Source organism: Balaenoptera physalus, assembly GCF_965194825.1.
Source record: "Balaenoptera physalus genome assembly, chromosome: 16".
Lineage (NCBI taxonomy): Eukaryota > Metazoa > Chordata > Mammalia > Artiodactyla > Balaenopteridae > Balaenoptera > Balaenoptera physalus.
The window spans coordinates 92039747-92105685 of NC_138898.1; the positions used below are offsets into that span (position 1 = coordinate 92039747).

The window sequence follows — 65939 nt, forward strand, 5'->3', positions numbered from 1 at the left end:
CGAGGGAGGCTGTCCGCTGCAAGTGGCGGGGTGCAGAGCCCCAGGACGGCATGAAGACCCCCAGTAAGAGGAGGACGCGAGGGTCTGAGCATGGACCCCAAGTCCTCTGCCACTGAGCAGACCTGGTGAATATCACCGTGACCCACTGCGCAGGCCGGCAAACTGAGGCTGGTGGATGCCCTCCGTGCTGCTCTGATGAGGGCCTGGCCTCACCTGGGCCCCCGCCCTTCTGCCGGCTTTGCCCACTCGCGGCCGCTGGGCTCCCTCCTGGACCCCACCGGGGGACCCAGAACCTGCCCTTTGACCCACAGATGGGAGAGGACTCTGAAGTTCCAGCACGTATGGGTTAGCATCGGAGGCCACCCTTCCTGGCTGGCTATCCTTGGGCACGTCACTTTCTAAGGTCAGCCTCACCTGCAGGAGCGGGTGACAGCGTCCGCCTCGCCAGGTAGAGATCAGCGGCTGCGAGCCCCGCCGGCCTCCCGCCGGCAGAGAGCGCTGCAGGCCCCGCGGACCCTCCCGCCTCCTCGCCTTTCCGCCCCTGCCGCGCTGTTTTGCTGCCGGGTGTTCCGGAAGTCGGGCTCCGAGGGCGGCTTCCGGTTCCAGGGCGGCCGTGGCGGTGGCGGGGCGCCGGGGCGATGGGCCAGAGGTGATCTCGCTAGAAGTGATTGGGCAGCGGCTGCCGGCGAGACAGACCCTCCCGGGGTCCGAGGCGGGGAGGCGGAGTCGCGCGGCTCCTTCGGGAGTGGCTGCGCGCGGCGGGGCTGGCCGTTCGCCCCGAACCCCAACCCCGGACGGTGGATCCGAATGAATGGGCGAGCGGCGGACGACTGACTTGCGCTGGTCTTCTCCCAAGTGAGGCGTCGGCAGCGAGGAGCGGCGAAGGGACGGGGACAGAATGAACCGGGCCAAGCCCACCGCCGTCCGCAGGCCCAGCGCTGCGGCCAAGCCTTCGGGTGCGCGGCCTCTCCCGGCGGCGCGGCTTCGGGGCTTCCGGCCCGGCTCCTCTGTCGGGTCGCGGCTTCGTTACTCCGAGCCGAACGCGGTTTCCAGGAATGGGGTCTCGAAGAGCAGCCCTTGGTCCCGGCGGCTCTGGGAGTCGCGAGCCGGGAGGAGGGGGCAGCACAAACACAGTGGCTAAAAGCAGGCTGGAGCCAGACTGGCCTCCGCCCCGCGCTTTGCCGCTCCAAGCTGTGTGGCCTTGGGCACGTTACTTAACCTCTCTGTGCCTGGTTGTCCTCACCTGTAAAGTGAGAGTAATGCTGCCTGTTCCAGAGCCTCGTTGAGGATTAAGGGGACTGACACTTGTCAACTAGAGGTGGCCTGGTCGGTAGTAAGCTCCGTGTGGCCGTTGTTGCTCCCGTCGTACGGTCCCAGCTCTGCCGTGGACTTGCTGGGTGACTGGTTTCTTGCCTCCTCCAGCCCTTGTTTAATCCCCTCGGAAATCGCAGGAGGTTGGAGTTGGTCTCGGACACCCTCTCCACCTCGGCTGCTGTGTGAAGGTGCCCGTTTCTCCACGTCTCTTCTCTGCAGGGCACCCTCCTCCAGGAGACTTCATTGCTCTGGGCTCGAAGGGTCAGACCACTGAATCGAAAACGGCATCCACCCTGCTGAAGCCTGCCCCTTCCAGCCTGCCCTCGGAGCGCAAGCGGGACGCTGCGGCTGCTCTGGCAGGTGCCTCGGCCCTGACCGGGCTCACCAAGCGCCCGAAACTCTCCTCCACACCCCCTCTGAGTGCCCTGGGACGCCTGGCTGAGGCCGCAGTGGCAGAGAAACGTGCCATCTCTCCCTCGATTAAGGAACCGTCTGTGGTCCCGATTGAAGGTAAGGTCAGCCCCTGACGTCCCCCAGAGAATGTAGCCCACGCCTTGTCTGTGCACCAGGGGTTCGGAACGGCCACTTCCGGCTTAGCACTGTAGGTGGAGCGTAGGTTCTTTGGAGGATGGAGGGCGGGAGTCCTCTGTGAGTTTGTTTTTCAAAGCACCTCTCATAAGGGTGCCTTCGCCCCGCTTGTGCTTCAGACTCTGTGACAGCGACGGGAAGTGCTTGTGTCACTCAGGGCAAGGTGGCACAGGTGGGTCTGGGGCCCGAACGGCTGCTGCCATGTAGCGGGAGCAGCGTTGGCAGCGCGCACGTCAGTGGCCTTCTCTGTGAGGCAGGCGGAGCGGGCGCCAGGGCCTCCTGGGTTGGAAAGCCTTGTACGGATTTCCGTCGTCCCAGCTCCAGGGGCGGAGCTGGTGTGAGGCTGATGCGCTGCTGGGGGCCGCCAGCGCCTGCCCTCTGGGAACGGGCTCGCTCCACCGTGACAGGCTCTGCTCCGAGCATGGCGGGTACAGGGCAGCGCACAGACAGGTGCTGTTCTCGGGGGCTGTGCGTCTCGTGAGGAACCCTCTGCCCCCGGGACGAGGAGGCTTGTGCTGCGCCCTCCTTCCTCCCGGCTCCTGACAGCGAAGGGCTTGGAAAGGTAACACGGCAGCGTTAAAGACAGGGTATAGCTGATCCACAAGCCCGCCGTGTACACGAAAGCTTTTAATTTTGTGTGCACCTCACGTTCCCTTACTTCTCTGTACCATCTTTCCGTTGATTATTTCTGGTGGCCCCACGATGCCCTGTAGATCAGGTCTGTTAAACATCACACCGGTCCCAGGTGTTGTGCGGACAGGTGCTCACGGGACAGCCTCGGGAGAGGGAAGGCCCGTCAGGGAACCGCAGCGTGAAATTGAGCCTGAAAGGCTGGATGGGATCTTAACAGGCAGTGCAGGCTGTTGGAGGAGAAACCACCGAGGGGAGGCCCGCGTCCTGGAGCGGGGACCTGTGCTTGGGGAACAGGGCACGCGGTGGCCGGAGCCGAGGCGGAGGACGGGGCTGGAGCAGTGCTTTGGGAGCCGAGTCAGACCCTCGGTTCAGGGCCCTCCGCTGGCGGCTGGTGCCGGTCAGGAGTGGAAGCGCTTGCGGGGCCGAGTCCTGACTCAGGCCACGGTCCTCTGCGCTGATGGCTGTGCTTTGGTATTGTTTTACCATCGCGTGACTGCCAGAAAGGGTGGCTTTGAGGGTTGGATGGAATATGATTATGAAAAGCACGTCCAGAATAATAACGTATTTTACAAACACCTTTAACAAAACGGAGAAAAGGCTGATTTGAGCTACTTATAGCGTCTGGTGTTTGGAACATCTCCACGGCCAGGACCTTCCGTAGCTCTGGTCCATCCTTCCTGCCTATTTGTCATTTTCCCCAGCACGTAGACGGCACTCAGGGGCTACTGTTGAATCCTCTGTTTTCAGTGCAGTTAAGTTAGAAATCAGTAACAAGGCCTCCTTCCGTCGTTTGGGTATCTAAAAACACAATCCTAAAAAAAGCCTTGGGTCAGAGAAAATATCGTAATGGAAGTGAGAGAATAGGTAAAATGGAACAATCACAAACGCAGCACGAAGCAAACATGGGATGGAGCCGAAGCCCGGCCGAGAGGGACCCTCAGAGGAGCGGGGCCTCAAGTGCGGGCGGGGGGGCGGGTGTTGTGCCGGAGCTGCGGTTCCCGTCGAGAAGGAAGGTGGGGGACAGAGGACGCACAAGGAAGTGGAGAGCAGAGCAGAGCAGCGGGCAGCTGTGCAGGGAGAGGGGCGAAGCCCCCGGTGGGTTCCCTGCAAAGACGGAGCAGAAAAGCCTCTGCGGGACAGACCTGGGGAGGGGCGGCAAAGAAGCGGCCACGACAGAAGAGAAGGAAGGCTTGCGGGTACGTTGTGCCGGCTAACTGAAAAGCTTAGAAAAATTGTCCAACTTGTAGGAAAACAGGTGTTTCCAGAACAGATCACCCTGGGGTAGCCGTGTGGTGTGGCGAGAGGGCTCTGGTGGCACCTGGCTAACGCCGACCCTTCGTGGTCTTGGTCGTTCCCGCGGGTCGGGGCAGCATCTGCCCGGCGGCGTCCTCCCGGGAGACCGGCTCAGCCCTGAGACCCTCGCTGGCCGGTCTCTGGTGGTTGGCCCAGTCAGCCCGTGGCCTGGGGCCCCCGCGAGGCAGCCTCTGCTCGGAGCTGCCCGCCTGACAGGGCCCCGTCTCCCCGGCCAGTCCCGCCCGCGGTGCTGCTGGATGAGATCGAGGCGGCCGAGCTGGAGGGCAATGACGACAGGCTGGAGGGAGTGCTGTGCGGGGCCGTGAAGCAGCTGAAGGTCACGCGGGCCAAGCCGGACAGCACCCTGTACCTGAGCCTCATGTACCTGGCCAAGATCAAGCCCAACATCTTCGCCACGGAGGGGGTCATCGAGGTGAGGGCCGGGCGTCCCCTCCTCTGTCCTGGGAAGGGGCAGGTGGAGGCGAGACGGGCCTCCCCGGCCACCACGCCGTCTCTTGCAGGCTCTGTGCAGTCTCCTGCGGCGGGACGCCTCCATCAACTTCAAGGCCAAGGGGAACAGCCTGGTGTCCGTGCTGGCCTGCAACCTCCTCATGGCCGCGTACGAGGAGGATGAGAACTGGCCCGAGATCTTTGTCAAGGTGAGTGGGCCTCTCCCGGGAGATCGCTGTTTTGGTGAAGGGGGCAGAGGGCCGTGGGAGGTGGGGTGCGCCGCTGGACCCCCAGGGCGAAACAGGGGCAACTGAATGCGTTCTTTCCGGAGGGCTGTGTCTGGCGGCCCCGCTCCTGTCCGCTGGGGCCCTGGGGAGGCATCCGGCTCGCTCCTCCCGCGGCGCCGCTGGACGTGGCAGAGGCCTTGTGCTCGCAGGTGTACATTGAAGACTCCCTGGGGGAGCGGATCTGGGTGGACAGCCCGCACTGCAGGGCCTTCGTGGACAACGTCCAGACGGCCTTCAACACCAAGATGCCCCCCAAGAGCGCGCTCCTGCAGGGGGAGGCGGGGCGCAGCGGAGGGGAGCTCAGTGCCGGTGAGAGATGCTGGGCGGCCGGGCCGGGCTTCCCCGCGGAGGGGGGGGGGGGCGGGGCGGGCCGTCTCCCTCCACGGAGCCAGGTACCGCCGGGGGCGTGGGTGCCCGAGGGCCGGCTGGGCGCGCGTATCCACGAGGCACTCGTGTGCAGGGAGCAGCCCTCACCCCTCCCTCACCGAGGAGGAGGACAGCCAGACGGAGCTGCTGATTGCGGAGGAGAAGCTCAGCCCCGAGCAGGAGGGCCAGCTCATGCCCAGGTAGGTGCGCCGCGCGGCCCCCGGCCCGGCCCCGCGAGAGCCCGCCCGCCTCCCCGCCCGCCCGCCTTCCCGCCCGCCTGCCTCCCCCCTCTGGCCTAGGTACGAGGAGCTGGCGGAGAGCGTGGAGGAGTACGTCCTGGACGTGCTGCGCGACCAGCTCAACCGGCGGCAGCCCATCGACAGCGTCTCGCGGAACCTGCTGCGGCTCCTCACCTCCGCCTGCGGCTACAAGGAGGTGCGGCTGATGGCGGTGCAGAAGCTGGAGATGTGGCTGCAGAACCCCAAGGTGAGGGGTGCCGTGCGCGTGGGGTGCCCCTTGGCGGGCGAGGCGGCGGGGCTGACGGCGCTGCCCCCGCCCCGGCCGCCCCGCAGCTGACCCGGCCGGCCCAGGACCTGCTCATGTCCGTGTGCATGAACTGCGGCACGCACGGCCCCGAGGACATGGACGTCATCTCCCACCTGATCAAGATCCGCCTCAAGCCCAAGGTCCTGCTCAACCACTACATGCTCTGCATCAGGTGCGCCCGGCGGTCAGGAGCGGGCGGGGGTGGGCGGCAGGCGGGGGCGGCCCAGCCACTCCAGCGCCGCCTGCTTGGCCCGCGTCCAGGGAGCTGCTGAATGCGCACAAGGACAACCTGGGCACCACCATCAAGTTCGTGATCTTCAACGAGCTCTCCAACGCGCGGAACCCCAACAACATGCAGACCCTCTACGCCGTGTTGCAGCACAGCCCCGCACTGGCGCCCAAGGTGGGAGCCCCGCCCCGCGCCCAAGGTGGGAGCCCCGCGCCGGCGCCCAAGGTGGGAGCCCCGCCCCGCGCCCAAGGTGGGAGCCCCGCGCCGGCGCCCAAGGTGGGAGCCCCGCGTGGCCTCACGCCTGCAAGCCCTGCCCCGCGCCCGGGCTGGAGACGAGGGCATGGCGGCGGCCGGCGTGGTGCCAGGCCGTGTGTGAGAGGCTCGGGGGTGGGGGGGCGAGGGGCCGGGCCTGGGCGTGCAGCAGGAGCTGGCGGGGGCCTCGTCTGGGGGCTCTGGGAAGACCTCCTGCAGCCTGGTGAGGATGGAAGCTGGAGGGCAGCCCCGGCAACTGCTGGCGCTCTCTCTCCCCCAGTTCCTGGCCATGGTGTTCCAGGACCTGCTGACCAACAAGGACGACTACCTGCGGGCCTCGCGGGCCCTGCTGCGCGAAATCATCAAGCAGACCAAGCATGAGATCAACTTCCAGGCCTTCTGCCTCGGGCTCATGCAGGAGCGCAAGGAGCCCCAGTACCTGGACATGGAGTTCAAGGTGGGCAGCCCCCCCTCCCATGCCCCCCATGCCCCCCATGCCCCAAGCCCGTGCAGGCTGCCTACTGCTTGGGTCTTGCCCAGCGGTTTCCCCGGTGCCATTCGGAGTGCACCAGTCTGTGATGGGTGCCCCGCGTGCATGGTGGCCCATCCCGGAGGCAGCGGAGGCTCCATCCTGCGAGGTCCAAGGAGGGGCTGGCCGGGTGCCCCCAGGGGAGCCGGTGACCTCGGGGCTGGGTGTGGAGGTGGGAAGAGCTGTAGCCGGCGGGGCTGGGGAGGCCAGGGGACGGCGTGAGCAGGCAGGGCGACGCAGACAGTGCACAGAGGGCCGTAGATTTTGGGGTGTTTGGGGGCAGTGGGAGGTGCCGCTGGAGAGCAGGACTTGGGGCTTGGGGTGGAGGATCTTGAGTGCTGCGCGGGCAGGTCGGCAGACAGCCCACGGGGCGGCCCTCTTCTCGGGAGGGCGGGCTTAGTCCAGCCCTGTTGGCTGAGCCGCCTCGCTGTGGCCCGGCCTGGCCCTGCTGCCGGCCGCTGCTTGGTCCCAAGGCCTCCTTCCGTCCAGCGTCCTCCTGTCCCGGCGGCTCGTGTGCCCAGGGCCTGGGCAAGGGATGCAGAGCCCGCTGAGCTGGGCTGTGCTTGCAGGAGCGCTTTGTGGTGCACATCACAGACGTGCTGGCCGTGTCCATGATGCTGGGCATCACGGCCCAGGTGAAGGAGGCCGGCGTCGCCTGGGACAAAGGAGAGAAAAAGAGTAAGGCTCCGGGCCTGGCAGTGGTGGGTGCTTCCGTGGCTGTAGGCCGTCCCCGAGGCCCAGGCAGGGGGCGGGAAGGGGCGCTCCCACGGCACAGCTCCTAGAGACCGAGGGAGCTTCCGGAAGCTGCTGGTTCCTGTTCCTCCCGTCTGGGCTGAGAACACCAGCTTCTGGTCCAGGCCCGTTCTCTGCTTGGACGGTTTGCTCACGCGGATCCTGGTGCCGTTGTGAAGGTGTTTCGGGCTCGCTGCCCTTGGGCCAAGGGTAGGTGGGGAAGCAGGGCGGTGGTGTTTGGGTCAGCCGGCTTTGGTTCCTGGCTGATCCTGGGCAGGCCTGGCTGCATAGGCCCCTTAAGCGATGGGCTGGAAGGACACTTGGAACCTGAGGGTTTCAGTTCCCCGAGCTGCCCTGGGCCTGTGAGGATGGTCAGGCGTTCGCTGAACCTTATCCTAGCCGAGTTCCCCGCTCCATCTCAGGCCTGCCTTTCTAGCCTGCAGACACTGCAGGAGGCTCGTGCCGCCCAGGCCTCCTTCCCGCGCCTGGCCTCGAGCTGGACCCTCTGGCTGCCGTGCGGGCTCTGTAACTCTCTCGTCCCCCGCAGACCTGGAGGCGCTGCGCTCCTTCCAGAACCAGATGGCCGCAATCCAGCGCGACGCCGTCTGGTGGCTGCACACCGTCGTCCCGTCTGTCAGCAAGCTCGCCCCCAGGGACTACGCGCACTGGTACGGCCCGCGCTCTCCTGCTCGGGGTGCGGCCGCTGCCTGGTCTGCCTGGAGACCAGTGACGGCGCTCACCACAGAGGTGACAGGCCGCCGGCTGGCCCCAGCCTCTCAGGAACCAGCGGGGCCGGCCCTCATGTGGCATCAGGGCCTCGGGCAGAGCCTTCTCTTACAGGGGAGGTGGGGTCCCGTCTGACCGGGGTTGGGAGCCCCCTGCTGGGGGGTTCTGTCACCTGCCAGCCCCCCAGACCTTATTGGGGGTGGCTGGAGGCCCTCCAGAAGTGCCGTGGGGTTGCCGAGCTCAGGAATCGGGCGGTCCCTCTGCACGTGTGGCTTCGCAGCCAGTGGGGGCTGACGGGGTTGGCGGGGGGCCCCGTCTACTCCAACCCTGATGGCTCTCTCCACCCTGCAGCCTTCACAAGGTGCTCTTCACGGAGCAGCCCGAGACCTACTACAAATGGGACAACTGGCCACCCGAGAGTGACCGCAAGTGAGCGTGCCTTCCGGCCCTGGGCCGCGAGGGCTGCCCAGGCCAGGCTCGCTGAAGCCAGCCCAGGGGCTCTGTCTGGTCTTGGTCAGGGTCACCATCCCTGTCCCGCCCCGCACACCCTGTGCCGCATTTCCCAAGGGCGCGGTGTCTCTGCAAAGTCACCTGCACCCTCCCGGGGACTCAGCCGGTGCCTGTGCCCCGGGAGCCCCCAGCTCAGCAGCCCCGGGATGTTTCCAGCTCCCTGCCCCTCCTCGCTTCCGAGCAGCTGCACACACGTTTTTCCTCCCTCAGCCAGTGTCGTGCTCTGTCCCCTGAGCCTGGGGACACCCTGCCCTGTGCTTCTGAGCAGTTGCTCCCGTCCGTCCCCACTGTGGGCCCGGTCAGCGTGCTCATCTCACACCCGCCTGTGCTCCACACCCGTCTCGTGTCACAGTCCGGGGGCTGCGGGACGAGGCTGGGCTCCCCTCATGTTCCTCCTCGGGACGGCGGGGCATGGTCCACGGGGCATCGGGCACAAGTGGCCACGGGGAGGGTGGGCGGCTGCCCCCTCGTCGCCCGCCGTGGGCTCCCGCCAGCCCGGCCTCTCCCTGCCGCGCCCGCAGCTTCTTCCTCCGCCTCTGCTCGGAGGTGCCCATCCTGGAGGACACGCTGATGCGCATCCTGGTCATCGGGCTGTCGCGGGAGCTTCCGCTGGGCCCCGCCGACGCCATGGAGCTGGCCGACCACCTGGTGAAGCGGGCCGCAGCCGTGCAGGCCGACGGTGAGGGCCTGGCGCTTTGTCCTGCCTGCTGTGGGCGACGGCCCCCCGCCACTGGGCTCCTCCCTCCCCGCTGCTGACCTCACGGGCATCGGGCATCAGGCCGTGCGTGTGTCTCGGACGGCAATCTAGTCCTTAGGCTGATTCTGCAGCTCACCCTGGACTCGTGCCCATTCTCCACGTAGTTGAACTTTGGCAGGAGTGTGTGTCTCTCGCCTCTTTAACGGGCCACCGCGGTGGCCTTACGCAGAGCGGTCCCCGTCCTAGAGCGTGCGTATGTCCCGTTGCCGATGGGCCTGGAGCCGACCCCTCGGTGTGGCGGGGCTCGCTGCCTCCCCGGGGGCTCTGCCCTGGCGCTTCTGCTCCAGACACGGGTGTGGTCACGTCTCGGCCCTGCCCTGAGCCCAGCTGCGCTGTGCTGCCCACGGTCCGGTCCTGCCTGCTGCCCAGCCAGCTCAGGTGCCACGTGGTGGAGACGTGCCCCGGCTCCCCAGGCCAGCTCACACTGGCTGCGTGTCATTGCATCCTGCCCCGCGCCCGTGTCGTCCCCGGCCCCCCCGCCCCGTCTCCTTGCTCTCTGATGTCCACGGCCCGAGTCTGGGCCTGGACATCCACCGAGTGAGGCGTGTGTGGTTTCTGGGTTTCAGACATGGAAGTGCTGAGGGTGGAGAGGACGCAGCTGATCGACGCCGTTCTGAACCTGTGCACCTACCGCCACCCGGAGAACATCCAGCTCCCGGCCGGGTGAGGCGCCGCGGCCCGCCCGCAGACACCCGTGAGGCTGGGCCGCGCGGCGAGCGACCCAGGGCCTGCTGGACTGCCGTCGCCTGCCTCTCTGTGACCTGCTCCCTTGTCCTCTCCTTTTTGGTCTTCGTCACTTAGATGCTTGCTTCCCGTGTGTGTGAACGCATTCACGGTGTCTTCTGGACGACAGTGAGCTCGCGCTCTGTTTCCTTAAGCCGCTTGACTGAGATACCGTTCTCGTTTCTCGTATGCTTCACTCATTTAGAGTCTGTGATTTGGTGCTTTTAGTACATTCGTGGGGTTATGCAGCCATTGCCATGTCCCCTTAGGGAACCTGTTCCCGCTAGCTGTTGCCCCCCATCCCCCCTCCCCCAAACACACAGCCCTTAGACCCCACGAATCAGCTCTGTCCCTGTGGATTGGACATTTCTGGACACTTTATGTAAACAGAATCATAAAGCGCGTGGTCCTGCGTGGCGGGCTCCTTCCACCGAGCGTCACGTGTTCAGGGTCCCTCGAGTTTTAGTTTGCACCTGTCCTCTGTCCCTCTCCGTGGCCGAGTGCAGGCACTGCGTTTTGTGGGTCTGTTTGCTGGTTGACACACACTTAGGTGGTTTCCGCTGTTGTTAACCGTGCTGCTGGGAACTCCACGGATACGTCTTTGTGAGGATGTATGTTTTCAGTTCTCGCGAGGATACCCAGGAGTAGAATTGCTGGGTCACGTGTTTAACCTTTTGTGGAACCACCAGACTTTCCCGCAGCGGCTGCGCCGTTTCACTTTGCCAGCAGAGGGTCCGAGGGTTCCTGTTTCTCCACATCTTTGCCGAGACTGATGGTCCATCTTTTTATTTTAGTCGTCTTAGTGGGTGTGAAGTGGCATCTCATTTTGGCTTTTTTTTTTTTTTTGGCCGCAGCATGTGGGATCTTGGTTCCCTGACCAGGGATCAGACCTGTGCCCCCTGCAGTGGAAGTGCAGAGCCCTAACCACTGGACCGCCAGGGAAGTCCCTCATTTTGGCTTTGATTTCCATTTCTGTAATCGCTAGTGACACTGAGCAGCTTTTCACATGCTTGTGGGCCATTTGAACACCTTCTTTGGAGAAATGTCTATCTGAGTTCTTTGCCCAGTTTTAAACTGGATTGTTTGAATATTTGTTGTTGAATTGTGAGGGCTCTTTATAGGTTCTGGAGTGAGACCCTTAACATACCTATAATTTGTAGATATATCCCTTCTTAGTGCCGTTTGAGACACAGAAGCTTTTAATCTTGATAAGGTCCAGTTTATTTTTCTTTGGTTTCTTGGGTCTTCGTGTCACGCGTAAGAAACCATTGCCTCATCTGAGGTGTCAAAGATCTATTCCTGTGTTTTCTTCTAAGAGTTTTATATAGTTCTAGCCTTAATGTTTAGGTCTGTTATCCATTTTGAATTTATTTTTGTATGCGGCGTGAGGTGCGGCTCTGACTTCATTCTGTTTCGTGCGGCTGCATCACGGTCCTTCATGGGTAATCAGTTGACCTTAAACATATGGGTTTATTTCTGGATTCTCAGTTCTGTTCCATTGACCTATATGCCTGTCCTCACGCCCACACTTCTGTCTTCATTACTGTGACTTTGTGCTGGGTTTTGAAATTGGGAAGTGTGAGTCCTCCAATTTTATTCTTTTTCAACATTATTTTGGCTTTTCTGGGTCCTCGCATTTCCATGTGAATTTTAGGGTCCTCTGGTCAATTTCCACAAAAAAGCCAACTGGAATTGTGGTGGGATTGCATCCAAGCTATAGATGAGTTTGGGGAGTGTTGCCAAGTCATCATATCAGATTTATTTCATTTTTCCTAATGGCTTCTTAGCTGCTTTCTGTTGCGTCATCTGAAAGGACTGTAATCACGATAGCATGGTGTGTGACTTTTGAAAGTTATTATGGTTACACGTCGATGGATACTGGGGTGTTTTCTGGTTTTCTGATGCAAAGAATAACAACAGTAGTTAGCATTATCGAGTGTTTATTACCTTTCCCATGTTCCCGTGCTATAGGGTGGGAGGCCAAGCCTGAGGGAAGTAGGGCACGTGTCCCGGAGCCCGGGGCTGGGGTGTGGGCCCGAGCGGTGTGCTGGGTACAGCCATGCACATCCTGGGGGCGCAAGTCCCAGAGAGGAGTGACTGAGGCTCCAGTACTGACGTTCGGGTCTGTGAGGCGGTTGCCGCCCTGGCCTGGACCCGTTCCGTCGGGACCTCGTGGCCCGAGGCTGAGCCATCGGCACCTTGCGTCCCAGGTACCAGCCTCCGAACCTCGCCATCTCCACCCTCTACTGGAAGGCGTGGCCCCTCCTGCTGGTCGTCGCCGCGTTCAACCCAGAGAACATCGGTGAGCCCCCTCTGGCCAGCCGTGGTCCCCTGGGCCGATGTTGACCTTTCCCCCTTCTGGGCTTCCTGCCTGTCAGGGCCTGGAGCAGAGCCTGGCTGGGGACTGGAGGATGGGCGGGGGAGGGGGTGGGTCTTCTGCCGGGAGTCCCAGCTACCACCTGCTGTCGCCTTGCTCCCTAGGCCTGGCCGCCTGGGAGGAGTACCCCACGCTGAAGATGCTCATGGAGATGGTGATGACCAAGTAAGTGGCTCGCCGCTCTGGGAGCGGGAGGGCGGGCCCACCGGTGCCGCGCTGGGCGCAGGGCGTGCTGGGGCTCCCGCTGCTCTGCGGTCTCCCTGCTCTGCGGGGCTGCCCCCTCGCTGGGCTGGGGGCAGTGGCATCAGGCGGCGCCCTGGGCCCTCCTGGGCAGCACTCGTGTTGCCGTGGGCGTGGGGACGGTCAGGCTGGTGATGCTGTGACATCGCGTAGAGCGGAGGGGAGCCAGAGGCTGCGGCGGGATGGGGACGGGGCCAGGTGCGGTGTGAGCGCTGCCGGGGTCAGCAGCAGGGAACTGCCTCGGGACGCGGCGGGCGCCAGATGCCAGGGCCGCTGTGACTGTGCTCGCTGCGAGCCATGAGCTGAGGAAGCGGCGTGGGCGCCTGGGCGGGTGGCGTGTGTGTGCTGTGCTCCTGCGGCGGGGGTCGGTGCGGCCTGCCGGCGCACTCGGGGGCAGCGAGGGTCGCTGCGGGACACTGGCTGAGGTGGAGTGGAGCCTGAGGCCGTGGCGGGTGGGAACCGGGCGCACGGGGGGGGTCTGGGTGCGGCCCGAGGCTGCACGCGGCAGGGCCATCCTGTGGTGTCACGGGAAGCTAGGTTAGATTCAGGACACGTGACAGGAGTGCAGCTGCTCGTGCCCCCAGAAAGCCGCGTGTGTCTTTGAAGCTGTGAGTCGGTCTGGGGTGCCCTGTACGCCCTGGGCCACCTGGCCTGTTGGAAAGGGTCCAGGGGTCCCGTGTGGCCATCCCGGACAGACGCCACTCGGGTCCAGGATCCTGACACACGTTGGCCGATTTTGGAGGCGCCAGCACTCGGCTGTGTGGGAGGAGAGGGTGGCCGGCTGTGGGCTCTGAGGGCTGCCCAGCTCTCTCATGGGGGTCTGACTGTGACCATGTTGCTGACGCCCTCCCTCCCCGGGTCCCTTCCACAGCCTGACGGCTCGAGCTGGGCCCGGGCGAGGGACACCGTCCTAAGTTATGACCCCCCACCCTGAGCGCCGCCTGGTGGCAGCCAGCCTCTGGTGGCCCGGCGACAGGTTCCTCCTGCTTGGTCCCCAGCAATTACTCGTACCCGCCGTGTACCCTGACGGACGAGGAGACCCGGACTGAGATGGTCACCCGGGAGCTGCAGGTCTCGCAGCGGGAGAAGCAGGAGATCCTGGCGTTCGAGGGGCACCTGGCCGCTGCATCCACCAAGCAGACCATCACTGAGAGCAGCAGCTTGCTCCTGTCCCAGCTCACCAGCCTTGAGCCCCAGTATGCGCTGCGCGGAGCTCGGGGCCAGGCCTGGGCTGGCAGGGGCGGGCGGGGGCGCCGTGTCCTGGCCGCTGTCTTGGCTCTCCGCGCGGCCGGGCCGTGGTGAAGCCGAGAGCCCCCGTGGCTGAGCTGGGAGGGGAGGGACCGTGGGCCTTGGGGAAGATGGGCAGCTGCCCACAGGTGGGAGGCAGGCGGCCCCGCCCTCACCCGCCACTGTCGCCTGGGGAGCCCTGCGCTTGCGGCTTCGACACGCTTGGGTCTTGTGGAACTTCCAGAGGGCCGCCCCGGAGGCCTCCCCCTCACGTGCTGGAGCAGGTGAAAGGCCTCAACCAGTCCCTCCGCCTCGGGCACCTGCTGTGTCGGAGCCGGAACCCGGACTTCCTCCTCAACATCATCCAGAGGCAGGTGAGTCCTGCCGGGGTCTGGGAGGAGGAGGCTGGCTGCAGGCGGGCGGGCGGGGAACCTTCTAGGGCGTCAGCAGGCTGTGGCGTTAGATGAGACCGTGGCCAGAAGAGGGCACACCCAGAGACAGGGCTACATGGCAACGGGCTCCTGGGTGTGCACATCGCTCCCAGCACAGCTGGCGGCCGTGGCACGTTGCCGGCGGGGCGCACACAGGGCCGCCTCGGGAGTCCCCGCTGGATGGCCGGGATGGCGGGCCGGTGGGTAGGGAGGGGCCGCGGCAGGATTAACCGGAAAGAGCCGCGTGGCTGCCGCCCTGCCCAGGCCTCCTCCCAGTCCATGCCCTGGCTGGCCGACCTGGTGCAGTCCAGCGAGGGCTCCCTGGACGTGCTGCCCGTGCAGTGCCTGTGCGAGTTCCTGCTGCACGACGCTGCCGACGAGCCCGCCTCCGGGGAGGAGGAGGAGGAGGGCGAGAGCAAAGAGCAGAAGGCCAAGAAGCGGCAGGTCGGCGCCCCGGCTCCGCCCCGCCCCGCTCCAGCTCCGCCCCGGCCCCGCCCCGCCCAGCCCCGCCCTGCCCCCGCCCTGCCCCCCGGCCCCAGCCCAGCCCCCAGCCCAGCCCACCCCACCGGCCCTGGAGGCCCACCCTGAGGCCCCCTGTCCCTGCAGAGGCAGCAGAAGCAGCGGCAGCTGCTGGGCCGCCTGCAGGACCTGCTGCTGGGCCCCAGGGCCGACGAGCAGACCACGTGCGAGGTGCTGGACTACTTTCTGCGGCGCCTCGGCTCCTCCCAGCTGGCGTCCCGGGTGCTGGCCATGAAGGTGCGGTGGCCGGCCTCGGCCCGCTCTCCCCACGCTCCCCTGCTCGCCCCGGCACGGTTCTGTCCTCTTTCGTTACGATGAGCGTCTCTACTCACCCAGACTTTTATCCTAGCTGACTTCCGGACACAGAAAGGGCGCAGTCATAAACCGTGCAGGGCTCAGAGCCCTTTTCCCCTGTCTGGGCCCCCTCCCTGGGTGGTAATGGGAAACGTCCCGAGAGCAGTTCAGTCGCCGTCCTGCCGTGCTTCCCAAGGTGCTGGCGACGGTTTTCCAGGGGAGCCGGTAGCGCTCCTTCCGCCCCAGTCGTGGCAGCTCTGACCGCACCACGTCTCTGCCGGGAAGCGGCCCCCTCGCGCGGGTTTGAGAGGGAGTGGGTGGCCCCGAGACCGGGCGCATGTCTGCTTGCAGGGCCTGTCCCTGGTGCTCTCGGAGGGCAGCCTGCGGGACGGGGAGGAGAAGGAGCCCCCCATGGAGGAGGACTCGGGCGACTCGGACGCGCTGCAGGGCTACCAGTGGCTGCTGCGAGACCTGCCCAGGTTGCCTCTGTTCGACAGCGTCAGGACCACCACCGCCCTGGCGCTGCAGCAGGTGAGGGGCCGCAGGGCGGGCGGCGGGCAGCCCTGCGGGGCGTGCGCTCACACGCCCTCCTTCCCCCCACTCCCCAGGCCATCCACATGGAGACAGACCCGCAGACCATCAGCGCCTACCTGGTCTACCTGTCCCAGCACACGCCCGTGGAGGAGCAGAGCCAGCACAGCGACCTGGCCCTGGTGAGGGGGGCGGGGCGGGGCGGGGGGACCCTGGCCAGCCCAGCCGGGATGCAGGGCCAGCGGGGCCACCCCTTGGCTGTGGGCTCTGAGCGCCCAGCTGCCTTGCCGGTGACCTTCTGTCCGGAGCAGGGGTCGAGGGCAGGAGCCCCCAGTGCCCTTGTGATCATCCAGGCCTGGTTGCCTCTGTGGCTCTGGGCTGGTGGAGGCGTGGCTTGGCCAACCCAGGAGGCCAAGGGGCAGGAGGCCAGCCCAGGAGTCCGGGGCTGGGGCTGGGGCCTGCATCCCGCCCCGTGCCGGGGAGGCCCTGGGAGCTGAGCACGTGCCCGTTTTCTACTTCGTCTTGCTCTTTTCCGGCCGTCTGTGTTCTGACCTCGCTACTCCGTTAGCGGGTCAGCTGACGGTGACAGAGGTTCTGGAGGCCCTGGGTCTTTGTAGAATGCGTGACTGGAGGGAGTGAGGGAACGGGCTGAAGACAGAGGTCGGTGGGCAGGGGGATTCTGTCCAAGCCTGGGCTCCTCGTCAAGGGGCTGGACAGTAATAAAAGTCCGGGCTGGAGGCCTCGCTCTTCTGAGTCTGGTCCAGGGGCCAGCCTGCCCCGCGTCGCTGCCGCAGGTTTCAAGTAAACGTGGTGTCCGGCTGTTTGCAGACGGCCTTTCCCTTCGGGTCTCGAGAAGCGTGTGGTACCGTCGCTCGAGGGCAGATGGCGCCTTGCCCCATGGCTCGCTCTCCTCTCCGTGCGGGGCCGGCCCTCTCCAGGGAGCCTGTCACTTCTTGCTGCCCCTCCCGCCCGCGTGGCAGTTGACAGCCCTGCGCAGCTGCAGGGCTCTGCGTGTGGGGCCCTTCCGTCCGTCATCGGCCTGCTGCCCGGTGTCGGGGGGTGGTGGTTGTGCAGAGCGGACGTGGCGTCGGGGCGGCCTTCCGAGGGGACGGGGCCGTCGGCCAGGCACGACTGGAGGAGGGCCCCGCACCCTCTGACGCCGTGCTCCCCCAGGACGTGGCCCGGCTCATCGTGGAGCGCTCCACCATCATGTCCCACCTCTTCTCCAAGCGCTCCTGCAGCGCCGAGTCGGACGCCGTGCTGGCCGCCCTGCTCTCCATCTTCTCCCGCTACGTGCAGCGCATGCGCAAGAGCAAGGAGGGCGAGGAGGTCTACAGCTGGGTAAGGCGGGCGGGCGCCCTGGGCTGGCCCCCGCGGCCCTCGCCTCGGCCCGCTCATCCCCTTCCTCCCCCTCCAGTCGGAGTCGCAAGACCAGGTCTTCCTGCGCTGGATCAGCGGGGAGACGGCCACCATGCACATCCTGGTGGTCCACGCCATGGTCATCCTCCTGACGCTGGGCCCGCCCCGCGGTGAGCAGCCCGCGGGCGGTGGGGCCTGGGTCTCCCGTGGGGGTAGGTACCCTTCCCTGCCCGTTCTGGGGGCGCGCGCGAGAGCCTCCACGTGGCGGGACCCCGGGCACCGCCGGCCCTTCCGATCCACGGGCTGGGGGTTTCCAAACTCCGTGCCGCCTCGGCCCACACGCTGTCCTGTCGTCGTGAGACGCACGTGGGTGTTGCTGGGCACCTCGGGGCCTGCTCCTCTTTGCACTGTGGCTTCTGGAGGTGGAGGTGTCCACGTGGGGCTGCCCAGCTGAGGGGACACTGGTGCCCAGAGCAGTGAGCTCCAGGTCCTCTCCACAGGCCTGGGGTGTGGCCCTCGACTCGCTGGCCGTGGGCTGTGTCCAGAGCCGGCTGATTATCCGGCCTCCTGAGACCTCTCGGCCTAGCAGCCTCTCCTTCCCTCCCCGTGGCTGACGCCGTGGGCTGCTCTGCCACTTACTTGTGTCCAGGGGAGGCTGGCCTTCTGCCGGCCTGGCCTACTGGCTGCCCGGGTCTTTGTGCAGCCTGAGCCCTGGAAGGAGCCGGTTTGGCCAAGCCCACAGAGCCCAGGGAGCGTGCTGGCCCCAGCCTCACACCGTCCCCTGGGTGGCCTGGCCAGCTCTGCACCTCCGTTTCCTCGACTGAGACGGGGCAATGCCGCGATTGTGAGGATTACACAAGTCAACTGCACAAAGCCTCTGCCGCTGGGCCGTGCTCAGCTCTTGGTAGATTCTTCTCCATCCTCTGAAGCCCCAGTTCGCACCTATAAACCGAGGACGCGCTGGCCTCAGCCTTCAGCCTTCGGTGCGGCTGGAGCTCCTAGGGTGGCGAGGTTTGGGAAGGCCTCACTGAGCCGGCCCTGGTGCTTGCCCTGTTGTCTCTCCCGAAGCTGGTGACGGTGAGTTCCAGGCGCTGCTGGACATCTGGTTCCCAGAGAAGAAGCCCCTGCCCACGGCCTTCCTGGTGGACACGTCGGAAGAGGCGCTGCTGCTGCCCGATTGGCTGAAGTTGCGCATGATCCGCTCGGAGGTCCCGCGCCTGGTGGACGCTGGTATGGCCTGGGCGGGGCTCGGGCGGGGAGGACCAGGTCTTGCCTCCTGCTGCGGGCCTGCGCGTGTGTTCTAGCTGTTGCCGATGAGAGAGGACGACTCGGGGGCCTCTGGTGGGTTCCGGGGCGTCTGTTATTCAGCAGACGTTTGTGGATCTGTCAGTGCGCTGACAGCTGCCCACAAGCCCTTGTGGTCCGGCGGGGAGGCCGAGGGCCTCCAGTGAGAAGCGGTGCTGGAGGAGGAACGAAGACCAAGTGGTCCAGGAATTCGGAGGGGAGGAGGAGGGGCTGGGGCCTCGGAGCTGGTTCTGGGACGCAGAGTGGCCTTGGGCAGCCTGCGGCAAGGAGGAAGGGCATCCGGTGATGGTCAGCGTGGTATCCAGCGGGGGTGGCAGGCCGGGCAGTTTGGGGGGTGGCTTGGCTGGAGGGTGGCTTGGCTTGGGAAGCGCAGCAGGACACACTCAGGGGAGCTTTGACTCTGAGCTGGAGGGAGCGCAGGGCTGGCCCGCAGCCTCAGGATGCAGGGTGGGGGGCCTGAGGACCCACCAGCCACACTTGGAGCTGCCCTCTGGGCCCTGGGCCCCGCTAGGCCCCGCGGGCCAGGGTCACCCGGCGGCGGTCACTGAGTGAGAGCCGCCCTCAGCCCTGCAGGACCTGGAGCCTCAGCAGCTGCTGCTGTTTGTGCAGTCCTTCGGCATCCCTGTGTCCAGCATGAGCAAACTTCTCCAGTATCTGGACCAGGCGGTGGCCCACGACCCCCAGACCCTGGAGCAGAACATCATGGACAAGAGTGAGAGCCGGGGTCCTCGGCCGAGCACCCCGGGCCCGCCATGCGGCTGTGGTCGGGGAGCCAGGCTGTGGGTGGGGTGGAACAGCCCCGGGGCAGGGGCTGCGAGCAGGAAGGTGGAGCTGCGTCCACCCCTCGGGTTGGAGGGTGGAGGGAGCTGTGGGCGCTGCCTGATTCTCTGCGGAAAGACCCTGTCGCCCAGCTTCCCGGGTCCTGGGGAGGCTTGGAGCTCTGCGGGCACTGTGCGGAGGGCTTCCCTCCTCCCTGGGGCCCGTGTTTACCCGTGGCTGCCCCCCCGCAGATTACATGGCTCACCTGGTCGAGGTCCAGCACGAGCGAGGGGCGTCCGGAGGCCAGACTTTCCACTCCCTGCTCACAGCCTCCCTGCCCGCCCGGCGAGGTACCTACCCATCCCGGCTTGCACGGCCACTCGGGAAGCGTTTGCTTCTGGCCGGCGTCCGGGCTTCTGTTTACGGGCCCTGTTCCTCATGGGCCTTGGCAGGCCTGGCGAGGCTGGGGGTCCCAGGGTGAGAGCCCTCTGCAGGGCCTGTGAGCCAGCTCCTGTCGGGGCGGTGGGCTGCCGGGCGAGCCTGGCCTTGGTTGGCAAGGTCCCCGCCACAGCTGGCCGTGATGGCTTCTCAGCTGACCTGCTCCTCCTTGCCTGCAGACAGCACGGAGGCGCCGAAACCCAAAAGCAGCCCAGAGCAGCCACCGGGCCAGGGCAGGACCCGGGCCGTGACACAGGTGCAGGTTCTGGGCCCCGAGGACGACCTGGCCGGCATGCTCCTGCAGGTACGGGACACCCTCCCTCCCCGGTCCCTCCTCCCGCCTGGAATCCACGGCCGGGGGTTCCCTGGGCACGTGTGTTCTCGCCCCCTCCTCACAGTGACAGGCGCTGCAGAGCAGCTGTGCGCAGTTTCCGTCTTTATGCTTACACACCTCTATGCGCACGTGTGTGCACAGGTCCACGCGCTCTTTCCTGGGCCTGTTGCCACGGGCCTCGTCCCAGTCCTTGGCCCCCACCCCGTGCCCCTCTGGAGAGTCTGCTGGGGACCGGGCACGCCAGTGCCAACTGCCGGCAGCCTCTGTGGGGTTGGGGTGTGGGGTGAGAGGAGGGCTCTTCGGGGAAGGCCCCACCTGCCAGCCGCGCGGTCCTGATGGCTGCCTTTCACCAGATCTTCCCGCTGAGCCCGAGCCCGCGGTGGCAGAGCTCCAGCGCGCGCCCTGTAGCCCTGGCGCTGCAGCAGGCCCTGGGCCGGGAGCTGGCGCGAGTCCGCCAGGGGAGCCCCGAGGTGCCGGGCGTCGCGGTGCGCCTCCTGCAGGCCCTCGCCACCCTGCTGAACTCCCCGCACGGCGGCGCCCTGGTCATGGTCATGCACCAGAACCACTTCCTCGCCTGCCCTCTGATGCGCCAGCTCTGCCAGTACCAGGTAGGCCCTGGCACAGCCCTGCGCCTCGCTCCCCGAGTCCCCGCGCCCGGGCTCTGCCTCGTGCGGCCAAGGCCTCCGTCCCCTGTTCCGTCCCCCCAGGCTCGGGGCTTCTGTGGCCAGGCCTGCTTGGGCCCCGGCTGACTGGGTGTCCTGACGTTGTCCTGTGGGCCTCGTCTCTTGCTCCTAAGTGAAGAGATGCAGCTTTTGCTGCGGATCTGGGGATAGATGCCCTGCTTGTGTGACAGAAACTTCCCGTGAGCAAGGCGGGAGCGTGTTGGGCTTTCACCGCATCCACCACCTGGGTTCAGTAGTTCTGCCACGTTCACCTTACCCGCCCCTGTGCGTGCCCACGTGCGTGCTACCTCCTCGATCGTTTTCTCTCTGTGCCCCATGGGGACGGGCGGCAGCAGACCCCTCGCGGGCTGCGGGTACGGGTGGTGGAGGGGCCCCCGCTGTGGCAGGCAGGACGGCCCCGCTCGGCCCCGGCTGTGTCTGAGCCGTGCTGTGCTGTCCCCAGCGCTGTGTGCCCCAGGACACCGGCTTCTCGTCGCGCTTCCTCAAAGTGCTCGTGCAGACCTTACAGTGGCTGGACAGCCCCGCCGTGGAGGCCGGGCCCCTGCAGGCCCAGCTCAAGCTGTTTGCCGCCCAGTACTCGGCACGACGCCGGATCAGCGATGGTGAGACGGGGTCGATGGTGCCGGCGGGGGTCCTGGGCTCTCTGCCGTCGCGTCAGGGGGACCAGGGCCTTGTTCCCAGAGGGGTCCCGGGTGGCGTCGGGGTGAGTGGGGCCCAGCGGTTTGGGGGTCGGGGCACTGGGGAGGCCCCCCAGAGGGGAGCGTACGTGTGGGAGCCGAGGGGAGTCGCCTGCCCGGCACCCCTGGCAGGAGTCCCGTGGGTCACACGGCGCTCTCCTGCAGTGCGGAGCGGGTTCCTGCACCTGGCGGAGGCCCTGACGTTCCGCGGGGACCCGGAAGTGGTCAGCTCCACCATCCGCGCCATCGCCGCCACCCTCAAGTCTGGGGAGGGGTGTGACGTGGAGCCCGAGCTTATCAGCAAAGGTACTCGGGCCGCAGGCGCCACAAAGACCCCGCCTCGCCACCCCGCACGCAGGTCCCTCTCCTGGGCGCCCCCAGAACAGGGCCCGGGGGCGGGGCTGTCTGTTCTGGAGTCCGGTGGCCCCCTGAGCTGGAGTGACACAGGTGCCCTCTCTGCCCCCCTCAGTCCTCCGGGGTCTGGTCGCCGTGAGGTCGCCTCACCTGGAGGAGCTGCTGGCCGCGCTCTTCTCCGCGGCCTCCGCCTTCCCGGCCTCGGGGCCCGTGGCCGTGGTGAGCTCACTGCTGCTGCAGGAGAAGGGGGAGCCCCCGGCCCTGGGGAAGCAGGACTCTGACGGCTGCAGGTGAGCCGGCGGGGCGGTGGCCGGCTGGGAGGGGGGGCGGGGGGCGGCCCTGGCCGGCCGCGTCTGAGCCCACCCCACCTGCCCTGCAGCCTGGAGGCTGTGCGCCTGGGACCCTGCTCGGGGCTCCTCGTCGACTGGCTGGAGATGCTGGACCCCGAGGTGATCAGCAGCTGCCCTGACTTGCAGCAGCGGCTGCTGTTCTCCCAGAGCAAGGTGGGCCTCGCGCGGACCCGGCACCCTGGGCCACAGTCCACACGGCGGCCCCGGGCCGGGGGGGGCTGCCTCTCTGTCGCTTCCAGCAGATCCGAGGCCTGGGTCTCAGTGGCCAGACAGGTCCCACGTTTCCTCTGAGCGGGTCACCACAACTGGCCAGATCTGGTCACGGAGGCGGGTGGGGGGTGGGTTGGTCCTTTGTGGGCTCAGGTCCTCACAGGGCACGAGACGGTAGGGGGAGTAGAGCTCAGCACCCCCTGACGAGGGGTGGGGTCCTCTGAGGGGTCGGAGCCCACGTCAGGGCTCTGCGGGGGTGGCGGGGTCCCCCAGCTCATCTGGCCGTGGGGAAGGTGAGGATACACTGACCAGGTCGCGGGGGAGGGGCTGGGCAACCCCTGCCCGTGATCCCGCCGCGCGCTGGTGGGTCTGCGCTTCTGACCGCGGCGGTCATGCTTCCGCGCCCCCCGCCCGCCCAGGCGTTCCCACGCCCAGGGTTTTGCTCGCGTGTCTCCTGGTCTCTGAGGAGTGGATTCAGCTCAACCCGTGTTTAATCTGCGGAGTGACCGGCCGGGCTGGGTGGCTTCCCGGGCGGGAGCCTCGGATCTGCCTCAAAACGGACGCTTTCCTCTGCTCTGTGCCGGCACACGTGGGCTGTCATCTGCTGACGCTACCCGGCGGAGCTATCAGCCCGGCGGGGACCATCCCAGGTTTCCTCCCTCCCCAGGGCAAAGGCCCTCCCGGGCCGCAGGTGCCGTCTTTCCGACCCTACCTCTTAGCCCTGCTCACGCACCAGTCCGGCTGGCCCACGCTGCACCAGTGTATCCACGTCCTGCTGGGCAAGAGCCAGGAGGAGAGGTGAGTCCCCCAGATCCCTGTCCCCCACCGGCAGGTCTGTTCCTGCCGCAGGCAGTGTGGGCCTTGGGGTGCCATATGGCGACCGCCCTGCCCAGACTCTTCCGGGAGCCGCGTTCAGAGGGCAGCGTCGGGGGCCTTGCGGGGATCTGATCCAGCACCCTTCCCCGCCGGCTTCCTCAGGAACCGGGGCTCTCTTGCCTGGCGCGCTGTCCCTTCTCTGGGTGACCAGCAGGCAGACAGTCGGGTTCACTGTCCTCCGGTCGTGTGAACGGCTGGCGTCCGTGCTGTGCTGCAGGGGCACCAGAGGCCCCTGTGCGCGGCTGCAAGCGTGGGGTGGGGCGGGGCCGACCTTAGCTTTGCCACCGTGAGCTGCAGAGAGGCCAGGTGGGGCAGCCCGCGTCCCCTGACAGCTGACCTGGGCCCTCGGCCGGCAGGGAGCGCCCCGCCCCAGCCCCCGCCTCCCTCCGCCTGGAGACGTGCCTCGCGCTCAGCCGAGCCGCCTCGCGTCCTCCAGGTTTGACCCCTCGGCCTCCCTGGACTTCCTCTGGGCCTGCATCCACATTCCTCGGATCTGGCAGGGCAGGGACCAGCGTACCCCTCAGGCAGGTTTTGGGGTGTCCCCTGCCCGCAGGGTGGGGTGGCGGGTGGACATGGCGAGACGCGGGCGCGCCTATCGCGCCCGTCGCGCCCGGGCCTGACTGGCGGTGCCTGGCTGCAGAAGCGGCGGGAGGAGTTGGTGCTGCGGGTCCAGGCCCCAGAGCTCATCGGCCTGGTGGAGCTGATCCTGGCAGAGGCAGAGACCAGGAGCCAGGACGGGGACGCCAGCGCCTGCAGCCTTCTCCAGGCCCGGCTGCCCCTGCTGCTCAGCTGCTGCCGCGGTGACGACGAGGGCATCAGGAAGGTGGCGGTGCACCTGACGAGCTGCATCCAGCAGTGGGCTGACAGGTGAGGGTGCTGGACGCCGGGCTCCAGAGCCCCCGCCTGTCCCCTTGCCTGTGTGATGGGAGGCCGTGGCTCAGATGTGAGCACCGTGGGAATGAGCTCAGGCCGCCAGTGGGGGTGGGGTAGGGGTGAGGGGCCTGGCACACCAGCTCTGCACGCAGCCCGCAGCGGGAACAGCGGCTCCCTGGTCCCACGGCCACCCCGAGTCTGGTCTCTGGTCTCTCGCAGCGTGTTGGGCAGGCGTTGCCGAGACCTGCTCGTGCACCTCTACCTGCAGCGGCCAGACCTCCGGGTGCCTGTGCCTGACGTCTTGCTGCACAGCGAAGGGGCCGCCGGCAGCAGTGTCTGCAAGGTAAAGCCCTGTGGGGTCATCGGGGCCGCCTTTGTCCTTCACTTGGAGGTAGAAACGCCAACTGGGAGGTAGAGAAATGCCTTTTCTCAGATCTAAAGACAAAAAAGGCACCTGGTGAGTGTCGATGGCATGTCTGAGAGCAGAGCCTGCCCTGCCACCCTTGCCTGTCCGACCTCTCGAAGGGTCTGGAAACGATCTTTTTCTCCTCCAAGAAGTCCTCTGGGTGTGGAGCAGAGGAGAGTGGGTGTCTCCCTCGTTCCCTGATAAGGGACCGTTGACTACAACAGGCTGCGTGGTGCGTGTGTGACGGTGTCGCATGCGTCCCAGCACCCCCATCCCTTCCTGGCTGCCTGCCGTGGCACTGGCCTTTGGCCCAGCGTGGGGCCTCCGTGTGCGGGTCTGTGTGGCATCTGCCTTCACCTCCCTTGGGTGATGGTGGGGGTAGGGGTGTCTGGTGGGCCCTCTGCCCATGTTCCCTGGGCTGGACCCTGGAGTCGGATCTGCCGCCTGCCCTGCTTCTCAGGACAGGGAGGGAAGTTGATGTTTTTCCAGTTGTGCTCCCTTCCAGTTTTGTGTGTTACTTGTTTTACACACCTGAAATTATGCTTTATTTGTAAGGTTGGTTTTTCTCACCCGAGCTAATGTAGGGCTTTTATTCTGTTTGTGCGGAGAGGGTGACCTCACACACCAAGTGCTGAGATTGGCTGGGAGCTCTGGCCACTGTTTGACCCCCAGGAGCATCAGAAAGCACTGGGGGAACAGGTTTCTCTGGGTCGCTGCGTAGGTCCTTAGGGACCATGCCAGGGCCTTGGGGTCCGGGGACCTTGGAGCAGGGGTGTGCACGCCGCCCGGTGAGCCCCATCGTAGCCCCTGCAGTGGCGGGCAGCGGGCTCGGCAGGGGGCGGGCGGCCCCGGCTCTGACCACCCCCGTCCCTCTCAGCTGGACGCCCTCATTCACCGCTTCATCACCCTCCTCGCGGACACCAGCGACTCCCGGGCGGCCGAGAACCGCGTGGCCGACGCCAACATGGCCTGTCGGAAGCTGGCTGTGGCCCACCCCATCCTGCTGCTCAGGTACCGCCTGGCCTGTCCCACCTGCAGCCTGAGTGGGCAGAGCTCGCCGGCAGGGTGCCCTCCCCGCCCCAGCCTGGAGCGGCTCCCACACCAGGCGTTCCTTTGAGGCGGGCTCTGCGGCTAAGAGCAGGTGGACGGACACTGGTGGTGTCGTCACGGGCAGCCAGGGCCTCGGCTGCTTCCTGACTAAGCGGAGTCTCGGGGGCAGGGGCCTGGTGGACGCGGGAGAGGGTGGGTCAGGTGAGTGGCCCAGAACATCACGGTGGGGGTTAGCGGGCTCCGGGTGGTCTCCACGTGCAAGTTGATGTCGGCCCGCGGGGGGCGGGGGGAGGGGGGCTGGGGGAGACGGCCCAGGACCACCGAGCGCCCGCGTCGCCCGCAGGCACCTGCCCATGATCGCCGCCCTCCTGCACGGCCGCAACCACCTCAACTTCCAGGAGTTCCGGCAGCAGAACCACCTGACCTTCTTCCTGCACGTGCTGGGCATCCTGGAGCTGCTGCAGCCGCGGGTGTTCCAGAGCGAGCACCAGGGGGCGCTGTGGGACTGCCTGCTCTCCTTTCTCCGCCTGCTGCTGGTGGGTGCCCCGCCCACCCTCCGGACGCTGGGCCCCGGGAGCCCCCAGGGCTCGGGTGCCCTGGTCCCTCTCCCTGCGCCCTTCTCAGCCGGTGACCCTGCTCGCCCTGCCTGCTCCCTCCACCATTCTGAATTCTCTCCCCATTCGGCTCGTCCCCCTCCTGCTCCCACGACTCTGGCAGCCCCGGTCTTTCTGACCGGGACCGAGGGTCCGTCCCCTTGTCCACCTGAGGCGGCTGGGTGAGGGCACAGCCCCTTGGCTGCATCAGGGGCAGGGCCAGGCCACCTGCCTGCCTGATAGCTTCACCCGGGGGAGGCCCCCAGCTGCTCACGTGCCTGGGGAGACCCCACGCTCCTCAGGGTTCATGAGGGACAAGGTCACTCCTGACCCTCAGGGACCTTAACGTGCTGCCCGGCAGAGGGCTGCGTGTTGGTGGTGTCCAGGCTCTGTGCTGTGAGGCCCCGGGGGAACGATGCGGGCAAGACGGGATGCTTCAGGCCCTGAATGCTCCCCCCCTTGCGCTTCCCTTTGCAGAACTACAGGAAGTCCTCCCGCCACCTGGCCCCCTTCATCAGCAAGTTCGTGCAGTTCACCCACAAGTATATCACCTGCAACGCCCCGGCCGCCGTCGCCTTCCTGCAGAAACACTCTGACGCGCTCCAGTGAGTGTGCGCATCTGGCACGGCTCCTCTCCGGCTGGGTCCCGTCGTGGTGGCGCTCAGGGCTGGGAGCTCCCAAGGGGCGTGGTGGCGGGGATGGACACTGCCCACGGCGCCGGGGCCCGGGGCGGCAGGGCTGTAGATGCTGGGTCTGCGCCGGGGCCATGCTGAGCTGGCGTCCTCCTCCCTCGGCCCCCGGGGCACCTCTTGAGCCCCTGCCCACGGGGCCCTGCTTGCCTCCCACCTGTGGCATGGTCCTCACGGAGAACCTTGCTCCCCCAGTGACCTATCCTTCGACAGCAGTGACCTGGTGATGCTCAAGTCGTTGCTGGCGGGGCTGAGCCTTCCCAGCAGGGACGGCAGGGCCGACCGAGGCCTGGACGAGGAGGGCGAGGGTGAGTGGGGCCGGGGCTGCAGGCTGGACTGCCCTGGGCGTCCCTCGGGCATCGTTGGTCCCGGGTCCGTGACACGCGCAAAGCACCGAGTTGTGTTGTGGCCAGCGTGACCTACAGCACCTGCCCTCTGTGGGGCCAACCAGGTTCCTCTGTTCTCTGTCCTCGTCCCCGTCTCCATCCTGTGGCCCCTACAGTGGGGCGACCCGGCACCTGCAGCATTGTGTCTAGCGGGCACGCAGTGGATTTGTGAACGGGCCGAGTGCCCCGGGGCCCAGGTCCGATGCTGGCCCTTCACGGCCATTCTGCCCTGGTTTTGCCAAGTCGCTGGTGTTGAGTGTGACTCGGCCATCCACGGACGCGCCTAGCACAGTGCTCTGCACGCAGGCGCATTTATTGAGCACCTGCTGTGTGCCGGGGGCAGCAGGGAAGGCCACGTGCACAGTGTGGTGGGTGAGAGGCTGGAGAGAGAAGTGCCGCGTCTCCCAGGCAGCTCCCAGCAGGTTCATCGTTTCAGCGCATCTATTGGGCGCCCGTTGTGTACCAGGCACCGTGCTCAGCCCAGGGCAGGGGCCGCATCTTTGGGGGTCTGGTGTGATTCTGGGCGCTGCTCAGCAAGGCTGCCCCTTGCTTACGCACATGGATCCTGCGGCCTCGGTGTCGAGTGTGTCCGGGGCTCTCAGGCCCTCTGGACAGTGGCCTGGAGCGGGCCGTCCACGTCTCCACCTGACAGCGCTGGCCTCCTGTCTTGCAGACGAGAGCTCGGCTGGCCCCCTGCCTCTGGTCAGCATCTCCCTCTTCACCCCTCTGACTGCAGCTGAAATGGCCCCTTATGTGAAGAGGCTTTCCCGGGGCCAGACGGTCGAGGGTAAGTTTGGGGGTTTGGCTCCCCCAGGCCCAGTCGGCCCTGCGGTGGGTGGTGGCCTCCCTTTCTGTCCCTCCGGCATCCTGGGTCCCACAGCGGCCCTTGGCCGTCCAGGCTTCTCCTGGGTGGGGCATCCAGAAGACAGCAGGGCCCCCGCCAGGTCCCGGGAGGGGCTGGGCTCTTTCCTCAGAGTGGGAATAGGGGTGGGTAGAGGGGGGGTCGGGGGGAGAAGCGGGGCTGGAGACTGGGGGCGGCTCCTCTGCTGGCCAGTGGCACTGGGGAGCCCCCTGGAGTCCCCGTGGGTACCGAGGAAGAGGGGCCTGGCGGGGAGCTGGCCGACAGCCCCTGGTCCCCTACGGGGGAGCCGAGGGCCTGGGTGGCCACCTGCGGGGAGGGGCAGGGCCATGTTTCTGCAGTGTGGCCTCGGGGCAGCCAGGGCAGACATCTGGGGAGCGTGGTGCAGGTGCAGATCCCTGGGCCCCTCAGAAACCTCTGAAAGCCTGGTTGACCAGCACCTCCGGTTTGGGGTCGCTGGCTCGGTAGTTGGGAAGGCAGCGGCACCCCCAGTGCTTTCCGTCCCAAGGGGCTGGGGGCCCCCTGGCCTGAGCAAGCACTAGGGGTGCTATGGGAGCTCCAGGAGGCACTGGCGCTGATGTTGTGCGCAGCCGTGCTGCACCTGTAGACCCAGGTTCCTCCGCCAGAGCCTGTGCTGAGGCCGGGCCAGGGTCCCTGCCCGGCAGGTGCGCTGTGGGGCAGCGGGCTCTGGCCCCGGGACTCCACCCCTCCTGCCTCTGGGCTGCGTGGGGGACAGGTTCGCCCCCGAGCCCAGCAGCTGCAGCCTGGCCCTCACAGCACGCTTTCTACCCATTTTAGATCTGTTGGAGGTTCTGAGCGACCTGGATGAGATGTCCCGGCGGAGACCCGAGATCCTGGGCTTCTTCTCGGTGCGGGAGCTGCCACGTGCCTGGAGGAACTGGGACACGTGTCAGAGGCTGGGGCAGGAGGGCAAAACCACGCTGGGCCCTGGACAGGGACGCCGCCCCCACCCTCCTTCCTGCTGTGCCCCCCGCTCAGCCCTCAGCGGCTGGGCTTCAGGGGCGGGCTCCACGTCAGACCCCGGCCTCGCCCCAGATGCCCACAGTCCCGCCCAGAACTGAGGCGGCCGCTCCTCCACTCTGTGCTGGAGCTCCTGTGTGCTTCATGGGGCCTGAGGTCCCAGGGCCCAGCGACGGGGGTGTTGAGGGGGCTGGGGGCTTAGGGAGTGGGGTCCCCTGCACGGGAGGGTGGCCCTGCTGACACCGCCCCGCCCCACAGACCAGTCTGCAGCGGCTGATGAGCTCAGCTGAGGAGTCCTGCCGCGGCCTGGCCTTCAGCCTGGCCCTGCGCTCCATCCAGAGCAACCCCAGGTGAGCCGGCGTCACCTGCCACCGCGGGCCGCCCGGTGCCCTGGGCCAGGCCTCCCGCTGCTCCTGTCCGGTGGGGCCTGGCACGGGGCTCTGGGGAGGCGTCGGGGCCTTGGCCGTCTTGGCACGGGGGGAGGTGCCAACCTGAGCACGTGGCTCTTTCAGCATCGCAGCCGACTTCCTGCCCACGTTCATGTACTGCCTGGGCAGCCGGGACTTTGAAGTGGCACAGACGGCCCTCCGGAACCTGCCGGAGTACACCCTCCTCTGCCAGGGTGAGTCCGCCCCGACCCCACCCGCCCAGGCCCTGGTGCCCCTGGAGGCCTCGGTACCCGGGCCCGGGCTCTTGGGGAAAGACCAGAGGCTCCACTTCTGAGAGCTGCCTGATGACCTGGCCCCCGCGGCCAGGATGTCAGGGCAGCGCATCCTGACAGGGTCTTCGTCTGTCCCCAGAGCATGCAGCCGCGCTGCTGCACCGGGCCTTCCTGGTGGGCATGTACGGCCAGATGGACACCAGCGCCCAGGTCTCCGAGGCCCTGAGGATCCTGCATATGGAGGCTGTGATGTGAGCCCGGGCCGCAGCCCGACTGCACGCCTGGTCCCTGGTGGTCTCCGGGAGCACCAAGGCAGGCAGGGCCAGCACTCAGAGCCGACGCCCAGCCGCCCCTGGCCAGCAGTGGGGGGGCCATCTGCCCCGGAGGCTGTCCCGCCTGCGGAGTGGCGGGGGCACGGCCCAGCTGGGAGGGATGCTGACCTCCTAGACAGTCGAGGCGAGGGGCTGGGTTCAAATGAAATGTTTTGAACTCCCCGATACTGCTGCCTGTGTGGTTTGCCTCCTTGGAGACCCCGGGAGTGAGTGGGACCTGGGAGCTTGGAGCCCTGCCCCCGGGACCCGGCCAGCCTGCCTGCTCCTGGTGGGCACGTGGCGGTGTCCGTCTGGAGACAGGAGGGCGCCTGCCTGCTGGGCACAGTCTCGGCCCTTCCTCCCTGCCCTCCACCCAGCTCCCCGCTTTCAGGCAGCATCGGGGTTGGGGGAGAGCTGACAGTGCCCAGGCGCCCCCTGCCCTGAGCTCTCTGCCCACGGGCTCGGCCTCGTCAGCTCCTGGAGGGAGCGGGGCTCGCTGGGGGTCGGCAGAGCAGTCTTCTCTCCCACCCCATAAAGGACCTCAGTTCCCTGAGACCCTCAGCTTTGGGCGTCGCTCCAGGAAGCCTCCGCGTGCTGGCCGCGGGGTGAGGGCTGGCACAGTGCAGCCACTGAGGGGCGCATTCCCCGTGGAGCTGCGGTGCTGGGGCAGGGGACGGGGGCGGGGCCTGCCCGAGAACTTGGCCCTGGGACTCTGAGGGCAGGGGGCAGTGCTCCCTCTAGTGAGGGCCCCGGGGTCCCCCAGGCGGCACTGCCTTCTCCAGGCCAGTGTCCTTATCTGAGGGCAATGCCGTCCCAACCCCATCCAGGCTCGACGCAGATGGCGTCCCACTCCTCCAACCCCATCCAGGCTCGACGCAGATGGCGTCCCACTCCTCCCTCCCATTGCTCCCGTTAGCGCCCAGCACTTGACAGAGCCCCAGTGTCCCTGATGGCCCCTAGGTTCTGGTGCCCCCCCCCCCCCACAAAAGGGTCCCCGTCTGCCCGGCTCCTGCTCAGCTGGGGCCACCAGGGGGCGCTGAGGCTAAAGACAGACCCAGGCTCTTCAGTCTGGCCTGCTTGAGGCTGGACAGACCCTGGGGTGGGGGGCAGTCACTGCTTCCGTGCCCACCAGGGACAGGGCTGTGCCCCTAGCCCCACAGGCCCCTGGTCAGCCACGGCCTTGCCAGCCTCCCTTCTCCCCGTGCTTGCTTCTCACCAGCCTCCCTTCTCCCCGTGCTTGCTTCTCACCAGCCTCCCTTCTCCCCGTGCTTGCTTCTCACCAGCCTCCCTTCTCCCCGTGCTTGCTTCTCACCAGCCTCCCTGAGCCCCTGAGCCCCTGACGCGTCAGCCAGCACGCCACTGCCCGTACGACAGCCCTTCAGTGTCCAGATCCTGCCTGGTCCTGGGTGGAGCCCCAGGACCCCCTGTCCCGTCTGGCTTGTTTCTTGGCCCCCGTTGTGTGGCTCTTGCTCAGGGGCACATGGAATTGGCCTTTGGCCACTCCTGGCAGCTCCTGCCCCACTGCAGTCCCTGCAGAGAGGGACATGGAGCTGAAGGGCCCCCTCCTGCCTCCTGCCCTGGGTGCCCTACCAGGAAGTGCCATGCCACTTGCAGGATGCCACGGTCCTGCCCATCTGGGCTTGGGTGACAGCTGTTGGGACACCTGCATGCCCCAAAGTGCCACCGCCTCACCCAGAGCCAGGGGAGCACAGGCCCCCTGGGGTTTGGGAGGATGGGGGCTGGGGCAGTTCACCCATGACACTGGGCTGTGTGAGGGCCCAGCAGGCAGAGGCAGGCTCTGGGGGAGCCCTTGGACCACCTTCCTGCCCAGTCCCACCAGTGTCAGGGCCGAGGCCTGGGGGAGCCTGAGGGTGGGACGCGGCCTGGCTCTGGGGGAGCCAGGATTCTGACCACCCTCCGCCTTCACCTTTCTGCGGCAAAGGCAGACATCCTGGCGGGGCCGCGGGCGGGTGGCTGGTGCACGGGCGGTACCCACGGAACCCGTGCTTGCCAGCCTGGGCGCTGCAGCATTGCCTGGCAAGTGGGGGGCAGCGGGACCCTTGGGGACGGCCCGTGGGAATGGGCGGTGGTGCGTGGAGGGTGCCGGCAGAGCGGGCGTGCAGGGCAGCACTCCTTGGATGGTCCCCGTTGCCATGAACACCATCCAGCCAGCTCCATTTTACACAGGTGCGCCCAGCCCAGGGCCTCGGGGAGAAGGGGCCCAGGGGGCCCAGTGGATGGTGGGCAGGGGCGTGGGTGTGCATGTGTGTGGGGTGAGTGTGGGCTTTTGGAGGCCGGGTGAGCCGCCTTGGGGTCAAGGCCACCTGACCTACTCCTGTCTACACAGCGTGAGCGGGGAGCTGGAGTGCCAGCTCCCTGTGTGGGCCTGAACCCAGAGCCCGTGCCCCGCAGAGCGCAATGGGGCTTGGGTGCTGAGCGGGGAGGTCCAAGGTACAGGAGCACAGCCAGGTAGAACCTTCTGGATCCCAACTCTTCTGCCTCAGCTCAGCACCCAGCCACGTCCACTGTGAAGCCCAAGCTTGCCACGTTCCCTCCTGCCACAGGGCCTTTGCACGGGCCGCTCTCCCCCGTCACTGCCCACTGTGCCAGCTCCCACTCCATCAGCTCTCAGCTCCTGTGGCACCTCCTCCAGGAAGGCTTCTTGCACCCAGGGTCAGGTGCCTTCTCCCCGCAGGTGCTGTGTGTTCTCAGTTTGTCGCTCTATGCCACACTGGGAGGTGGGGGGTCTGGCTGGGTGGTTGGAGTTGTCAATCCAGCCAGGGTCTGCCTGGCCTGGGGTGTGCAGAGCAGGTGAGGGAGGAAGGGAAGTCCAGTCTCCTCCAAGAGCCCAAAGACCCGGACCTGGCGGGAGCCGGGGTGGGGTCGGGCCGGGGGGCTGGGGCAAAGACATGAGGTCAGCCCGGGTGTCCCACCCCAGCCCCCAGCCCCGGGCTCTCCACAGGGCTGCTCTCGCCTGGCTCACAGCCTGCGAGGCCTGGGAAGTTGACCCGTCCAAGGTCAGGTTGGGGAAGGGGCTCCTTGAGTGTCAGGAAGGAGGAGAGGTGGAGGGGGCGGGGCGGAGCCCACCTGGGCTCCTGTCCTGGCACGTGACCCTGGCAGCTGAGCTCCCCTCTCTGGGCCTCAGCCTCCCTCTTGTTAAGAGGGGCTGCGCTCACCCACTGACAAAACGAGGCGTCCCGCCCGGACCCCACAGTCCCCTTCGCTCTTGGGGAGGGGAGGCCCCCCAGGGAGGATCAAAGGGCACCCCATCAACCAGCTTCCGCAGGTGGGGAAGGGTGGGACCGGGTGCGGCGTTGCCATGGTGATGAGCTCGCCTGTTCCCTTCACGTTCAGTCCTGGGAAGGGGTGAACCCTGACCTTCAAACAGGCCAGACAGCCAGCAGCCGGGCAGAGGGCCAGAGAGGCATGGGCAGCTGGGGCCCCAGGGCCCCCAGGTCTCCCCCCGAGGGTTCCCAGCACCAGGGCCCCCACGTTCGCACTGGGAGGGCTGGCTTATGGCCCCAATTCACAGATGAGGGCAGTAAGGCACAGTTAGTTGTCCAAGGTCACATGGGGTAGAACTGCCCCGGCGTCCTGAACCAGGACACTCCCCTCTCCCCTGTTTCCTCCCTCAGAGCCACTTAAAACTCTGACCCAGGCCGTGGTGGGGTTACTTCCGGTGTCTTGGCAGGGAGGGGTGTGGCTTGAGGGCTCTCCCAGGGCCTGCCCGCCCCATCCCTCCCTGGGGAAGGAGGACAGGCAGACAGAACTGGAGTCCAGGTCTCACCCTGTAGCCCTCTCCCCAGTCCAGGCCCAGGCTGGGCCCCCAGGGGGACCAGAGGTCAGACCCCACAAGGCTCGTGCCTGGGGGAGTTGGGAAGGGCTATTTCAAGAAGGCGGAGGGTCGAGTAGGAGCTGCAGGATGAGCAGGAGTTTTCCAGGTGAGAACTCGGCTTGTCAGCTCGCCTCGGGGCACAGAGCTCTCATCACGTGCGGGTGGTGAGCCCACAGCCCTGGTCTCCTGTCTCTGCCCTCTGGGTATAAAGTGTGGCCTGGAGGGGACTGTGGGGCTCCGTGGCCGTTTGTCCAGTGAGTGGCCACAGGCCACATGCGGGGAGAGGAGTGGGATGGGGCGGGACTTCTGGCTGCAGAGCCCAGGCCCCCACCGACCCCTGTGATGGAGGAAGCAGCTGCTGACTGCCACCTGCTTGGCACACCTGGGCCAGCCTCCTGGGGGCCTCCCGAGACACGGGGTCCCAAAGACCCCTTGGACCCCTTCATCCCGGGTCCACATCACAGACGGCACCCCAGGCGCCCACAGGCCAGAGCGTGGCCAGGAGAGCCTTTGGGATGGCAAGGCACATGGCGGCAGGAGCTGGGGGGCTGCCAGGTCAGAGGCCAGAGTGCAGGTCCCCCCGCCCCAGGCCACCCACCCTGGGTCCCCCCACTCTGGGCACCCTCACCCTGAGTCTCTGTGTTCCACCCCTGGAGTCCACCAGTCCTCCTTTCAAGGCCAGGGGCAGCCTTGACTGACCTCTCACCCCCAGACCTGGGGCAGGTAACTCTGGAGGCACCCCAGGGCTCTGAGGCCAGCTCAGCGCTCCCTGACTATGGCCTTGGGCAAACCACTCGCCTCTGCTTCCATATCTATAAAAGGGGTGTGAAAATAACGCCTGAGTCTCAGGGCACTGTGAGCACGGAGGAAGTGCTCAGTGAAGGGTGTCTGTCACTGTGACCTGCTTTATGAACAGAGAGGTGCTGTGATCTGGCCAAGGACACACAGCCATTGGAGGCAGGGCCAGGCTTCCTTCCGCCCTGGTCCTGCTCCCTGGCGCCCCTGCCAGCCCCTGCGCGCTGGTAATGGGACAGGAGGGCCAGGCCCCATTACAAGGGGTTCCTATAAATGGCGTGAGAAGGATTAATAATGTATTTGTAACACATCGTCGTGGTAGCCAAAAATGATCTATAAATGTGCGGTAAATGTTTTATAATGTTTTTGTAACCCGTTATAAATGATAAATGGCAGACTATAGATGCCAGATAAAATATTTATAACGCATCGTGTGCAGCGTTGGGCTGCTACAGTTCGGGAAAGCCATTAATAATAAAGTGGATGGAAATGTAAAAGTTACCGACATGCCCAGCAAAGCCATTTATAATGAAATGTAAAATTTGGCTGTTGGAAGCAACCCACGAGCCCCAGCCGAAGCACTGGCCAGGTTCCCCCGGAGCCCGGGGAAGGAGTGGGTTGTGAATTATTTGTGAGGTGTTCGGACTAGGACGTATGTATACTATCCATAGCACGCTGTATAAATATGCTATTAATATACACAAGGCAGCATGCATTATTCATTGGGCCTAATTAATTAATGGGTGGCCCCTTAAAATGGGGTGTCACAGCTTCCAGCTCCCTCCTGCCTGGGGTGCGGGCATCTACAGCCGCCTGCGTGAGCCGTTGGCTGACCCAACCATGGCCTTGGGAACTGGGGAATGAGGGGACACCCCTTGGATGCTCTGCTGTGAAGCCAACGTGACCCCCCAAGGTGGTTCCGCTGCAGGCGGCAAGGGGCTGGCATCCCTCTGGGGGGCTCTGCTTACCACCCTCCAGCATCCGTCTCTCACAACCACAGTGGCCATGAAAATTAATTGTTTTTCATGGATCGAGCTTGAGGAAAGCCAAACCTAGATAGCGCTATTTGCCTTTTTCACTTACGTATTAAAGGTGAGGTGAGACGGTGATGCACCATCAGGGTGCGATGGTGACGTGAATGATACGCTTAACTAGTCCAAACCAATCAATGTAAAGACGGGCGGCATCGATCACAGTTACCTGGCTAGGTAATACTGTTACTGGGGCAGGGAGCCGCATTTCCACAGCTCAGCCTGGTGCTACTGGGGATGAGGACCCCCAGCTTGCTGTGAAGGCTCAGAGAAGTGAGGGTGACAGGGCAAAGCTGCTGAGCGAGGCTGCCAACCCGGACCTGCCCGCTGGAATCCAAGCATGTCTTTTGCACAAGCCAGGGCTCCCGGTTCTGTTCTGTGTGGCACTCGTTTCCTGAGACACCCCTGCAGCAGAGGTTCTGTGGGCAAGTCAGTTTGGGAACCCCTGTGTGGCGTGGCCGCTCCCTTGGGGGTCACGGTGCACGGCAGGGGATGAAGGCTCTGAGAAGTCCTGGGGGAAGGGCCGCATGGGTGGATGCCTCCCCCCTTCTTTCTCTCGCCCCCCACCCCCACCCCCCGCCTCTCCTGGTTTCCCCGCTCTGCCTTGAAGGCTCAGGGCACCACCAGGTCTGCTGTGTTTGGACAGGCGCCCCCGATTATGTTCCAGCTCAGGCCATTAGCCTTGGTCAAATGTGTTACTTGGGGCTCAATCTACCAGTTAAAGGGTCTACAGACCCCACCCCACCACTCCAAGGTGTCGTGCCCATTCCCACCACCAAGGACCGTCCTAGGGGCCCAGTGGGCGGTGCATCCTCCAGGAGCTGGCTTTTTGGATGCAAATTAGTGCTGCCCTGGTCCGGATTGACCCTGGGTCCCCAGCAATGTCCTTGCCAGCCTTCCTCCCGGGGAGGGGCCCCCATCATCACCGAGGGGTCTGAACACGTGCTGGAAAGCAGGAGGGGGGGAAATTGAGACACCTGGCCCGGAAGTTCTGACCCAGACAAGGGCAGCCGCTCGGGCAGGGCAGCGGCCTGGGTTGACCCGGGTTCCTCGGGCCCTCCACCATGCCAGGTCCTAGGTCCCAGCTCTGCCTGGCTGATCCGCTGGTCTCCTCTCTCCTTAGAACCTAATTTTCTTGAGCTGCAGAATGGGTAGGGTCAACCCACTTTTAAAGAGTGGCTTTAAGCATTAAGTGAGAAAATGGGCGTGAAAATGCTAGAAGCCCTCCCCGACCCTTTCTCCAGCCGCACCCCACCTCCTGCCCAGTTCCTCCATTCCTCGGGTACTCCTCTGTGACTTTGTTCCTGCTGCAGGGCCTCTGCCTGGGACACTCTTCCCTTTCCTCTGTGACAAGCCAATTCCCACTTACCCTTCAGGTCTCAGTTCTCATGTCCCCTCCCCAGGGAAGCCATCTCCGGCCTCTGAACCAAGACAAGGGCCCCTTCTTCACCACCTAATGGCATTGTGTGTCCCTTGGAGCACTGTCACAGGGGCAATTTTGCGTTTATCTGTGTATGTGTCTCAGTCAGGGTAAGAATGCTAGCTGCTGTAACAAACAGGTCCCAAAGTTCCAGCAACTGGACCCGGCCTGCATTTCTCACCCAGAGGCCAATCTGGATGTCCCGGGTCAGTGATGACCTTCTGCCTGACCCTGCAGTGTCCAAGCTCGTCCACCTGTGGCCCCATCATCTAGTAGGTCCTTTGCCTCTGGCCAGCAGACCGGGGAAGATTTAGAGTGTGAGGTGCATCCATCACCTCCATTGGCCAGAACTCAGCCACAACAGCCCCCCTGACCTGAAAGGGAGGCTGGAAACATCGGACCAGGCATAGGAAATGGCAAGTGCTGAGGTCCTGGGGCGGTCGTAGGAGGGGAGATGGGAGAGGTAACAATGGCCCATGCTGAGGACAGTGCTTTCCTTGTGAGGAGGAGGGGCTGAAGAAGTGGCAGGGGCAAGTTCTGGCTCCCGTGGTCATCAAAGATTTTGTGTTGAGGATAGACTGCAGGTGGCAAGCCAGAAGCAGAGCCGTGGTTAGAAGATTCCTGTAGAAACCCAGGCTCACACCAGCTGGTGGCTGTGGAGGTGGTGGCAGTGGTCAGCTTCCTGCAGGACGGGATGTGGGCAGTGAGAGGACAGGGCCCAAGGAGCTTGCCCAGGCTTGTGTTCCCAGCAGCTGGCAGGACGCCGTGGGCTGGCTGTGGGTGGGGCTGGCTGGGGGTCTGGGAGGACCAGGAGTGGCTGAGTGCAGGAGGCAAGAGGGGTGGAGGCTCTGAGGCCAGCAGGGCAGGGCAGGCCAGGGAGCAGCTGGAGATGTGATAAGGGGCCCCGACTTCATTCAGAGCGCTGCAGAGGCCAAGCAAGGAAGGGCTTGTCCAACTGGCTTTCTCGAAAGATCCCTTGGCTGCTGGGGAGGAGTGGACTATGGTGGCCAGAGGGCAGGAGGGAGCCGAGGGAGACTGACCAGTGGTCAGGGGCAAGACGTTGGTGGCCGCAGTGGGGAGAAGTGGGTAGGCTGGGGGTGTTCTGGATTGGGGGGCCCTGGAGAGGAGCAGGGCCGGCAGAAGGACGTGCTGTGTGTGAGGTGCTGATGGGGACACCCCCACAAATGCCGCCTCCCAAGTCACTGTCCCCAGAGGTGGCCACATGGTGGCCAGTGGGGGCAAGAGTGCAGCTTAAACTCCTCAAAATCAGAGCTCTGGCCACCTCCTCCTCTTCCTTCTGAGCCCCCAGCCCTGTCTGCCTCTCGTCCAGCCCTGTGACCACCGCCCCCCGCCCCCCCCCCACCCCCAACCTTGGCTTTACCCGACCTCACCGGCTTTTCCAGTTCTCCTAAATGCTGCCCTGGGGGTCAGGAAAACCCACTTGGCTCCTGGTTCTGGGACTAGCCACCACGCCAACTGAACTGGCAGGACATTGCCCTTTGTCCTCTAGCTGGGAAACCTCAGGGCAGGGCAGCATCCACAGCCAGCGACAGTCCCAGGTCACAGGGGCTCCCTGTCCAGCGCCTGCTTGCCCCCTGTGATGGGCAGCTCGCCACCACAGGGTCCAGCTGCAGGGAAGAGCTGGCTCTGGACTGGAAGACTGTCTCTGCTCCTGCAAGTGGGCACAGAAGCCACCCTGCCCCCCCGCCAGGCCTATCTCAGGAAAACACCTTCCCTCCTGCCAGGCCCTGTCTGGACAAGCCCTGGGCCTGGGGCCGGGTGGGCGGGGCCACTTCACTTGTCTGGTGTCAGTGTTTCTGGCTGTCTGTCCCCATGCCCACAGACAGGTTTCCCCGAGAATGTGGAGGGGAGCAGCCCAATAACTGAGGTCCCCACAAGAGGTACTTTTCCTTAATGACTTGGGTCACAGATGCTCAAAGTGGAAAACCGGGAATCAGATCAGGACACCAAGACCCCCGAGGGGTCTCAGGCCCAAGGAGCAGCCCGTGCGCACAGGCCGCAGGCGGGGAGACTCCTGGAGGGAGTCGCCCCCCCCACCCGCAGGGCCACCTCGGGCACCATGCCCCTTCCCCAGCCTCCGCTGCCTCTTCCGTGAATCCGGGAGATTCACATGCCCGCCGGCAAGAGAGGGCGGATGAGAAAGTCCTTTCAAAGCCCAGAAATGCGACAGGCGTTCCTGCTGCGCTCCGGGCGGGGGTGGGGGCCTCTGGGCGGCCTGCCCGGCTGCACCTCGGGCAGATCTCAGTTTCCCCGTCTGTAAAGTGGCCTTGACCGCACTGCTCCAGGAGGGTGGTGGCGGAGGCGTTGAAAAGAAAGACAGTCTCAAAGCCTCCCGCGGACCCCTGGGAGGGAGGGAGGCGAGTGGCGGGCGGGGCCTTGGGCGTGGTCTATAGGGGGCGGGGCCTGTTCGAGGCCGGAGCCTTGCCCCTGGCCTGGTGGGGCCGGGGCCGGTCCTGGCTCGGGGGCGGGGCCTTTCCGGGGCGGAGCCTGGCCGGGAGGAGTGGGACCTGATGGGGCGGGGCCTTGTGCGGCGGGGGCGTGGCCGGGAGGAGCGGCGCCTGGAGGGCGGGGCCTTGTGGTGGCGGAGGCGTGGCCTTGCCGGGGACAGGGGCTGGCGGGCTGACTCCCGCCGCGCTCCCGCCGGCTGCTAGTCCTCCCGGCGCTCTGGGGCGGGCTCCTCGTCTGCCCCGGGCTCGGGCCGGGCCGCAGCCCCCGGGAGCGCTCTCGGAGCCCCGGCGCCGGCCGGGCGGACGCCGCTGCCCTCATGGCGGCCATCACAGCGCTGCAGCAGTGGTGCCGGCAGCAGTGCGAGGGCTACCGGGACGTGAGCATCACCAACATGACCACGTCGTTCCGCGACGGCCTGGCCTTCTGCGCCATCCTGCACCGCCACCGGCCCGACCTCATGTGAGTGCGCCCGCTCCCCGCGCGCCGGCCTCCGGCGGGGAAACTGAGGCTGGGCTGCTCGGACTGCGGGCGGGGCAATGGGCCGCGTTCAGAACTCCCGGCCCAGGGCCTGGTGGGACGCTCTGGGGCCGAGCGGAGCCGGACCCTGCAGGCACGCCCGCCCCGTGGCCCCTGCAGCGCCTCAGTTTGCCCGACCACCAAGTGGAGCTGGGCCGGAGCCAGGACGTCCGGCCGCCCCCGCTGGCTTAGTCAGTCAGTCCGTGACTCAGGCCAGCGTCCTGGGCTCCGGCCACAGCCAGCCCTCCCCGTCGGTCTCCCTGGGAAAGGGCCGGCATAGCTGCCCTTCTGGGCCCTCTGAGACCCCCACTGTCCTGGGACCTACCTACCAGATCAGGGGGTGTGGGGCACTCGGGTCTTACTGTCTGGTACTGGCCGTCCCCCAGCCTGTTCCGGCACCTTTAGGAATGCAGCCCAGGGTCACTGTGGGGGAGGGGCCGATGCAGAGCAGGAAGCTTGAGACACCCACCCCCCAGGTCCCCTTGGCCGGGCCTCCTTACCCTAGGGTGATGGGGCATAAGATGGGAGCCTTGGGAGGTGGGGAGGGGAGGGGGCTAGGTCGTCTCCCCCCAGGAGGGTCTAGGGGTCGAGGCTGGGAGGTTGGCCCTGCCTTGTTGCCAGATCTTGTCCCCGCCCTGGACCCGCTCCGTCTGTTATTCACTCAGCAAACGCTCTTTGGCTGTGACTGGGACCTGGCTTGCTGAGACAGCTCTGTGCTGTGAGGCCCTGGCCCCCCTGCCTCGTGAGAATTCACAATGAGTACAGCTGCCAGGGAGGGTGCCTGGGCTGGGCGGATGGAGGCTCAGGAAGGGTGTCCTTGGAAGACGCCTCCTGGAAAAAGCATGCTGTTTGTCAAATGTTAAAAGTGTTCTCCTGAGAAGTCATGGCTGGAACCAGGGGTGGGTGGAGCGTGTTTGCCAGGGAGGGCTCGGGCTGGGAGCAGCCAGAGGCAGCACCTTCTCAGTGCTGCCCTTGGGCCTCTTGCTGTACAGACGGGGAAACTGAGGCCCAGAGAGGAGACAGCCTTGTTCAGGACACAGAGCATGTCAGGCAGAACCAGGGCTGGCACATGGGGCTCCTTCCCTGCACCCAGATGTCCGCTGTACCCCCAGGGACTGTCCCCAAGCACCGCCCTCTATGGGGAAGCTAGTCTTAAGAAAGAGGCCTGCACGGATTTCCTCCTCCCCCCCGGGGTTGTGAAATGCATCTGTGGAGCCGCGTGGGGAGCCCTCTCTGCTCGCTGCCCGCGGATTTGCCTTAGTTGCCCTCAGAGCCAGATGTCGGGGCAGCATGCGCTTCCACTCTGAACACCCGAAGCTGAGCTTTGATTGTGGGGGGCCGGGGCGCGGGGTCGTGGAGACTGGGAGACTGGGAGACGGACTGGCAGTGGAGCCTGGGCCAGGCAGGGTCCCCGGGAGGCTGGCTGGTGGCTGACCCCAGGGAGCCCGGACCGGGTCAGCGGGAGAAGTCCACCGTTGGCGGGAAAGAGGGTGCCGCCCTCTGCCAGCCCAGCAACCTCAGGACGCCGCGCGGGAGTAAATGGAGATTTGGGGCCTTTCCGAGCCCCGGGAGCTTCCATCTGTTCCCAGCTGTGCTGGGGTTAGAGGCCTGTGTGTGTGTGTGTGTGTGTGTGTGTGTGTGCGCGTGCACCTGTCCCAGCACGCACTGCCCGCGGGTGATCACAGGCGTGCACATGCTGGCACAAGCTGGTGTCTTACAGCAGTTCACATAGCCATTACTGAGTGCCTGCTGTATACACAGCACTGTGTACTGTACCAGGTGGCCTTGGCCCCTGCCTCAGGGAGTGACGGTTTAGGTACAGAGCCAGACAGCAAACAGATAAATGAACAGAAGCTCAAGGCAGCTCCAGAGGGTGGTGAAGGCTGTGCACGGAGGACGCTGGGAGGAGGAGGAGGAGGCCGCACCCTCGCACACGGGAGTGAGTTATCTCACTTACTGCTGGCTTGGTCATTGGCCACCTGCCTCCACTGGACTTTCAGCTCCAGAGGGTGGGGATGTCTGTCTGCTTTGTTCACTGCTGTGTCCCCGGTGCCTGGACGACTCTGGCACGTGACACGCGCTCAGTAGTTAACAGCACGCGGTCGGAGGTCTGTGGATGAGGGAGGTCCGCTTGGGGCCCAGCACGTATGGCCGTTGCTGTCAGGTGAGGGCTCTGCAGGTGCCTGGGAGGAGGAGGCCACGGGGGCAGAGATGGAGGCACGTGGCCACAGACAGGGAAGGCCACCAGCGGCTGGGAGGGACAAGGAACAGAATCTCCCCCTGAGCTTCCGGAGGGAGCTTGGCCCTGCTGACACCTTGATGTCAGACTTCTGGTCTCCAGACTGGGAGGGACAGAATAAATGTCTGTTATTCTAAGGCGCCCAGTTTGCCCACAGTCGTTGAGGCAGCGGTGGAGAACCAGTCAGGCTCCCATACGTGGCGGGGCCCAGAAGGGGCTCCACAGGTACCGGCTGATCGAATCCCGTGCGTGTGGGCCCATGTGTGTCACGGGCCTGTGTCTGTGCCTTAAATACCCCTCCGCCACCTCTGGTCCCGGCGATGCCTCTGGGCAAGTTGGTGGCTGGGGGAGGGATAGTCTCACCAAGAAGCCCTGAGCCACCCCACTGGCTCCCCGTGGTGCACGAGGGGGAGGAAACACGCAGGAACCTCGTGGGGTGGCCGTCCTCCCGGGGGAGCCCCCGAGCTCAGACTCGGTGACACTCACCCCCACCCTCCCCATCCTGTGAAGACCCTCCGGCAGCAGGAAAGTGGACATCCTGTCTCCCTGTCTCCTAGCTTTGCCACCAAGAAGTCCTTCCCTTTATCTCATCCCTGACCTTCCTGCTCCCGTGAGCCTGCTTCCTCCTGGCCCCCAGCGGAGGAGAGCAGCTGTGACAGGAGCCGGGCGCTGAGCCCGCCGGCTGGGGACTCCGGCCGCCTGGCTGTCCTCGCGCTGGCTCTGCCCACCGGGGTCTGCGAGTTCACCTGTGCCCTGCAGTGGCCGCCCCCCGGGGACACGGACAGCTGTGGGGGTCTCAGGCTCACCCAGAGATCCGCCCGGCCCATCCCCGCACCTGGCCGGCCGCCGGGCCCACCCCATAGCTGTAGGTGCCCACCCCATAGCTGAAGGTGCCCACCCCATAGCTGTAGGTGCCCACCCCATAGCTGAAGGTGCCCACCCCATAGCTGTAGGTGCCCACCCCATAGCTGAAGGTGCCCACCCCATAGCTGTATGTGCCCACCCCATAGCTGTAGTTAGTTTTCGCAGGTGGGCCTGGAGGTGCCCGCCGCCCGCAGGGTCTGTTTCCCCAGTGACGCCACATCCGCCCGCCGCCCGCCCAGCAGAGGAGAGGCCAGGTGAGCGCGCAGGAACCGCTCAAAACAAACACACCCTTCCTGCCTCCGGGCAGTAAACCTGTGGGGCTGGAGTGTTCCTTCCCCTCTAGCCGGACCAGGAGGGACTGAAGCTCCAGGAGGCCGGGAGGGCGGGCGGAGGGGGGGCAGGCAAGACGCCAGGGCTGCAGCCCTTCCCAGAGGCAGGGGCTGGGCTTCCTTCTCCTGGGCCGTTGGGGCGGGAGGGGTGCTGGCGGCCGGCCCTCTGGGAGCCGCGGAGGGGTCGGGGGTCAGGCAGTGGGTTCTGTGTAAACTCGCCGGGCCTCCCCCGCTCCTCAGTCCCGTGGGGGGCGACCTGACCTTTCCCTGCAGCTCTTGGGCCCCCGCCAGGCTGGGCCAGAAGTGGGGGCGGCTCCCTGGAGACGCACCGTCGTGGGGTGTCAGGAGACTCACCCCCGGAGGCCGGCACCCGGAAGCCGCTTCCTGGGCCGGAGCAGAGGGGGCTGGGCCCCGGGTCCGCGCCGGCCTCCCCTCCCACGCCGGCTTCGTGGTCAGCAGGAAGCCGCCTGGGGACAGCGGCCTCTGTTCTTGGCCTGGGGGCCTGCGGCTGAGAAGGGGCTCGGCCCGACGCCCCCCTGACTCCCCCTTAGGCCGCTGCAGGAGCCCCGGGCTGGCCCCTCCTGGCTGGGCCCTGGTCGGGGTCGGGGTCGGGGTCTGCGCCAGCCTGCGGAAGGCCTGCAGCAGGGGGGACCTGTTCTCCCCGCTCTGCCTCGGGCGCTTCCTCCGTCCACCCTCTCCCCTGGCCTCTTCCAGGGTGTCTGCCTTGGTGTCTCTGTCCCGAACCCTGCCTCCCCCCCGCTTCTGCCCTGTGGGCTCTCCTGTCTCATCTCTGGGCACTTTGGTACCCATGTCTCCCTCCATCTGTATTTCAGCCTCTCTGTCTGTCTGTCTGTCTCTCACTCTCCCTCTCTGCTCCCCTTCCCGGTGGGATTAACTCCAGATGTGCTGGGGATGCCCGGAAAAAAGGCTGGGCCTCTGTCATCTCCCCCCGCACCCCACTCCGCCCCCAGTCCCAGCGCCCACCCCTGTGCCGTTGCATTTAGTTCCAGGAAATAAACAGCGTGAGGTCAGCTCTCCAGGAATTTGGAAGGGGGTACACATTCCCAAGAGCCCCTGAGGCATTGGGGGCAGGAGGAGGTCAGCAGCCCTGGTCAGCTGTGGCCGGCGGGAAGCAGGCCGGGAGGGGCTGTGCGTGCCTCGGGCCCGGCGCCGGCCAGGGCAGGGCACGGCACACAGACCCAGTGAGCTCATTCATTAGGCCGGTGCTGAAAGAGTAAACAAATGCTGCCAAAGGCCCCTCACTCAGCAAGCACTGGACAAACTAACTCATCAGCACCGTTCACAGAGTGCCAGCTGTGTGCCTGGCCCCAGGCAGGTACCTTGGAGTCATAGCAGAACATACCTGATTTTTATTTTTTTATTTTTATTTTTGGCCATACCAAGCGGCTTGTGGGATCTTAGTTCCCCGACCAGGGATCGAACCCGTGCCCCCTGCAGTGGAAGCGTGGAGTTCTAACCACTGGACCACTGGGAATTTCCAGAACATCCCCGATTTTAAATACAGGAGTTCACCTAAAAAAATGATCTACCTGGGGAGGGTGCCCTGGGTCCCCGCCCGCCGGTGCGCAGGTTCTCGGAGGTATCAGCCCGCGAGGCCTGCTGATCAAGGTCCTGCAAATGGGCAGCTGAGACGACAGAAAGGAGCCATCCACCCGTTCCGTCCAGGAGCCCAGGGCGGGTGTCAGCAGGGCTGGTTCCTTCTGGGGCCTCCGCCCTGGGTGTGCAGACGCTGTCTGCTCCCCAGGCCTCCTCCTCGTCCTCCCTCTCTGCACATCTCTGCATCCAAATTTCCCCTGTTTGTGAGGACACCAGTCATTTTGGATTAGGGCCCCCCAGAGGCCCACTTTAACTTGATTCTGTGAAGTCCCTCTTTCCAAATAAGGTCACGTCCTGAGGTCGTGGGGGTTAGGACTTCATCGGGCCTCTTTTGGGGGACAATTCAGCCCATCCCACCAGGGGTTCGCCTGCTGGCAGAAACCTGGTCCCGTTGGACTTCCTGACCGGGACGGGCGGGCCTCTCCTTGGCGCTCTCTGAAGGGATTTGCGAGGCAGCTCTGACCCCTCGCCCGTCTTTGCCAGCCCGCTGGCCTCAGAGCTCCGGCCCCGCAGCTCTCAGGGACCCAGTTGATGCTGGCAGAACCCCCTGCCGAGGGGACGTGAGCTCAGGCCTCGGGAGATGGGCAGGGGCACTCTGGGCACGGGCAGCAGCGTGAGCCAAGGCCCCGGGGTGCTTGGAGGGAGCTCAGTCTGGGAGGGGCGTGGTAATCATGGGACTGGCCAGGGTGGTCCGGCCCAGTCGTGGAGCCTTGCGGGTCCAGGGAGGCAGCTTGGCTTTGGTGCTGAGGGTGGTGGTCCTTGAACTTGAGTGGAAGGGCAATTCTGCACCCTCTGGCCAGCATGCCTTTGACCCTGCTCAGGGGGGCTGGCACCGCGTCGTGGGTGCCCTGATTTACGCTGAGCTCTGAGACCCTCACTCTGGGTCTGCAGGCAGAGAGGGCGCTGGGGGCAGCTGGCTGCCCCAGATCGCAAGACGGAGCCGTTGCAGCCCCCCAGGGGGACCGAGGCCAATGCAGGGGGCAGAGGGCTTCCTTCTCCTTCTTGTTTGGAGACAAAACAGACCTTGTTATCCTGCCCTCCAGCACCGGGCATCTTGCTGAGGACACGGCCGTTTCGGTCAGTGACCCTGGGCAGGTCTGGAGAAGAGATTGAGCTTTCAAAGGGGTGGTGGGGGGAGGGAGGGAGAGGCGCTCCCGAGACCCCAGTCGCTGAGGATGGAGGGGCCTGCACGGCTGAGAGCCCCCGGGGCGGCGGACGGAGCCCGGCCACTCCACGTGCCGTGGATGTCGCTGGGTGTCGGGCTGCCACGCCCACCCTCCCACTCCTCCGGCCATTTGTCCCCCACAGACAGGTCTGTCCGCCGTCCTGTCCTGGGCACAAAGCACCCTCTGTTCTCCTGGGGTGGTCTCACATCTGGAACATGTTACCTGGGAGGTGGTCCAGGCGGAAACTGGGAGGCTTCCCGAAGAGCCGGGCAGGTTGATGAACGGCAGCTGGAGGCCGATGGGGCCCCTGAGGCGGGAGGTGGGCCAACCGCAGCCCCTGTCCTCCTCCCACCCCCGAAGTGTGACCCAGGGCCAGCCGCTGCCCCAGCCTCAGTTTCCTCATCTGTGTAATAGGCCTCCCGGGGACGTCACAGGGTCAGGGAGGTGGGGTCAGTGCACGGTCAGGGCTGGGAGCCAGGACGTCCTAGGCCAGGTGGCCTCAGGGTCTCCCCTCCCCCCTCTGTCTGCCACCTGCCCGACCTTGAGCCAGCGCCCTCAAATTCACCATGAGAAGCTGTGGTCACCCTCTTAGACGGGGACCCTGAGGCCCCAAGAGAAGAGGGGGGCCCGCCCGGGTCAGACAGCATGGCCGGGATGAGTCGGGATGGGGCCCCCCTGCCCTGCCCCCAGCTCCCTCCTGTGCCACGAGGCTTCCAGAATAAGCCAGTTGACCTCAGAGTGGCAAGACTGCCGCCCAGCACACGGACAGACAGACAGATCTGTATTTAACCAGCCCTCCCGAAGGCGTTGGGCCGCGTGGCCGAACGTCCCTTGCTGGGCCGACCGCCTGCTGGGGTCTGGCTGTGTTTTCCGGTCAGAGCGCCCTCCCGGGTGTGCTGTGCAGGGCGTGTGTGTGGAGTGCCGGGCCCGGCCTGGAGCTGGCGCTGGGCTTCTCCTCCTTTCGGGACGATCGCTGTGCTCCTGGCCTCTCCGGGGAGGCCTACCATTCTGGCCGGGCCTGGGGCCCCTGCACCCCTATGGTCAAGTGTGTGTGGGAGGCAGCGGGGGCTCTAATATTCTCAGCCTTGAGGGTCTGCCCCCTCGGGAGGACGGCTGGGCACCTGGTGGGCGCGTTCGAACCCCAAACACCTGGACGCTGGGGCCGAGGCCCTGCTCTGGTCCTGCTTTCCCTCTGTGTGACCTCAGGCAAGTCACGGAGCCTCTCTGTGCCACATCGCCTCATCTGTGAGAGGCGGGCATTGACGGCGTCTGCAGGTGCGAGTTGATATTTTTAAAGAGCTGAGAACAGCTGCGCTCATGGGAGGCGCTGGGTAAATAAAGCAAATGGTGGGAACCGGGAGGTGGAACGAGGGCCCGGCTTGCCCTGACCAGTGGGCAGCATGGAGCTCCGCCCACAGGAGCCCTTCAACCCCAGGACATCGGCCTCCCGTGACCCACCAGGCCCGTGAGCTGCCCAGGGGGAAGCAGCCCACCCTGAGCTGGGCCCTGGCTGGGCCGCCCGCTCGGCCACCCAGGGCCTGCTTCCAGCTACACCTAACTGGGCGGTGCGGAGGTGGGGCTCAGCCTCTGCAGGGCGAGGGGTGGAGTCTGCAGCTGGGGGCCTGTGTGGGCCGTTGGGCCCCAGGTCACGGGAGGTGCTGGACGGCATCCCCGGGCCCAGGGCAGGGCCAGAACCTGAGGCCTGGTGCCCAGCCCTCCTCTTGGTCGCTGTGTGACCTCGCTCCTTCACTGCCCCACCCCTGGCCTCGGTTTCCCCCTTTGGGCAAGATGACCTTTGAGGCCCTTGTGGCCCCTCCCTTTTTGGACCCTGAGCTACTTTGAACACTTGTGTTTTAATTTTCCAGAAACTTCGATGCCCTCAGGAAGGAAAACATTTACGAGAACAACAAACTGGTGAGTGCCTTCTCAGCCCGGTTTGCGCCGTCCCCAGCCCGTGCCCCAGGGACCCGAGTGGGCACAGCCTCCCCCGGGGTAGCCGCGGAGTCACTGCTGCCCACAGGTGGGCAGGGGGAGGCCGGGCACTCGCCGCCGGGCTCTACAGCCTGTCCCGAGCTGGGCAACCGCAGCTCCCCAGAATAGCCCCTGATCTTGTAGCCAGGCCTCCTGGTCCCTCTTTTTCTTGGTGGGGAGGGGAGGGGAGGGCCGGACCCTCCTTCCCACCCAAGGCAGAGCAGGGTCAGAGGTGGCTCTGTGGGGCAGGGCCCCCAGGTGGGTCTGGGGATGGACCCGCTCTCAGGCTGGCTGGGTTCACGTCCTGCCCAGCCATCCTGCTGTGGGACCCCACCCTGTGCCGGCCAGCCTCAGCTTCCCTGCTGCAAAATGAGCTCCGTGACCCCACGGGGCTGATGCCCAGAAACTTGGCCCGTGTCCTCTGCGCTTCCGCTGTGGCCCCTGCCGGGGTGCAGCCGCGAGCAGGACGCCCGCCCCCGTCAGGTCTGCGAGTCTGGGGGCAGCACCCCCAGTGCTGGCGATTGGAATTTAAATTTAACTTAACTGAGGTGAAAGAAAATGCCACGTTCAGTTCCTCAGCTGCACTGGCCACGCTTCAGGCACTCACTAGCCACGCGTGGATGGCTGAGAGTGGATGTGTCCACCGTGACAGGGCCGTCGGGCCACGCCGACCACGGATAGCGTGCGGGCGGGAACGGGAGCCGCAGGGAAGAGGTGGGGTGGGGGCGTGGTGAGGGGCAGGGACGCTGGGCGAAGACGAAGGAGAGGGGGCTGCAGGGGTGAAGGCTCTGGGGCTGGAGGGCACCAAGCTTGTGGGAAGCAGCAAGGGGGGTTGCGGCGGGAACAGAGGGACGGGTGGGCGGCGGGGAGGCTGGGACAGAGAGGAGGCTGGGGTGTGGGGGGACTTGGCTTCTTCTCTGAAGGCTGCTGTGCGATAGGAGCTGCTCGCTTCCGCAGGCTCTGTGCAGACAGCAGGGCGGGGTTAGGGGGCCGGCGCTGGCAGCCGGAGTGGCCAGCTTCTGGGTATATTGGGTTGGCAGAAAAGTTCGTTCAGGTTTTACTATAAGATCCTATGGAAAAACCCAAACGAACTTTTTGGCCAAGTCAATATTTTGAAGGAGTCAGAGGCAATAGGAGGCCTTTGTTCCTAGTGTGGCGGGGTGGTCACTGCTGGAGCCTGCGGGTCTGGGAGCCCAGGGGCCTCGTCTTAGACGCACAAAGATTGAGGTGGGGGTCGTGGTAGTTTAGGGGAGGGCTAGAGTGTGAAGGCAGGAGCCCCGCTGGGCTGGCAGGGCAGGGGAAGGGAGGGAGGAGAGGGAGAGGAAGCAGGGAGGGAGGGGAGAGGAGGGAGGGAAGGAGGGAGGGGAGGGGAGGGAAGGGAGGGAGGGCAGGGGAGGGAGGGGACAGGGGAGGGAGGGAGGGGAGGGAGGGGATGGGGAGGAGGGGGAGGGAGGGGAGAGGAGGGGAGGGAGGGGAGAGGAGGGGAGGGAAGGGAGGGAGGGCAGGGGAGGGAAGGGATGGGGGAGGGAGGGAGGGGAGAGGAGGGGAGGGGAGGGAGGGGACAGGGCAGGAGCCCCCACCGGCCACTGCAGAGTCAGGGCAGAGGAAGCAACTGTGGTGGCGGCGGGGAAGAAGCAACAGCAGAGATCTGCGTCCCCCGGGGCGGGGAGCCCACCCCCACCCCTGCCCAGTGAGTGTCCCTTGCCCGGCTTTGTCTTCTAGGACACAGGTGTTCCCCCTGGCCTGGGGAAGGCTCCTCCCATGGAGAAAGCTGCCCCCTGACCTGTAAGGTCGGTGCCGGCCAGGGGCGTACAGATTTAGGGGTGTGGGGGCTGTTGAGGGGGTCTCCACGGTGACCTGGGGCTGAAGTCCCAGAGCAAATAGCCCGAGCTGGGCAGGGCCCCCTCAGGACCGGGCCATGGCCTCAGCTGCTGTTACCGAGGACCCGCCGGGACGGGCCCCAGAGCTCCTTCAGTCCTGTGACTGGGCTGTGCTCTCCGTGGTACAGACGGGTAAACCGAGGCCAGGGGGGCCATGCAGGCTGAGCAGGACTCGAACCTTGAACCCAGAGCTTTCTGGGCTGCAGGCGGCTCTGTTGCCTCGGGCCCCTCCCGCCTTCCCTCCGGGGGGAGCTGGTGGCCTGGCCGAGGTGGGGGAGGGGCCTCCCAGCCCCCGCCACTGACCGCCCCCCGCCCCCCCAGGCCTTCCGTGTGGCTGAGGAGCAGCTGGGCATCCCGGCCTTGCTGGACGCCGAGGACATGGTGGCCCTGAAGGTGCCCGACCGGCTGAGCATCCTGACCTACGTGTCCCAGTACTACAACTACTTCCACGGGCGCTCCCCCAGTGAGTGCCCGCAGGGCCCTCCCTCTCGGGGCCTCGCCCGGCCCCCCAGCCCGCAGCCAGCACTGCCGTGGGTGCTGCCACCTCCTCCACGTCCTGCTGCAAGTGACGAGTGGGGTCCAGGCCCCCAGGCCTCCCGTTGCCCCTGCTGGAGCCGGCTCAGCCGTCCCCCTCCCTGTCCACCGGGCGACACACCCAGCTCCGCGCCTTTCCCTCCCTGGGCCTGGGTTTGCCCGTCTGCCCGTCTGCACGCCTGGGATCTGTGCGCACAGCTCTTGCCTCGGGCGGCGTGGCTGGCCCGTGTGGGCTCCCAGGCCCTGCTGCAGAGGCCCCCACGTGGTGCTGGTGGTCAGCTGGCCCTGGCAGGGTGGCTGAGGGCAGGCCGGGCAGGGGAGGGGCTGGCCTGGGTTCATCATTCCAGCCACTTGGTGCACCGGCAGCTCAGCGCCAGCCCCCCGCCCCGCCCCGCCTCACCCGGGCTTAGAAATCCCCGGAATCGCTCTGGGCACATGGCCAGCCTGCCTTAGAGCCCTACTTGGTGGAGAAACAGAAAGTCCCTTTTCCCTGACCTCAGATCGGGGCTCTCGGAGGGGAGGGGAGGAGCGGAGCGTGGGGGAGGCCAGGCCCCTGCTGGGAATGGATGCTCGCTGGGGCTACCCCTCCCCGGCCCCCAGGGAGCAGGGGCCGCCCATCCCCACCCCCGGCTCCAGGTCTCGGGCTGGGCACTGGCACCCCCAGGGAACCCGGACCAGGGGTGGCCCCAGAGTCTTTCAGAGCCAGCATGTGGGGCCGGGGCCCCTGACCCTGTATGTGTCGTGCCAGTTGGGGGCATGGCCGGCGTGAAGAGGCCCCTGTCGGACGCCAGTGAGGAACCGTCTGGAAAGAAGGCCCCGTCCCAACCTGCCAGGCCCTCGGCCACCCCAGCCCGGGGGCAGCCGCTGTCTCCGGTCAGCACAAACCCCACTGTCCAGCGGAAGGCTGTAAGCGCCCTGGCCCGCCCTCCCTCCGGTTCTTGGGTTTTCCACCAGCTTCCACTGAGTGGGGCTCTTGGGCCTGAGTGTGTCCCTCACCCACAGTGCCCAGGGTGGGGTGGGATCCCCTCGGGTCCCAGACACGGCCTCAGCTGCCCCCTGGACTGGCTCCCTGAGTGGTGGTCGGGATATGATCCCCGTTGTACAGACAGGTAAACCGAGGCCAGGGAGGCCCCGAAGGCCAAGTAGGGCCCCGAGCGGGTGTCTTGCCTAGGCCATCCCCCAACCCCGTAGGGCCAGGAGAGCATGTGGGCATGTCCTTCACTCCCAGGCCAGCCCTGCAAAGTGAGGTAGGCTTGCCCCACTTTTCAGAGGTGGAGACAGGACAGGGTGATGACTTGGGGCGGGGCACTGGGGATTGGGTAGGATTTCTGCACCTTGGGGTGGGAATAGGAGGTGCCAGAATCTGCCTCCTGGCCCCCGGAGACCCCCAAAGTCAGCCCCCAGCCCGCTCCCCTTGGGCCAGGCTGGAGACCCTGAACGCAGAGTCCGGCGGCCTGGGCACGAGCCTTCTCCGGGACCTCTGCTCTCCGGTCTGTACAGCGGGATCTTCTGGCCGCTGACGGGGTGGCTGTGAGGAGGGAAGGTGGGGCAAGCCCGTCAATGGCTTCCCCCCCCAGGGCCAGGCTGCAGGTGGCTCTGTCAGCAGCACCTGTGGCGTCTGCGGGCAGCACGTGCACCTTGTGCAGCGGCACTTGGCAGATGGGAAGCTGTACCACCGGAGCTGCTTCAGGTGGGCCCGTGAGCGTGTGTGCGCGAGTGTGCACCCGTGTGCGTGCCGGTGGGATGAGCGGCCCGGATGAGGGCCCTGGGGGAGCCTGGGAGAAGAGGTGTTTGCTGAGTGAGCCGCCACCCGCACGAGGGGACCCGGGATCCACGTGTGCCTGCTCTGGGGAGGCGCGAGTGAACGCGCCTGTGGCTGGAGCCCCCTCCGGTTTCCCCGCCCACCGCAGGTGTAAGCAGTGCTCCAACACGCTGCACTCGGGGGCCTACAAGGCCACGGCAGAGCCCGGCGTCTTCATCTGCTCCGGCCACCACCCTGGAACCGCCTCTGCCGGCCCCACGTTGCCGGGCTTGACCCCCAGGCGGCCTGGAGCCATGTCCATGGACCCCAAGACCCCTGGCTCCCCGAAGAAGGCCCAGGAGGCAAGCGGGCAAAGAGACGCAGGGCCAAAGGCCAGGCCGCCGGTGTGGGGGCCCGCGGCGGGCAGCTCGACTGCCAAAGGTTCCCCTCCAGCTGCAGCTGACCCTCCGGCCACCGCCTGCTCCCACGTCCACGCGGGGAGCCCAGCCGTGGCCAGGCTCTCGGTGGGCCCCGTGGGTGGCAAGGCCAGCACTCACGTGACCAACAGCTCTCCGACGGGGTGGTCGTCGCCGGCAGGCACCCTTCGTTCCGCCGTGACCCAGAGTGCCCGGGACTCTCGCCCGGCCACACCACAAGGCCGGGTAACCCCCCGAGGGGCAGCCCCTCAGACCAAGCTCAGTTCAAGGCCAGCGTCTCCGGTCCCAGCGAGCGCCCCGGCCTGGACCCCTTCGTCCTCCAGGACGCAGCAGGCCCGGGAGAGGTTCTTCCAGACGCCTGGCGCCGGCCCCGGCCCCGGCCCGGCTGGCAGGGCCCCGGCTGCCGCAGACGCTTCTCCCAGGGATGGCAGCAGGGAGCAGGCGTTGAGTTTCCTCCGGAAGGCGCTCCCCGAGCTGGGGGCAGCTGGCGCTCAGGCACCCGGCAGGTGGGTGGAGGAGGAGGGGCAGGGGGTGCTACCCCAGGAGGCCCGAGGGGCTGGGGCGGCCGGGAGGGCTTCTGGGCTCTGGCCCTGCGGGGCTGTGTGATGGCGGGGCTGCATGTCCCCTGCCTCAGTTTCCTCGTCTGGGAAATGTGGCGACGTAGACAAGGGAGCAGAGTGCCAGGTGGCCGGCAGGACGGGGACACGGCTGTACACTGTAGAGCCGGTCTGACGTGCTTGGGGGCACGGGTGCAGTGACGCTGCCGCCCGGGGCCTGGCCACACCCAGTCCTACGTGAGGACACATTTCACAGATGAGGAAACTGAGGCCGGGGGTGGTCCGAGCGTTGGCTGGTCTGACCCGAGCGGGGCTGCCCAGGGCCTCGTGCCTTCTGCACAACGGACACGGAGCAGCCGGGGTGACGGGGTGAAGGAGGGTCGCCGTGCTGCCGTCCTGGGGCTGCTGGACACAGCACCGAGCCTGGGTGGCTGGAACAGCGGACGTTATTCCTTCACAGAGCTGGAGGCCCAAAGTCGGAACTCCAGGTGTGGGCAGGGCCACTCCCTCCGCAGGCTCGCGGGGGCTCCCTCTGCCTCTTCCAGCTCCGGGGGCCGCCCGTGGCCCTCGACTCGTGTCTCCTCTGTCTTCACGGCCTCCTCTCTGTGCGTCTGTCCTCTCCTTTTCGCGCTTGTTTTCGGTGTCAGGGCCTCCGTAGTCCAGGATGACCTCATCCTAACTTGATTTTACCTGCCAAGAGCCTGCTTCCAAGTCAGGTCACACCCTGAGCTTCCGGGGGGTGGGGATCTGGGGGGACGCCACTGGCCCCACTACGGTCGCTCAGCAAGTCTCCACATCAGGCTGGCGACAGGGCCGCGCCCACTGCCTTGTGCTGCCTCTCCTGTGGGGGGCCTTCCCCGCTTGGAGCTGCTCACCCCCGCTGGGCCAGCTGGTGGTGCCAGGGGCTCCCAGGGAGGGCATGGGGGGGGAGAGCGGGCCCGCCTGCCACCCCAGCGCTGAGGGGTGTCCGAGGCTGTCGGGGGTGAGGGTGTGTAAGGACTCTCCCGGGAGCTCCCTGGGGCGCATCTGGCCCAGCTCCTCCTGGGAGCCCAGCCTGGGATGGGGGAGGAGCAGGGGGAGAGGACTTGGTCGCATAAGGGGCCCGGGGCACACGGAGGAGCTTCCCTGGCTTGCGGGGGTGCCCGGGGACCCTGCCGACGGCCTTACTTCCTGCACGTGTGCACGTGGGGGGGACGCAGGGTGGCCGCGTACGGGCCTCCTGGATGTGGCTCAGGATGGAGCTCGGCCTCCACGCTGAAGGCCCAGCTGCTCCTGAGCGGGCGGGTGGGTGGAGGAGGGAGGCACCGGGGGGCAGACCCCACGGCAGCGCCCTAGGCGCGGTGCGTCTGTGTTAATGTCAGCTGATGCCGGGGTTGAACAGGAGGGTGACGTCTGCCTACGGCCCGCCTCATCCCTCGGGAGGGGAGGGTGGGCACTGGGGAGCAGCTGCCAGGGGAGGCCGAGGGGCTTCTGCCTGGGGGTCGTGGCGGGGGGCTTCTGGATGCACCCATGCCCGACACCTGCGCCCTCACCCACAGGCCCTCCCTCGCCACCAGCCCTGCTCCCGGTTCCCATCCCAGATCCGAAGGGCCAGGAGCAAGTCCATCAGCCAAGCGGTCCCAGTCGGCGTCTCTGCAGGCCCTTAGCCCCGCTGCGAAGACCGCGCCGCCGGCCCCCCTGAGCGTGGGCAGCACCTCGCGGGTGTCCGCGCCGCCCCAGGCGGGCAGGAAAGACTCGGCTGCACCCTCAGGGGCCGTCGGGGCGGGCGCTGGCTCCAGGCTGAAGCCGGAGGCCCCGCGGGCCAAGGGTAAGGGCCCCCACGTCATGGGTGGAGCTGGGGTCACCGCGCCCAGGCTGTCGCCGTGCGTCGCGGCCGCTCTGCTCCCGGCCTGTGGTTCTGCCGCGGTTTGCTGTTGCACAGTCTGGCTCCCGGGGTCCGGCCTGGGGATCCGTCACCCTGTGTCACCATCGCCCGCCTGCCGGACGCCGCGTGGCCCAGTCCCTGCAGCGCCGCTGTCCCCTGGTGACAGCGCCCGGCAGGCAGCCACGCTGCTCTCCCGCTTTGCCGCACTCTGGGGGGGTCTCCCCGCTCCTGTGGGGTTTGCCGCCGCTGTCCGTGTGCGTCTGTCATCACTGCCCTGTCCTGGCGACGGTGGCCCTGTGCTCTGAAGGCCCTGAAGCCCCCCTGACTGCCCTGGCCTTGGGCTCTGGGCTGTTTTGGACACTTTCTGCGGAACTGCAGGGTTGGCCCCTTCTGGGTGCTGGGCTGTCTCTTAGGGGCACCCGTGGTATCACTGAGCTGGCTCAGAGCACGCACCACGCAAAGCCTTCTTCCCACTCCGTCCCGTGGCTGAGCCTCCAGCCTGAGGCCACTCTCCCCTGAGCCAAGGAGGCCTGCAGGTCGTCACCGCCCCCCACACAGGCGGCCTGCATCCCTGGGGCTCGCCCGCCACACGCTTGCCTGTTTGGCAGCAGAGGAAGTTGGGGCCCAGAGAGGGGCAGTGAATTGAATCCCCCAGGCACACACAGCGCAGGGTAGAGTCCTGGGCTCCTTCCCGGGAGCCAGGCCGGCCGCAGGGGTACCTGAGGGTGGGATGGCAGCAGGAAGAAGGGGTGGGGGGCGTGCAGCCTTTCCCAGCAGACCACCCCCCTCACCCCCACCCAGGCCCGAGTGCCAGCCCCCAGGAGGCCCAGGAGGACGGGCCGGCAGGATGGAGGGCCCGCCTGAAGCCCGTGGAGAAGAAAAGCCCCGCTGAGAGGTGAGGGGTGGGTGGGCTGGGGGTGCTGGACCTATGCCCGTGCCGTGGGTTTGTGCGCACAGGAGCCTGTGTCCGGGGCACGCACAGGGCCTGGCACACAGTAGGCGCTTCCCACGTGCCTGCAGGTGAATGACAGCACACACACACACCGTGAGGATGTGAACTGACATCCACAGCAGGGCTGTGTGCACGTCTCACCGTGCGTGTCAGCTGTAGAAGCAGAAACCAGCTCGTGCCAGCCTGAGTGACACAGGCCAAGTGCCCTTGGGTAACTGGACTTGGAAGGTCAGGGAGGGTCCATCAGGACCCTCGGTATCCTCGCTCTGAACCAGTCTGGAGGCCCTGGGGAATGAGGGCACGTTCGCTGGTGTGCGCCCACCAGGCCTGACCCTGGTGCTGGGCTGGGACCCCCGTTCACTATGGGGAGGGGGCGGCCCCCCCAGAAAGCTCAGTTAGGATGGAGAGGGAGAGAAGGCCACTGCAGCCTTCCGTGGATGAGGTCACAGCCGCTGGGGTCACACAGGAGACTGAGCCCATGGTGGTCCGGGTCCGCTGTGCGTGGCGGCTGCCCTGTGTGCCCCGCGGGGGTCCGTCACACATGCTCGGGGTCCCAGGTAGGGGTGGGGCCGGTGCCCATGTGTGCATCGGCTGTGGGTACCTGAACACGTGCTCACACCTGTGATGTAGGTGCACCTGTCCACATGCACCTGTGCTCCAGGAGGTGGGAGAGTCAGGGGCGCGAGCCCGAGGGGCACCACGAGGCCCCTCCTTCGGGCCGGCATGCTTCCCCCAGGCTTGTCTGCACAGGGGTGCTGGGCAGCCTGTCCCCCCACCGAACGACCTCTTGCCTTCCATTCAGGGCTCTGGAGCTGAAGGAGCCTCAGGTCCTGGGAGAGCCGAGGGCGGGTGATGCACCCCAGAAGGTCTCTGGGAGCTCCCAGGGGGGTGTCCGCATCACCCTGACCCCTGTGCGAGTGGACAGGACACCAGGCCCGGCTGGGACCAGCCTCCTAGGTAATGCCAGACAGAAGCCCCCTCCGGCCGTCCCCAGCCAGGCAACCTGGGTCTAGGTGGTCCCCTCCTTGGGGGCAGTGGCCCTGCTTGGCCAGGGGAGCTGGTGGTTCTGGCGGGTGTGTGTGTGTGTGTAATGCGCGTGTGCATGTCTGTGCACGTGCGTGACTGTGTGTGTCTGTTCTTAGCACTCAGCCGTCCTTGCACAGGTCACCAACCCACTGGGCTTGTTTCCCCGTGTGCTGTCGAGGGTCAGGATTCTGCCCCTTCCCCCTCCCGTGGACGTGACCCCTCCCGTCGGGCAGGACGTGGCTGTGAGGGCTGACTCCCGTGTTGGTGCCCCTCTGGGGGGGCCCAGCTCAGGGAAGCGGTGGGGGGAGGGCGCCGGGCCTGCTGACCTGACATGTGACTCTGTCCCCCACCCGTGGGCAGCTGCATCCCCCTCCCCGTTGCAATCCCCATCCCGCCGCAGGAAGCTGGCGGTCCCTGCCAGCCTGGACGTTTCTGGCAACTGGCTTCAGCCGGAGCCCTCGGGGAAGGAAGCCCCTGCCTGGAGCCGGAAGAAGGAGGAGAAAGCCGCTCCCCAGGGCAAACCAGGTCAGCCCAGGGACGCCTCCTGGTTCCTGCTTGGGGTGCAGATGAAGGGGGCTCCTCTAGGAGGATGTGCCCGGCGGGGGTTTGGAGGATGTATAGGAGCCCGCGGAGCCTAGAATGGAGGGAAGCCGAGCCTGGGGGCCAGCAGCCTCGCGCACCTGGAGGGGGCGGGGCGAGGAGGCGGGGCGGGGCGGGAGGCCTGGAGGGGGCCTCACCTGCCTCCTGGTGCCCGAGTCCGCAGACGCTCGGTGACGATGGAGCGTTTGCTCCTGGCAGCTGGTGGGAAGGGTGGCCAGGGTGCTGGCAGCGTGTCTGATGCTGCTGACCTGGAGGAGGGCAGGGGCCCGGGTGGGCACGGGGACTTCGGGGACGGGGCCTGGGTCTGTCTGTGAGCTCTCGCCCTTTGGACACCAGCCAGGGCTGCCCAGGGGCCTGCTGGGTGCAGCAGGGAAGCCGGGGTGTAGGGGGTGTCCCGGGAGGATGGGGCTGGGTGGGGGGTCAGGCCCCCTTCCAGACCACGCCTGGGTCACGTTGGGCCCGGTGCCTGAAGAGGTCTGTCCTGCCCCTTCTCCAGGGAGGCCCTCGGGCCCAGCCGGCATCCCTGTTCCGCCTGGCGAGTCAGTGCCTTCCCCGGTCAGGGTGAGTAGGCTAGGGTGCAGGTGGGTGAGGGGCTCAGCCCCGGGGGGCCCCCCGCCCCCACCCCCTCACCACGTCCTCATCCCCAGCTGCACCCTGACTACGTGCCCCAGGAGGAGATCCAGCGGCAGGTGCAGGACATCGAGAGGCAGCTGGACGCCCTGGAGCTCCGGGGCGTGGAGCTGGAGAAGCGCCTGCGTGCGGCCGAGGAGGGTGAGCCCCAGGCCGACCCCCTCCCCAACCCCCTCCGCCAGCTCGACCCTGGGCCGCGGCCCCGCCCCCGCGCAGGCCCCGCCCACCCCGCGCCCAGCCAGCTCCTCTCCGCAGACGCCGCGGAGGACGCCCTCATGGTGGACTGGTTCCGGCTCATCCACGAGAAGCAGCTGCTGCTGAGGCTGGAGTCCGAGCTGATGTACAAGTGCGTGGTCCCCCCGAGGCCTCCCGGAAAGCCCTCCTCTCCGCACGGGCCTGTCTGGCGCGGGGAGGCCAGTGGCTGGGCCGGGCTCACATCCGTGTCACCTCGGCAGGGCCAGGGACCAGCGCCTGGAGGAACAGCAGCTGGACATCGAGGGGGAGCTGCGCCGGCTGATGGCCAAGCCGGGTGCGTCCCCCGCGCCCAGCGTGGAGCCCAGACCGGCGGGGGTGGGAGGGGGTGGGAGGGGGTCTCAGTCCCAGGAGGTGGGTACGGGTGTGGGCTTTCCAAGGCCCTCTCATGGCTGGCTGCCAGGAGGAGGCGATCATGGCACACTCTCTCTCGAGCCGCAGTGGAGTTCCAGCTCCTCCCCTTCCTGGCTGTGTGTCCTTGGCTGAGTCACTCAACCTCTCTGTGCTTGGGTTTCATCCCTGCAAAGTGGGGGCAGTTCTAGTGCCACCTCCTTCAGCTGTTGTGAGGACTGAGTTAATGTGTGCAGGGGGCGGGTAGTGAGTGCCCAGTCTCTGATACGGCTGGTCGTTTGCTCACTCATTCACTCATTCATTCATTCATTCATCCACTCACTTATTCATACATTCACTTATTCATTCAACCGGCGTTGCCAAGAGCCCACCATAGGCCCCAAGACCCCACCCCCTCCTCCAGTGGAGGAGCCTGACCCTTGGGGAGTGGGGTCACTGTGTCCCTGACCAGGGTGGAGACAGCAGGGCTCCGGCTGATCCAGCTGTCCCTGCAGAGGGTCTGAAGTCCCCCCAGGACCGGCAGCGGGAGCAGGACCTGCTGAGCCAGTACGTGAACACCGTCAACGACCGCAGTGACATCATCGACTTCCTGGATGAGGACCGGCTCAGGTGAGGGCGGGGCCCAGGGGAGGGTAGAGCCCAGGGGAGGGCAGGGCCTTGGGGCCCAGGTGAGGGCGGAACCCAGGGGAGGGTAGAGCCCAGGGGAGGGCAGGGCCTTGGGGCCCAGTGAGGGTGGAGCCCAGGGGAGGGGGGCCCAGGTTCTCACCTCACGCTCAGAACCTTCCACTCCCGATCATCGATCATCGGGAGGAGGAGACCCACCAGGTACGTCTTGCAGGTGGGGCCGGAGGCCGAGGGCAGGCCCTGCCAGGCAGCCTGTCTTTGAGTTTCTCCCCCATGAGGCCTCTTGTGCACCCAGGCCCCTCCTGTCCCCAGGTCACTGCTGAGGGGCTGGGCCCCGAGGGGGCAGGCACCTGCCCTGGGAGGGGAGAGGGTGGTGCCAGGGTGTGGCTTACGGGCAGGTGAGAGGGCAGGTGCCCCTGGTGTTGGGTGGGCTCAGGGCCCTGGTGTGACGACGGCCCAGGCAGTCCCACCGCGGGCGTGGTCCTCACAGCCCGTTCTGTTTCAGGGAGCAGGAGGAGGACGAGATGCTGCAGAACATGATCCGGAAACTGGGTGACTGGGTGGCGTGGGAGGTCGGGGCTGGGCTGGACCCAGGGGGAGTTGGGCCTCCTGTAGGAGTGGGTGCTGGGACCCACATGGCAGGCTCACCCTAAGGGAGTGAGTTCGCCATCGCTTGAGGGATCCAAGAAGCACGGATGGCCCTGTGGTCAGGGTGAGGGGAGTGCTTTGCCCTCCAGCCGTGCCCAGCCCAGTGGACACTCTTAAGGGCAGGCGCACGGTGGTTCCCCAGGGGAGGGCAGCCGGTTGGGCTCTGCTGGGGCCCGGGAGGCTCCGCGGGTGGCAGGGAAGGCCGCAGGGCACTGGCCATCAGGTGGGCGAGTGACCCCTCTGTGTCTGTCCCCCAGACCTGCAGAGGAGTGGTGGGGACCAGAGGAAGAAGCCCAGGTTCCGCTTGTCCAATATCTGGTCCCCGAAGAGCAGAAGCAGGACCCCCGAGTAGCTGCCTGGCGGGGCTCCAGACCTTCACCCGCGGGTGGGGAAGGAATGTGGGCGGCGGGAGCTGCACCGCCCTCTCTGTGGGGTCTAGGCAGCCTCAATAAAGAAACTGACCATGTGGCCAGGGTTCCCTGTCCTATGTGGTCACGCGCTCCTGGGCAGCCCAGGGGTCTTGGCCACGTTCTGTTTCTGCACCAGCGTGGATGTGCCCATGGCCTTGAGAAGACGCTGACCCTCTGGGCTTGGCTCGGGCCCTCTGAGACGGGCATTTGAGCCACTTCCTGACCTGGCTGCGTGAACAGGCTAGACATGAGCCTTACAGGAACTGGGACAGGACAGGTCTCGAAGCTGCACTCTGTGCTGGCCCCACCCCCACGTGGGGGTCGCAGTCAAGATCTGTGACCTTGACCTTTAGGACGGAGGCCGGCTGGGCCCTGGGACCGAGTTCCTGGCGTCCAGCAAGGGAATGGGGCCCACCACCCTTCCCGACTTCTGGTGGGGGGCCACGGCCGTGCAGGGAAGGACTGAGGGAGCAGAGCCTGCTTGCGGCCCAGCCCCGAGGCCTCAGCAGCGCTGCCCCCCACCCTCGGGAGACCTGCAGCGTAACCTCCCCTCCGGGCGACAGCTTCCTCACCTGTGTACGGCGGCTGTAGCTGTGTCTTCCTGTGCTGTCTGCAGCCACCGCAGAGCCCTTCATGGTGGTCCCGGTGGACCCTCAGCGATGGCAAAGTGCCAGTCCTCCCCCACCTGGTGGCAGGCTGGGTGAGGACCCCGTGGGTCCTGGTGGGGACAGAGCTGGGAGACCCTGGCTGAGTGTGTTGGGCCCCAGGAGGTCTCGCCGCTCCTGCTGCCGTTACGGGGTGGTGGAGGGTCTCAGGTGGGGATTTTTGGAACTTGAGGTCAGGATGTGATCTGGGACGAGGAGGGCAGCTGCCTGGCGTGGAGATGGATTCACAGTCACGGCTGTGCCGCTCAGCTGTGTGGCCTTGGGCCAGGGCCCTGCCCTCTCTGAGCCTTTGGTGACCGATGGGTTGCTTGTTGCCTGTGAGGTTGATGGGGTCACACGGTTGTGTCTGGACCAGCAGTGATGGTGGAGGAGCTCAGAAACTGCCTGCTGCCCTCCATCACAGCGAGCCCCCCACTGGAGGGTGGGGTGATAGAGGGAGGTGGGTGGCCCTGACTGGTCGGTGGGGCCTGGACCGTGCAGGGACTTGGCCAGGTGGGGCAGCTTGGCTTCCTTCCTCAGGTGCTGGGCGCCACGGGCGGTTCTGAGCAGAGGCCCTGGTGGGACTTGCGTGTTAGGAGGAGGGCCGTGGAGGGCGGCCTGGACCAGCCTGCCTGACCCTTTAGCTGAGATCCCCACCCCCACCCCCCGCAAGCTGTCCTTCCAGGCATGCCCCACCTGGGACCTGCGGCAATGTGGCCTCTTCACCACCAGGGGGAAGCAGAGGGCCACTCAGGAAAGGAGCTCCATTTTACTGATAAGGAAACTGAGGCTCAGAGAGGCAAGGCGACCCCCCTGGAGTCACACAGCAAGTTAGCTGTGGCCTGGGACTGGAGCATGAGGCCCGCCTCCAGCACTCCCAGGGCTGTGCCCTGCACGTGGTCCAGCCCATTAGGCTGTGGGCAACTGGGGCTGGTCCTGCTGTGGACACGCACGCTGCCCTCCATCACGGCTGCTCCCTGGGAGCCCAGAGGCCGCCCCGGGGGCGCTGGGTGGGCTTCGGGTAGCAGAGCCCCTTCTGGTGGTCACGTCCCCAGACCCCAAGCCTCCAGCAGGCCCCGTACAACCCGGTCACGGCAGGACAGGCACGGAGGTGTCCTCAGGGGCAGGGGAGTTACCAGGTCATGCCACGTCCATTCCGCCAGGGGGCAAGGCAGGGGGGACCATGGGACCACCCTTGAGGGTACAGGCGGGGCCTGGCTGCACTGCTGCCCCCCAGCTTGGAAGAGAATCAGCCAGTGCTCACCCGCCCCAGGGACCCCGACAGCCGCAAGGGGGTCCACACCCCAGAGGGGAGCCGGGCATGGCAGGGCACGGCAGGGCATGGCACCGAGTGGGAGGCCCAGCTGGACGCAAGCCCCTGTCTGCTGGGTGGTTCCTGGGGCTTTGAGATCCCGCCTGTGCATACAGGAGGTGCTTAATACGTATCAGGGCCTTTCCCCAGACGTGGCCCAGAGGAACCATGTTCCCATCCGTGGACGGGGTCCGGGGTGGGTGGTTCAGGGAGGGCTGTTCCCTGGGCAGCGCCCCTCACGCCCACACACACCCCGCAGCCCCGAGGGCCTGGGGCCTGAACTGAAGGACATTCAGGGCCGAGGCGACCCCTGACTAAGGCCTAGCCGTGTGGAGGGTCTGGGCTGTTGGGAACTCAGGGTGGGGAGTGGGCCGGCGTGGCTGCAGCAGGAAGGGTGGGGGGAGCGACCCAGCAGGGGCTCCTGCCTGCCCCGGGGAAGCTGGCCGGCCTCCCGCCGTCCCTCCACCCTGGCCTCCTCCCACTGCTGCCTCTGCTTCATGGTGCGCCCCGGCCTCCAGGAAGGCCTCCTGGAAGACATGCCGCAGGGCCCTGCCCTTGCGGCCCCTCCGCCTGGAGCCCCGCCGTCCACAAGCCTGGCCCCTTACGACAGGTCTCCCCTCGGAGAGGCTCTCCTGAGCCCCTGACTCTGCCCATCGCCCGGGCCCGTTTTCAGCACTTGGAGGTCACCTTTGGAATTTGGGTGTTTTGTCTTCTGAGATGGAGCTCCACGTCCCCTAGTCAGGGAGCTGGGCTGTGTCCCCAGCACGCGGGACGGTGCCTGGCACGTGGTGGAGCTCAGCACACTTTGTCCGGTGAGTGATTGAGTGAATGAATGAAACCTGCATCTCAAGCTGTGACGCTGGACCACTCGGCCGGCCTTTCCGGCCTCAGTTTTCTCACCTGGGAAGGGGGCTAGCGAAGCTGCTGGGTGTTCATAGCCCCCCGGGGACAGCGCCTGCCTGAACCCCGGGCCGGGCACAGACCTGCTGTGGTTGGGGCCCACCGGGGCTGGAGAAGTACGTGGGCTCAGGTGGGCAGAGTGCCCACGGGGTGCGGGAGGGCACACAGCAGGCCCCTCCCACCCCGCTTGGACCTGAGAGAGACAGGAATGATGCAGGAAGGGGTTCAAGAGCTCGGGCGCTTTCTGGGGCACCTCAAAGCTGGTGGCCCTGCCTCCCAGGCCCAGAGGGAGCTTGGCCCGCGGAACGCTGTGACCCCGTCCCCAGCCTCAGTTTCCCCCTGCTGTTGCCCCCGCACCTGTGCAGGGGTCTGCACAGCCTGTGGGCCCCCACCCCCGGAGCGTCAGAGACAGGGGCTCCCTTCGGCGACCCCCATCCGACACGGCCCCTGGCCAGGAGTGGGTGATTAGCAGGCACATGAGGCCCCAGCGGCTGTAAATAATTGTGAGACCCTGGGGGGTGTCCCCACCTGCCTCCCTCACCCCTGTATCCCCCACTGGCTGGTCCCAGCCTCCCCCCTCAGCCAGGGCCTGGGTGGAGGCCAGGGGGTGTGCACAGGGCAGTGGTCTCGGTCTGTGACAACTGAGGCTGGCCTGGCCCTTCCCATGGATGGCACCTGAGCTCCCTGTGCCCACCCCCCAGCCAACTCCCCTCCTTTCCCAGAGGAAAGGGTTGAGGCCCAGAGAGGGGAAGGGCCTTCCCTGGGTCACACAGCACAAAGGACAGATGCAGGCGGAGGAGGGGACAGCAGGGCTGTCCTTGTGGGCAGAGCTGGCAGAGGGGGACCACTGGGATGGGGAGGCAGGGGTTGGCGCCCCGGAAGCAGGTGCATGGCCGGGGCCTGGGTTTTGGTGTCATTGGCCTCCGTCCGGGAGGTGCGGGGAGCAGAGCGCGGACTCCCGCGGCGCGGGCCCCCCCCGTTTGGGAGCCCCCCACGGGAGGAGCCCTGTTTGGCTCAGCGCGGGCGGGCGCCACAGTCGCCCCACGAACAGAATCTCTGTGCGGTCTTGTGTCTTCACATCCCAGCATCTCTCGGGGTCCCGGAAAGAGAGGGCTGCCCAGGTCTCTACGTGACACATCGAGGTGTGACCAGGCTTCCTCACACCCACCAGCTCCCTCCTGGGCCACTGACCCCAGGGCTGGCTGTGCCTTCATCGCGGAATCACTGAGAAGGCGCCCAGGGGTCGAGCCGGGCCTGCTCAGGGGAGGGGCCTCCCCGGGACCCGAGGGCCACCCCGTTTGCTTCCCACCGGGGTCTGTCCTGCCCTGGGAGGGGCCTCCCTGCCTGTGGTGGACGCAGGGTAGGCCTAGGGGCGTGCACACGAGTGGTTGGGGGCTCATGAAGCCCCAAAGGGGGGCGTTGGGGCCATGAGGTCAGGTCACGGCATTCTGGAGCCCGCATACCCGGAGCTGTGCTGTGGGTGGTGGACGTGAGCTTGGGGTGGTTGCACCCCCTCGGCCCAGCAGGCCCCCAACCCCCCGGGAGGGGTGCAGCCAGAGGACAGGGGTCCCAGCCCCTCCTCCTACCAGGCATGCGCTGCAGACCCCGCCCTTCTGCGCGCTGCCTCTGCAAACTGGGACCTCCCTCCCCCCCGAGGGTGCTTTGGCTCCCGTTCACCCCCAAGTCAGGAGCTCTGACTTCTGGGCTCCCCCCACCCTGGGCCTCCGCCCCCTACCTCCCCGCCCAGCAGAGGCCTGTGCCCAGGTGGCCAGGGCAGGTCCTGAGGGCCCCTCTGCGGGTCCCCCTAGGTGCCTCCCCAAGCCCTCCCGTCCCAGGCCGGAGTTCCAGGTTCTGCCCTAACGAGGTCTCTCAGGTGGGCCCAGGAGATGCTGCCGAAGGCGGATGGCATGAACGCCGGCCCATTACGTTGTCAATAACGAACATCCCCCGCACCTTCACCTGCAGCTGACACTTCACAAAGTCCGCGAGGATGTAATCCAATCGAAACGCAGTCTTGAGAACATCTTATCACAAATTGAAATTATATCATATTCCTCTTTTCTTAAATTAAAGTTAAAACCTTTTCATTTGCTCTTGCACTGGTTGTGTAAAACTTAATCAGTGGTTGTCAAAACAACAATATTTCCATATGGGCCATTTCTATTCTCATTTATTGATGAGGGAGAACTTTCTGGAAAGAGGTGATAGGACGGGTGCGCGGAGGCGTCAGGCTCTGGGGCCGGCGCCTGGGGTGGACCCGCCCCCTCTGTGAGCACGTGGTGGGGGTGAGGGGGGCTGGGGTCAGGGCCCACGGCTCCTCTCGGGACGGGGGCAGTTCTAGCTGTAAAATGCTATGTCTAGGACGGGCGGGGGGAAGATGCAGGAATTGGTGGCACAGTGAGGGACAAGCCGAGGGGCCAGCGAGGGCACGGGGAGGGGGGCAGAAGTCCAGGAAGGAAGGTCCCCAGGGCTGGGGGACAGAGGGTGGGCTGGTGGGCGAACAGAGGTGTGACCTTGAGGATGGGGCCTGGTCTGCTGGGCTTCCTGGGAGCAAAAGATGCTCTACTGCAGCCTTGAGTTCCGACAGAGCCCCTGCCTGTCAGTCCGCGGAAGAGGG

The 65939-nt window shown here is 66.2% G+C and overlaps 2 protein-coding genes and 1 long non-coding RNA gene across 13 annotated transcripts in view; all 3 read left to right on the plus strand.

The window, feature by feature from the left end:
• Nucleotides 1-604: 604 nt before the first annotated feature.
• Nucleotides 605-29894, plus strand: INTS1 (integrator complex subunit 1). 5 transcript variants are annotated; one of them, XM_082428948.1, is made up of 47 exons: nucleotides 605-956; nucleotides 1534-1824; nucleotides 4065-4261; nucleotides 4350-4487; nucleotides 4715-4874; nucleotides 5026-5131; nucleotides 5231-5417; nucleotides 5504-5649; nucleotides 5739-5880; nucleotides 6239-6415; nucleotides 7057-7165; nucleotides 7767-7887; nucleotides 8297-8374; nucleotides 8977-9134; nucleotides 9779-9875; nucleotides 12146-12237; nucleotides 12417-12477; nucleotides 13551-13748; nucleotides 14024-14153; nucleotides 14475-14654; nucleotides 14817-14966; nucleotides 15375-15554; nucleotides 15632-15736; nucleotides 16728-16895; nucleotides 16972-17125; nucleotides 17982-18143; nucleotides 18784-18930; nucleotides 19229-19327; nucleotides 19595-19719; nucleotides 20103-20357; nucleotides 20875-21034; nucleotides 21275-21415; nucleotides 21579-21753; nucleotides 21843-21966; nucleotides 22691-22821; nucleotides 23336-23423; nucleotides 23540-23766; nucleotides 23992-24115; nucleotides 25056-25189; nucleotides 25572-25764; nucleotides 26299-26426; nucleotides 26706-26818; nucleotides 27570-27683; nucleotides 28554-28624; nucleotides 28995-29086; nucleotides 29249-29358; nucleotides 29537-29894. In XM_082428948.1, exons 1-47 carry the CDS (start codon nucleotides 899-901, stop codon nucleotides 29650-29652), a joined length of 6612 nt encoding a protein of 2203 aa, XP_082285074.1. In that variant the 5' UTR covers nucleotides 605-898; the 3' UTR covers nucleotides 29653-29894. The 5 variants fall into 5 exon arrangements, with proteins under 5 accessions (XP_082285074.1, XP_082285076.1, XP_082285073.1 ...); XM_082428950.1 differs by having other exon boundaries at nucleotides 16972-17083; XM_082428947.1 differs by having other exon boundaries at nucleotides 5026-5130; nucleotides 5224-5417.
• A 9533-nt stretch (nucleotides 29895-39427) lies between these two features.
• Nucleotides 39428-60524, plus strand: MICALL2 (MICAL like 2). 7 transcript variants are annotated; one of them, XM_082430617.1, is made up of 17 exons: nucleotides 39431-39717; nucleotides 47855-47903; nucleotides 50162-50303; nucleotides 51123-51280; nucleotides 51952-52064; nucleotides 52285-53058; nucleotides 54648-54916; nucleotides 55775-55868; nucleotides 56728-56882; nucleotides 57312-57476; nucleotides 58048-58112; nucleotides 58223-58322; nucleotides 58437-58527; nucleotides 58637-58710; nucleotides 59279-59393; nucleotides 59914-59960; nucleotides 60314-60524. In XM_082430617.1, the coding sequence occupies exons 1-17, from the start codon at nucleotides 39575-39577 to the stop codon at nucleotides 60406-60408; spliced, it is 2649 nt and encodes an 882-aa protein (XP_082286743.1). In that variant the 5' UTR covers nucleotides 39431-39574; the 3' UTR covers nucleotides 60409-60524. The 7 variants fall into 7 exon arrangements, 5 of the variants coding, with proteins under 5 accessions (XP_082286743.1, XP_082286744.1, XP_082286742.1 ...); XM_082430618.1 differs by having other exon boundaries at nucleotides 51123-51247; nucleotides 58199-58322; XM_082430616.1 differs by having other exon boundaries at nucleotides 39432-39717; nucleotides 58199-58322.
• Nucleotides 60525-62012: 1488 nt separating this feature from the next.
• Nucleotides 62013-65939, plus strand: part of LOC309645476 — a 4187-nt gene continuing 260 nt past the window's right edge. The window contains exons 1-2 of the long non-coding RNA XR_014254909.1: nucleotides 62013-63234; nucleotides 64408-65939. The exon at nucleotides 64408-65939 is cut by the window's right edge and continues 260 nt beyond it. This is a non-coding gene — a long non-coding RNA (uncharacterized lncRNA). The remainder of the gene's footprint in view (nucleotides 63235-64407) is intronic.

Coding starts and splice junctions, on each gene's coding strand:
- MICALL2 (XM_082430616.1), top strand. CDS start 39,575: ATGGCGGCCATCACAGCGCTGCAGCAGTGGTGCCGGCAGCAGTGCGAG. Junction 39,718..47,854: donor CGCCACCGGCCCGACCTCAT/GTGAGTGCGCCC, acceptor TTAATTTTCCAG/AAACTTCGATGCCCTCAGGA. Junction 58,528..58,636: donor GAGTCCGAGCTGATGTACAA/GTGCGTGGTCCC, acceptor TCACCTCGGCAG/GGCCAGGGACCAGCGCCTGG.
- INTS1 (XM_082428947.1), top strand. CDS start 899: ATGAACCGGGCCAAGCCCACCGCCGTCCGCAGGCCCAGCGCTGCGGCC. Junction 4,875..5,025: donor CGGAGGGGAGCTCAGTGCCG/GTGAGAGATGCT, acceptor ACTCGTGTGCAG/GGAGCAGCCCTCACCCCTCC. Junction 21,967..22,690: donor TGCTGTTCTCCCAGAGCAAG/GTGGGCCTCGCG, acceptor CTCCCTCCCCAG/GGCAAAGGCCCTCCCGGGCC.